We start from the raw sequence: 60,948 nt of genomic DNA on the forward strand, positions 1-60,948 counted from the left end.
TCATTGTGATCATAGATAGCAACATACATAACCAGTCTACTGCTGAATCACTTCTCTAAGGGAACAGTATATTTTGCTGTCATTCAAAATCCTTATCCTGATAACGGATAGCTCAGTAATTATTTTGCCAGTAGGGCTGGCAGAATATTTTGTTGTGATGGAAGCATTTGCCATTATTCATCACACTACTTCATCCTCCCTCTATTTCTTTTTATTTTGGCACAATATTCAAAACCCATGAATCTTGTAGACTCCTAGCAGCCAAATTTAGACTACACAAAATCAGAGCTATGACATGGAAAGGGGGCATTCTGATTAAAAGCAAAAAAGGATGCTTCAGAGACCTTTTGTTAAGTGAAATGAACATTGGAAAAAACCCAAGAGCCAGTAATCACCCTTGTCAAGTGAGAAAGCCCCTATGTATTGATTATAATGTTACAATTGAATTTATTAGTTACACTTATCTCTGTTTATAGATTAACTGGTTTATTGAAATGTGCATTCATTTCTCTTGCCAAGAGCTGGTTAGTTTTTGGTTTAAACAAACATTGTAAAATGTTCACTTCATCTTCGTCTTTAAGCGAATTTAGGATGTGTGAAAGGATCCTGGACTCAAAGCCCTAGAAAATGAGCATCTCTGGGTACCCACTGAACCAAATACAGCAACACTGAAAATTTCCAATACTACTTTGCCAGCTGCATCTAACTTCAGAGGGATCATATTTGGAGGAGATAAAGTTGTTCAGTCTTTGGCTATGTCTACACTACAGGGTTTTTGCGCAAAAACCCACGGCGCATCCATACCTCAAGCGCGTTTTTGCACAAGAAAATCTACAGTCAATCAACAGAAGAGAGGACTTTTTGTGGTGTCGGTATGCTTCCTTCTATGAGGCATAACACCTTTTGCACAAGAGTTCTTGCACAAAAAGGTGTGTCTGTACGCTCAACAGGGGTTTCTTGCGCAAAAACAGCCTATCACCAAAAGCACAGGTGCTCTGATGGCCATTCTGTGAATGGCCATCAGAACTTTCTTGCGCACGAGAGTCATGCAGTGTGGACACTCTCTTGTGCAAAAGCACATCGCTTTTTTGATGCGCTTTTGAAGTGTGGATGTGTTTTGCGCAATAAGTTTTTGCAGAAGAGCTCTTCCGCAAAAAGCTTCTTGCTCAAAAACCCTGTGGTGTAGACAATGCATTTGTGTCCATTTCCTCTTGTGCCTTTTGGCTGAGTCTCTCACCACAAAGGGCGATACAGTCCAATAAAGAATAGGGTTTAATGACCTTTGTAAGTGGTTACCTCTAAATAAAAAATGGGACTGAGGCAGCCAACTTCTGCTATGTGATCTAGCTTGTACTTGATATCAGCTCTGCGGAGAGATAGAAACAAATGACCTAGAAATGAAAGACCCTGCTGAAAAGCCTCAAATGATCCAACCCCTCTCCCCTTAAATGTATATATTCATTTCAACTTCTATCTGTTTATCTATGTTAAGGTTTTACATGCCCACCTACCATCATTGTGTCTGAGCATCTTCTATGCAAAAATGAGAGCAAGAGAGATGTCCCAAGTGAACTTCATGGAGTCTCTGGAACTTTCCGTTTTTCAGGGTAAAATGTTTGTTTGGTGCAAATATTTTGACTTTTTAAATTTAATAAATGAATTTGATTTTTGTTGTTAATGATACTTATCTCTTGCATAGTGTTTTTATCCATATATCCCAAAATACTTTACAAAGGAAATAAAGTATCTTTCTCCTTATTTTACATATGGGGAAATTGAGGCATGGGAATCTGAAGTGACTTGTCTGAAGTCCACCACCAAATGAATGGCAGAGAAAGCAACAGAATGCAGGTTTTTTGAGTTCCAGGCCAATGCTCCATTGCTTTGCAATATTGTAACAACATATGTCAAGAAGTAGCCTCCTTATTCTTAGTTAACTCCAGAAGAGTCAATCTTTTTTATTGTCTAACATCTTTGTGATTTAATCTGAAGTAAATGTAATGATAGATTGTGCATGGACCATTGTAATATCCCCTGGGAAGTTAAAAGCCACATGGAGAACAAAACAAAAAAGAGCAGTATTTTAATGTGACGACGTATAGCTCTTTCATAGTGTGATTATGTCTATTTTTATGCAAGGGACACATGCTTTTTTCAGGTGATGCTCTTATTAAAAATACATTGCTTTCAAGATTTTACATCCGGTTATGCAGCATTAAATCATCAAGAGGGTGTACTCATTTTTAATTTCTGGTTTAATGTATCAGAGCAGATTTTGAAGTGTGATTTGCTTCCTGCAAACTGTTTTGATCAGCTGTGTATATCATGCTACCTTGTGGTTCCTTTTCAGCAAAGACAGACATGTTAGGAAACTGACTTTGATCACTCCAAATTTCAATTCCTTTATCTGGGATTCATTTTCAGTCCCCTGTACCTTGATCTAAGCTTATACAATCAGGATAGGGTGTGACATTGGCAACTTTTCCTCTGCAGACATTATATTCATTCTCATCTTTTTGCAGCAAGGTAGAACAGGATGGATAAGGTACAAACTGAAGCACAACTCTCATTTCCCATTGTAAATTTAGGCCAATGCTGCTCACTGACATAGGAAGAAAATTATTATTCTTTGAAAGATGCTTAAGAAGCCAGTTTAATAGCCAGGAATACCAATGGGTGGAAACAGTAATGCGTAACTCACTGTTTCTAGTTCCAAAATCTCACTGGGGCACATATTTGTACTTCCACATGCTGATTGCTATCTCTTTAAAAGAGCACATACAAAATGTCTCCATATTAAAGCAAAAAAACATAATATTCCATGGTCCTGAGTCCAAGCACCGTGTAGCTAGAGCTAAACAAAGAGACCCATTGGCAGGCACACTTAGCTGACTGCTAGAGAAGTGTGATCCAATCAAAAAGCACGGGACCAAAAACCATGCCCTTCTGAAGTCTAGTCTTGATGCTGACCATCTTGGTGGCTTTGGGCAAATAACTGAATAGCCTCAATTTTTCCAGCGTACATATTAAAACCATGTTATGGAATGTTGGGAGGCCTATTCAGAGATTACGGGAAATGTTAAGCATGTGCAGATCCCATTTATTTTAACTGGAATTTTCAGGTCTCAGCACTATTAACAATCAAGACCATAAGGAGGAATAAGGGATATGACTCATTAGAAATGCAGGAATCACAAAGCAGGAATGAACCATTCCCTCATTAATCACAGATTTGTAAATGATACCCATGGCAGCAGAACCTCTGAGTTCTTTTAGCCTGTCCCCTGACTCTAGTCCTCTTCCCAAACCCCATAAAAAGTATTATCTAATCTACTTTTGAATGCCTTTATTGAACAGGGATAGCTGACAATGCACATACAAGAGAAAACGGATGAACCTTTGCCTGTTTTCACGCCTAACTCAAACCAGACCTTCAGCGAGACTTTGAAATGTTCTTTTATTTCTGGTTTTAAGCTGGGACAGGCACTGAAAATGCTAAAGTAACACAAAGGTGGCTGAATCTTTTGTCTTTCCCCAACTGAAGTTGGCCCAATAAAAAATATTGCGGTTCATCGTTTCCAGGGACCAACATGGCAACAACAACATTGCAAAAAAGTGTCACGAGGCGGGCAGCTCCCCTGGCAGGAAGAGAAGCAGATGTGCTGGAAATCTCAGGAAAGAGGCTCTTCTCATTGGAATTTCAGCCCATATGTGGCTAAAATTAGGTTCTTGAAGCCTAATGTTTACAAAACGGGGTCATGTTTTTTGCATCCCTCTGGTTTTTGGGAGTTCCACTTGAGACCCCGTAAATGGGCCTGATTTTCACAAGTCAGGAGCCCAACACTTTTTTCAGAACAGATCCCTTGAAGGAAGGCTGGGCACCCAGTGGAGCCGACAGCTTCCGTGGGCCCCCAGCCACCTGAATGGGTGGGGTTTTGCATAGAGGGAACAGTAACAGGAGCAGCCATCCCTCAGAGTCACCTCAACTGTGAGGCTGGGCTACTTCCAGTCCTCACAGCTGCATGGAACACGCAGAACAAAGGGCTCTGGCAGTGATTTAAAGGCCCCAGGGATCTGTCCGCTGCCACAGTAGCAGTGGTAGCAACCAGGAGCCCCATCCCCCTTTCAATGACTGTCCCCCGGGACTATCGCTCCATGGGAAGGCCTAGGGGCACCAGTAACTGGAGCCACCCAGAATTACCAGTCAGGGTCAAAAATGTAGCCCGCAATCCATATTTAGGCCCCTAAGCTAGATTTTTCAAAGAGACCTAGAAGAGGGAGCTCTCTCGGAAAGTCTATGAGCCTACAGGCCCATTTGAAACCCCACCCCCTAAATTAGTGGCCTGATTTTCAAAAGCGCTGAGCACCCAGCTGCTCCCATTGAGATCAATGTGGATTTAGTGGTGCTCAGTAGCTTTTCAAATCAAGCCATCATTCCAGGGAGCCGGTCCAGTGATTGGAGTAGTGGGACACGTTTCCTTTCATTTTAAAAATGGGTAAACGGAGTCAAGGCAAGGAAGGGTCTTTCTCCTGGCCACAGAAAGAGTTAGTCGAAAAGGTGGCAGCTCAGAATCCTCTGCTTCACGCACTTACAGCAACCTGCCATAGTCAATGAAACACGTGTAGGAACTGTTCCTAGCAGTCCCAGCTGCAGTCATGAATGGAACCATCTTTCTTCATTCCCCTAAGAGACAATACTTGGAGTAATAGATGAGACTGCAGGAGGACACCACGCAGCATAAGCTCTCCCTAGAACTGAACTCCAACACTGGGGTCTCCTACAGCTCTGCGGAGTTTATGATATTGAAATGATCATCTGCTACACAATGCAGGCACATGGATGCAGAGATCTCTGTAATGGCCTGATGCTGAGAAGTACTTGGTCCTAACAAACTCCATTAAAGTTAACAGGAGATTTAAGTCCTGGACCAGCAAGGCACTTTTAAGGCTGCTCATCATAACTTTAAACATATGGGTAATCCCACCGGTGTCAAATGGTGCTTCTTATGTGCATAAAGTTACTCATGTGATAAGTACTCTGCTGAATCAACACTTTACAGACATATTTAATGGCTTCTGAAGTTATTTGGGGGATCTTGTTCCAGTAGAATTGGCTAATGTTTAGAAACTGGTTAAGAACTTGGGGTCAATCTCATATTCTGCCACGGACTTTCCCTGTTACCAAGGGTGAGTTCTTTAGTTCTTTGTGGAAATAGAAATTACTTCCGTATGTCACAGGAGGTTTGTGCAACTACATTCAAGACCATGAGATACTTAGATTCCAGCGATGGTGACCATGAAAGCACATTAGATAGATTGGATCAGTCCCTTTATTATTAGTTCTACCATGTCATATGCTTTTCCAACACAAATAATCATTTCGATTAACAACAGAAAAATACTAATGTGAGAATTACCAACATAAACTCTCCATTTTGGACTCCAATCAATCCCAGCTTTTTAATGCCATTTGGATTAAATCAAACACTAAGCTAACCTGTGAGCTGGCATGGGGAAATTTCCACTGCAAAGAGCACTTTAGTAACATGTGCCAACAATTTAAACTCTGTCCCCAGTTGGCAAGATTTTGGGAGTGATACACAAATGTATGTTACTGATGCTTTATATATATATATATATATATGTGTGTGTGTGTGTGTGTGTGTGTATACATACACACACAGCAAACCTTATGTGTATCAACACACTTGTTTAAACAGCTTTTCAAATCTTAGTCACAAACTTCATGAATGAATAAAAAGTCCCAGATGTTTAAAATGTCAGTGTAAAACCAGCTTTGTTCTGCATTTGTAGCCTGACATGCAAAGGGGGCATATTGATTAGAATTATTGGCATGCTGATTATTTTAATTTTACCGCTTCCGACTGAGTGCAATTTGCTCTGAAAAGACTAATTTTTCTGTTATTTATTCCAAGCATGGTGCTTTCAGGACATGGTTGCTTTGCAAATTCTCTTTATAAAAGTTCCTAGACATTTTAGAATGGACTGCTGATTTGCAGGTGCAAGTTCAGAGAATGAGGGAGGGGATGGTGAGTGAATGGGAGAAAGAAAGAAAGAAAGAAAGAAAGAAAGAAAGAAAGAAAGAAAGAAAGAAAGAAAGAAAGAAAGAAAGAAAGAAAGAAAGAAAGAAAGAAAGAAAGAAAGAAAGAAAGAAAGAAACTAAAATTATGTCAGAAAAGAGATTCTGAGGCCTCCTCTACACGACATGGGAAGGGCGAAGTAAGATACGTAAATTGTGTAACTGGACTTGTTGTATCTTACATCGTGTTTCTGCGCTGTCCCCACAGTGGGAGGCCACAGGGAGCAAACACTCCCCTCAGCTTCCCTTACTCCTTGTGAGGAACAGAACTACGGACACCGACGGGGGAGCCCTTCGAGTTCAATCTAGTAAGTCTATACTAGACCCGCTAAATCAACCCCCAGATGATTAACTGCAGCTGCGTCGATCTTCTGCGTAGTGTCGACGTGCCCCTGGGTGTAACAGTGGGCCCTTCATGGGTGAGGAATTATCAAGCAGAGTCCTAATATATGAACACATTGATGGGATGAACTTGAAAAATGCCAGATTAATAGACTTGAAAATTAGCACTTTATGAATGTACAGAACCGATCGGAATGGAGACTACAAACCTCTCTAAATAGCCCTGCCAATGTATCTGAATGCTGACACGGAGGGAACACCTCTAAGTGTGTGGTTCTCCATGTCCAGTCAGGTCTCTCTTCTGAGACTACAAGCATAGATGATAAGGAGATCCCAGTCCTCTGCTACGCAGATATAACTTGTATGACTGAGGGGTGAATGTGAGAAAGATTTGGTTTTGTAATATGGAAACCTCTTCACTAAGCCACAACCAAACTGAGTTCACATACTCTGCTGTAGTGGTGAGCAATCTACCGCCTGAGGGCTGAAAGTGGCTCAGTGGAGTTTTATGTGTGGCCCACGAGACATTTTATTTACTGTTGCTGTGCACAGGTTTGCCAGATTCTGCTAATTTTCATCCACATGGTTGAGGGTTTTTTTTTTCATATTAAAGTGACACACACTTAAATCAAGGGTACGTGAAGTGAGGGGTGTGCTGACTACACACAACATTGGCTGTGAGAGCCATGGGCTCTCTCTGCATCCAATCAAAGTGGAGCTACCTTTCACTCAGCATTCTTACCCTCCATTCCCCCCACCCCTGGAAAATTCAAGGTATATAAGCGCAGTAAGCAAAACTACCCTAAACCAGGAGACCCTCCTAGGTCTGACAAACTTGCAGCCCACGCAGATGAAGGGTCACTCATGCTGCCCACTCACTAGCTTAGGTTGCCCCTTACTACTCTACAGTACAGCCTTCAGGTGGTCCTGTCATTGGGCTGTATTTAAAGCAATAGCCAAGGGGGAAAAGTTTCTATAACCTCTTAGCAAGCCCATGAGCCCGGTTATTGTGTAGAATAGTGCTGTCTCATAGCCTTTCCTTCCCCAGAAGCAAATTTTGATTTGCTGTTGTGTCTGTTTGGGTTTTCAGCAGCAATTGATAATTACTTCACCCTCCCCTTCTATAAATAAAAATTAGAATCTCTGTGTGTATAACGCACCATGCATGTATTTTATGGGATTTGTCTCTGCATATAGAGAACATTTGGAAGTGTTGCAAAATCTTCAAGTTTCTATGGCTGAAATTTAAGCAGTATCCTTTTTGCGCATGATCTATTTGCCCCAGCCATACACTGTTGCTTTAAAGTCTACCAAATTATTATTTGATTTATGTTCCTTCAGGTTATTTTAAAGCCAGGACCTCATAGACTCTGTATTTGGGTTGTCCTGGAATTCTTGAGTCATATCGTCCCTTTAACCTATCTTTTTTTTGGTCCCAACATAGTCAGTGGAGGCTTTTAAAGTCAGAATTTAAATTAACCTTTTTGCTATTGCATCTTATAAATGTACTGATCTGTACTCAAGTGTTCATTACCGATAGCCAGTGATTTGTCAGATGCAGGGCCAGAACAGCGAGCTTTGTTCAGCGTTTAATACCAATAGCAAAATTCCAAACAAACAAAAATGTATTGCCATAATAATATAGGATGGAATTATTGGCAGTGAAATATATTGCCAGATAAATACACAGCTTGGATTCCAAATGGATTAGCCTTTCACGCCATTTAAAGGAAGAAAACTATTTTGTAATATGAAAATTATTTGTATATCTCTGATCTCACCTGGTGCATTTTCCCTTCTATTCTGCTGATAATTTCAATACATACGAAGAGCAATTCCAGACTCCATTATTGTTCCAAGTTGTGATAGTCTCACAGGAAATGAAAAACTGCCAAACCTTCCTTCCTGCTCATGAAGTCCTGAAAGACGTGGATAAGCCCAGAGAATCTTCTGACTTAGGAAACATTCTTTATTTGTTTGTTTACATAAATCCCCAAGGCAGGAAGGAGAAGACAAAAGTTTCAAGCTCAGTTTCAAATATCTCATTTGCAATGGTTGCCTCAGTGTTACAGAGTTGCTGCCAAAGAGCATAACGAGAGACATGTAGAATAACTTGGTATTAAAAGACAAGGAAGGGAGGGCTGATGACAACTTCAGATTTTTAAAAATACAAAAGTATTATAGAAAGCCTCCACAGGGGGATCAATGATTTCTTTGGATTCCAGAGACACACAGATCTAATCCCCTTTCCATCATGGCAGTGCTGCAATCTCTGGGGTGGAACACCAGAGTTCTTCAATGGGACACAACAACATACAACAGTTTAGTTTGCTCTGGCAAAGCCTCAGAAGCGCGGGAACCCGCCCAGTGCCCCTGGTCTGCTGGAGCAGCTTACGAACGGGGCTTTCTCACCCCGGAGCTCGCAGGTAGCAATCCGCCACCTCGACCTCCGGGGTGAGAAAGCCCCATTCGTAAGTGCGGATCCGACATAAGTCGGATCCGCGTAAGTCGGGGACTGCCTGTAATATGGAACATCCCCGGGTAGAATTTGGCAGGGAAACAGAGGTTAATATCTATATTTGTAATCAAAGGGTCATGGAATTCTGATGGCTGGCTAGAAAGAGCAATAGTCTCCCTTTTATACCTCATCTGACAATGAGCCCCTCCAGTAACACTGATCCCATCACTGTGTCAGTATATTGGTCCAGTACTAAAGGGAAGAGAGTATCATCTACCAAGTCACCAGCAACACTTCCTAGTAAACCAAGGTCAGACACCTCCCCTCTTCTGGGAAGCCCAATGCCAAATCAAAACTTTGTGGTTCAAGCTCATCTTTACTGCCTGGGTTTCCTTGGAAAGTCCCATTCAGTGACTGATCTGGTTCAGCATTCCTCAGGTGTATAGGGCTGATAAAATCACAGCCCCAGATAACATGAGACTTCCGGGGAGAAAATAGAGATGAGGGCTCAGGGAACATCGAGAGCGCTCATCCATTCTAGATTTAAATTGGCTTGAACTCTCAGCTGCATTGTGAATCAGCAGTTCTGTGACCCGCAAGGTGAAGAATCTTTAGAAGGTGAAATTGTTGATGGGCCTTGCTCATTTTAAGCTCACTTCCCTCCTTGGCAGTGGTTCTCATTGAATAGTGGGTTCTCGGTCTCTCCTGTAGACTGAAGCTGAACCACATATTTCACCTTACGTATGAATTACTCTCACCATCACTTCTTTGGTATCCAGCATAAGAAGTACAGATTTCAAAGATACGAACCCTCTAAGGATAGTCAGGACCCCAATTGCAGCAAAAATACATGATAGTTTCTTGGAAGCGTGACCATCCTAGTTCCCAGTCCCAGGCACTTTGAAATTAATTGGTCAGGCACAGGCACAGTCTTAGGGCAAAGCGAGCAAGGCGGTTGCTTTGGGTCCTGCCCCTCCAGGGCTCCGCGCTGCCCGGCGCCCGTCTGCCTAGCTGCTGGCTCACTGTCCTGGCTGGGAGCTGCCTGGCCATCCAGCACAGCCGCTGTCAGCATGCCGCCTTGGACCCCACAAACTCTTTGGCTGGGCCTGGTCAGGCCTCAAAAGGGACGGATATTCCATAGATCTAGAAACTCCATAGTTCTCTGGGTACTACAGTGCAAAGCTCCAGAGCCAGGCTCTGTGAGGGACACTGAAAAGAGTCTTTGTGGATGGACAGCAGAGTGGAAGTACATGGTGCAGTACATCGCCAATGGTCTCACACTCTGCATAGCAGGAAGTGCTAAAGACTGTGTTTACTAATCCTTTCATATCCAATAGCAGTAACGTTAGCTTAGCTGGGATCTATTCTTGTAATTCCCTCTCCACAGTGATGTCATTTGCACTTGCAAAGCCCTTGTTATACACAGGGCATGTGAGAGGGGAAAGGAGTATTTGGTCCAGTTATTTCCAAACAACTCCTATTCATTTGTGCCCATATCCCAAAGAAAATGACACTCCTGCCATGACATTAAAGCCACATTCCTATGACAAGCTAAGAAAGAAAGAAAGAAATGTTACTAAGGGTATATCTAGACAGCGGGGCTATTTTGGGGTATCAGCGGTATCCCGAAATAGCTACCCCACATCTTTTAAACATGCCTGTTATTTCAAAATATTTTTTGAAATAATGGGTACATTATTTCGAAATCCTGGTAACCCTCGTTCCACGAGGGTTAAAGAGAATTTTGGAATAGTGTGTTATTTTGAAATTTGGCACTTTGTAGACAGCGCCAAATTACAAAATAAGTTATTTTGAAATACACTCAAAATAAACTACGCAATTTGTGTAATGCAAATTACGTAGCTTATTTCAAACTAAGAGGGCTGTGTAGACACACTCTTACAGACCTTGTTATCTCTACTTTTCCCCAGTTTGAGCCCACATCCAAATATTTATTTTAGACAATATCTGTGTGATACATAGAATACCATATTGCTCTTCAACAATACAATGCAATAGCCATTAACTAGTTAATGTTTGGGAAGTTCTTTGAGCATTCCAAGTTGCATAACAATGCTAAGAACTATTATTATTTCCATGTGAGAGCTGTTGCTCCATGAATCTTCTCAGTTAAAGGTGGAGTATGTAGTTGCTCAGATTACGTATGCTGAATATTGTGTGCATATGTGTCCTTTGCACTGGGACTGATAATTGCAAAGTACAGGTAGGAAATGGGTGTTGTGCCCTATCCTGCAAAACACATGCTCACCTTTTGGGCTTCGGGAAAGCAGAGAACTTTTTTCTGCATTCTGCTGCTGCTTTCCTAGTGATGGCCACTCTCGTTCAGATGCTGAGAGACTTGTCTGATATTGTTGCTGTTGGTACAAAGACTAAGTAAAGTCAATGGACCAGGTTGTCAACAGGTAGGATTGAACCTGTGACCTTGGGGGCTAAAGCCATGTGCCTCTACAGATTAATTGAAGGCAAGGGCCCCTTAGCAAAAGCTGTAGAGCAGACTTCACTTTCCCTTGTCAGTGGTCTCAGGGACAAATGCATGGCCTGAGAAGGACATTGCCAGTCCTTCCTTTCATCCTACATTAGAAAAACTCAGAAGAAAGCTTAGGTTTGCCCTACTGAGCACTGTAATCTGACTCAAGTTTCACCATAGCTTCCAGAAATTTTAATTAACTAACTGGCTAGCTCTAGGAATAGCCCTCCTCCCATTCACTTTATGGAAAAGATCCTGCTGTCAGGAACTATGAAACTCTCAACACCTTGAGCACAACTAGGATGATTGTCACCTCCCAGGATGGCACTTTTCCAACTCTATTTCTATTTCTACACAGCAGCATTATTTCGGAATAACAAAGAGCGTGTCTATATGACAAGCCTTTATTTCAAAATAATGGTGAGCAGGAGGACTTCTTGCTCCGACTCCGGTAACCCTCATTTTATGAGGAGTAAGGGAAGTCGAAGGGTAGAGTGTTCTTCCTTCAACTTCCTGCTGTGTAGACAGCACCAAAAGCTGAATTAAGCTATTTCGACTTAAGCAACGCAATTGATGTAGATCAAGTTGCGTAGCTTAATTCGACTTTAGCCCTGCTGTGTAGATGTGCCCTTAGGGGTGGTGCAAACCTCTCAGTCAACCACAGCAACAAGTCTGCAGCAGATGTAATATCAATCTCTCCAAGGAGAACATCAGTGATTCTATTCATGAGGGAGGTCTGGAACTGAAACCACTTCCCTGGAGTATGTTATTTTTAATCAGGTCATTTCCCTTTGAAACCTCTATAGACATGTGCAGTGATTCATTCTTCAAGACTGATATATGAAGGACCCAACCGTGCACCACTGGTGTCAACAGGAGTGGAGCCACTGGTTTGAACTGGTACAGGATCAGAGTCCAGGGACCTGATTTTCAGTGGTTTTCTATCCACCACTCTAGTTAAAATCAGTGGACCTTGTAGGCACTGAAACCCAGACACTAAAAACTGGGTCTACTGAAGCAGAGATACTGAGTGTCCCTCACTTATAAAATACTCTCAATTTTTTTCTGCCGGGTTTGGAGGTGCAATAATCAGTGGAGGATTTTCACTGCTGTTGCTGCTACTCTTCAGAGCACTATGTTTCCAAACAGCTAGCAAACATCCCTATTTTAGGAAATGGCCTATCTTTAAACTATAGCCCCTGTCACATTGTCTTTTTCTGGTTATTTTCACATTTCTTTGTGCCTGTGCTCAGCTCTGCAGATGATTCAAAGCCAAAAAGGCATGTAGTGAAGTATAAATAGCACAGCAGAGTGTACATACAATAGGAGAGCACACACACACATCATTAACTATTAGGAAAACTCCTATCCTACATCATATTTGGGACAGAGAAAATAGCTCCTTTTGGTATTGGGCCCAACATATGTACCCTGATACTTCTGTACAAAAACTCTTCTCAGCTCAGGGGTATACAGATAAATGCTGTGACATTTGGACACTCCTAGATTTGTGCAGCATGAGGTGGGGGTGATGCTGAATTCTGGATCCAGATGGGTATTTTTCAGCTTGGGCTTCTACTCCGGATTGAATTAGGTCTCATAAATGAAATCCTCATAGGCTTCTTACAGCAAAGAGGAACACGATGTTACAGAGATGGTATGAAAGTCTTGAATACTTATACATCTGTTTGTAAAATTATAATAATACCGATGTTTTGCACAGTATAGGCCTCAAAGTGATTCACAAAGGAAAGTTGGGAGTTTTAGGATTTTCTGGTCTCGTTTATGGAAGAACTGAGTGATGAAGGGCTACCACAAGCTAGGAACTCATAGAATCATAAAACACTAGAACTGGAAGGGACCTCCAGAGATCCTCAAGTCCAGTCCCCTGCCCTCGCAGCAGGACTGAGCACCATCTAGATCTAGATGTCTGTCTAATCAGTTCTTAAATATCTCCAGCGATGGAGATTCTACAACCTCCATAGGCAATTTATTCCAGTGTTTAACCATCCTGACAGTTAGGAAGTTTTTCCTAATGTCCAACCTAAGCCTCCCTTGCTGAAGTTTAAGTCCATTGCTTCTTGTCCGATCCTCAGAGGCAAAGGAGAACAATTTTCTCCCTCCTTGTGAAACCCTTTTAGATACCTGAAAACTGCTATAATGTCACCTCTCAGTCTTCTCTTTTCTAAACTAAATAAGCCCAATTCCTTCAGCCTTGCTTTATAGCTCATGTTTTCTTGACCTTTAATCATTTTATTGTCTTCTCTGGACCTTCTCCAATTTCTCCACAGCTTTCTTGAAATGTGATGCACAGAAATGGGCACAATACTCCAATTGAGGCCTAATCAGCACAGAGTAGAGTGGAAGAATGACTTCTCGTGCCTTGCTCACAACATTCCTGTTAATCCATCCCAGAATCATGTTTGCTTTTTTTGCAACTGCGTCACACTGTTGACTCATATTTAGCCTGTGGTCCAGTATGACCCCTAGATCCCTTTCTGCCGTACTCCTTCCTAGACAGTCACTTCCCATTCTGTGTATGTGAAATGGCTTGTTCCTTCCTAAGTGGAGCACTTTGCATTTGTCCTTATTAAACTTAATTCTATTTACCTCAGACCATTTGACTTATATATGTTCACATTGGGCCTGTTTTTACAACTTTTTCTCCTGGTGCTAAGCACGTACTGATCCATCTACCTCACCTTACAATCAATGAGACTGATTTCGCTGTAGCTGATGTGTGTATAAACACAACCAAAGTTCAACTGCAGTTTTCTGTGATGAAGTGGTAGATTGTACAACCCTGAAGTTGGTAAACACAGGAAGAAACAATCTACCCATTTTCATAACAATCAGTCTATCACATGTCTGTTCAGTCATATATACATTCAGCCTCACTCTCACCTTCAATTACAATCATCCACTCTTATCACCATTAATTAACATAGACTCAGTCAGATACTTTCACATTCAGTTACATGCCCATTCCCCAACACTCAGATTGGCTTATACTCACAGAGCTACACCCACACCTAATTAAAATCACACCCTCACACTCCCATTCCATTATACTACCAATACTACCCCCACACTTAATTACAATCACATTCAATTAAACCCACAATTCTGCATCTAGAGTGTAATCCTTCCCTTACATTCACATCCACTTACAGTCAATAACTCTCATTGGGATGCACATGCCTGCTCATCATATTCAGAAACACACTGGAAAGGCCCAGCTGTCATTTTGGCCCCACAGAAAACAAAGTAATTGCAGTTGTCTACCTATACACAAGAGCAGGTCCACTGATGGGGGAGACAAAGAGGGCAACTGCTCTGGGACCCAGCAATTCTAACGGGCCCAGGGCTCGCAGCCAGTGCCCTGGGCTGGAGTGCTGCATGGTGCATTCCGAGCCGCGTTGAGTGCTGGCTGCCAGGCCCCGCCTCACCCTTCTCTGCCCCGCCCCTTCCACCCAAGGCCTCACCCCTTCTGGGAGCAGGAAGCCTCCCACCCAAACACACACTTTGACCAGGAATCCAGCAAGGCTGTCGGCCCCCTTCTCAAGGAGGACCACTGTCCCCAGGGCATTACCTCCTTCCCATTAAAATACTCTTTGGGGTGTCCTGAACTGCTAGATACTACTATCAGCAATGAGATACTGTTTGTAACATTAATTTTAATAAGAATTTGAGCATGACAGCAACTATTCAAGGTTCCACTGTGCCAGATGCTGTACAAACACAGTGAGACAGTCCCCTCCTCAGCTCACCAACTCAATAAATAAGATAGACAAAGGTTAGAGGGAAGGGCCCCATCTCACCACAGTGCACACGCCTCTCACTACCATTAATGTGTTCATCTGCACCATATGTCTTTGGGAAAATTATTATTTCCATTTTGTAGAGGAGGAACCTGGACACAGAGTGAGTGGGTAATTTGAGGGTCACACATGAGGTGCGTGGTAGTGTAGGGAATGGAATTCTGACCTCCAGTTCAGCACCATGATCATAAACATGAAACTATCTCTTTCCTTTTTTGGCCCCACAATTTTGTTAATGAAAGACCTCAGGCCCAGACAGTCTTTTAATTTCAATGGTAATTTGGTCCCAGAAAACTTATTCTGGCAAGATTCAACACCAGCAGGCTGACTAGTGAGGTGTTAGATCTAATTACCATCTAGGCCAAATGCCAGAGGAAGGGTTATCTTTGTTCATGACGTTTAAATCAATGGCTTTGCACAATGATTTTGAATATTATGAGGGAGTGGACCAAATCACAAAAAATAGCGATGGTACACAAACACACCGCTGAACTTTCACCTGTGCTTAGAAAAAAAATCTGATCTGAACTTTTTTTTGGGGGGGTAGTTCTTTAAGCTCCTTTCACCCCAGTTTTCCTATTCCATTGCTCTTCCTGCTTCCAGATTGCAAGTAGAAGCCCCTGGAGTCTGGTATGACTTCCTGCTCTTGAAAAATTTCTACAGAAATTTTGACTCACAGAGATTGGCAAAGCTCTGGATAAACTGCCAGGTGCTTATCCAAACGGACCCTCTGATCTTTGTCAAGTTGCACTGGGAAAAGAAAATGAAATGCTACTATTATTCAGGCAATTTTTGTGGCAGTCAGATTTAGGATTATTTTATATTTCTAAATTTAGAATACAGTCAAGTAGAAATCCCACTGACACTCATAGTGGTTCTGCTTCAGAACTGGGCCCAATCTATGTCTATATGAATGTTCCCACAACAGAAGACTCGTAATCTGTTCTGAGATCTTTTTGCTGAAGGCCAGGCCACAAATAAAGAGAGACGTTGGGTAGAGTAAAATCCCCAACTGAGACAAACCATCCAAACCTAAATACATTGTGAGGTCTTTGTTGATCCTGACCAGGACTAATAGGTGACGATTACCTGGTTCCTGTGATTACCACTTCACACCCAACCATTCTGCCTTCTGATTCCCAGTTTTATGCATGGAAAAGGGGGAAGAGGAGTAGAGGCAGGACCCTCAAGCAGTGCTTGAGACAAAAGTGGTATCATAAAGGTACAGAGCCAAGAGAGGGGTGCCTGGCAAAGTCAAGGGCTGGGGACAACTGAAAAAAAGCCAGATGCTGTTGCTTTTTTTATTTTAGTGGAATTATAGTAGGGATTAATTTGGCCGGATGAGTTTAATGATATTTCTTTGTATGGGAAAAAATAATAATCATAGTACATTCAACAGTTATTAGAAACAACAAGTAATAAAGTTACAGTATGGAAGGACCAGAGCGAGTCTTTATTGTTGAAGGATCAAAAGGAATATTTTGATTTCCTCAACACAAAACTTAATATCAATATCTTTCTATTTTAAAGGGCTTTGGGGTGGTGTGTGTGGTTGGTTTGGTTTCTGCTGTGGTTATTCCAGGTTTGCTTTTGTGCGTATTTCAGTTGCAAGTATTAATTCAGCTGCTCGACCATTTTGGTTTGCCCTTGTCACCCTTTCATATGCCAAAAACTCTTTCTATGTACATTTTCAAACGTGACTAATGATTTTAGTGCCTTCTTTGCAGGGGGAGGGGCAGGGATCCCACCTGCAAAGTACCCAACCATACAAAGTCAGGCCCTGCTAAACTATCAGGAATTAGCCACCCTCACCATGGAAGCACCCCAACTCTCCAGCCACTTTTGAAAACATAACTTTAGCCTAATCTTGGTCAGTGAGCATTAGGGATGCTTGTCTATATGTGGTTGCTGGATCACGACCAAAAATTGGAGGTCTAGGTGCGCTATGGATGTATCATTGGAATGAGAAGAAAGCAAACTAGTTTATGGGAAAACTTTAAAAACAACCAGTAGTCTTGCACCACCTTAGAAACTAACAAAACATGTAGATGGTTTCATGAGCATTCGTGGGCACAACTCACTTCTTCAGACGAATGGCATTTGAGGGGTCCAGTTTTCAGATAACTAGCACAGAGAGGGGATGGGAGGGGGGAAGAGGAGGAAAAAATTAGAAAAAAGGGTGAAAGAAATTGTCAATTAGAGTGCCCATGCTAAATGAAGCTGGTAAGAGCACTGAGTACCCACTCGAAGTACCCTTTGTCTGTTTTGTATGTCATTAGGATGTGGAACATAGTGGGAAAAGACATTGGCTGGGTGGCCACAGCCTAATGACATAAAAACCAACAAAGGGTACTTAGAGTGGGTATTAAGTGTTCTTACCAGCTTCATTTAGCATGGACATCTGACAATTTCTTCCCCTTTTTATCCTTCTTTTTTTCCTTTTTTTCCTCTTCTTCTCCCTCCTCCCACCCCCCATGCTCTCTGTGCTATTTATTTGAAAATTGGACCCCTTAAACTCCACTCATCTGAAGAAGTGGGCTGTGCCCACGAAAGCTCATGGTACCATCTACATGTTTTGTTAGTCTCTCAAGTGCTACAAGACTATTGGTTGTTTTTTAAGTTTTTCCACTTACAGACTAATACAGCTGCCCCTTTGAACTTAGTGAGTTTGTGATAACTTATGTGTTTGTTATTCCTCATTTACTGTTTTAATTATGAGCATTGTTGTTGGGCACGGTCACATTTTACTATAGAACAACGTAGGATCGCAAGGTCTGTGGCCATAGCCGGACTCACAAATGCAAAGCCTGGGCCACCTCGCCTTTAATTCTCTCGCTGCTGTTTTGTAAGGCTGTGTCATGCCTCTCAGTTCAAACACGCTTGGGCTCTTTATTATTCATGGCCCTTTTTCTCAGTCAGTGGTGTTGAATAATAAAACAGCCCAGGATCAAATGGGCCAATTCTCCACGCCTGACACCAACTGCTACTGTTCGCTGGGCTCTGCCAAGCGTTGCCTCGGATAATGAGTGGGATTTGGTTAAACAGTAAATTAATGAATAATGAAATATCCAGGTTGATCAGTTAGAGAGCACGCTTGCTTCGCCCCTGGCTCCACGCTTGGGGCAGAAATTACTCTCAAGCGGCACTTGCCTGTCTGCTGGTCTGGATAACTATTTTACAGCCTATTGCTTGACAGAATGCTGGGGAAAGGGGGGAGGGTAGAAGATAGGGGGGATAAAAAAGGAAGGGGGAGGGACGCCGGCAGGACAACCTAGTTATCACCTGGCTACTTAATGCATCTAGGGACCGATTTCCAAACAAGGTTCTGAAAGTCAAAACAGTGGGAAAAGCGTGGACGCTGGAGAGCCAACTAATCTCACTAGAGGGAGGGCGGAAATCAGAGCCCTTCTTGCAGCAAGCAAAGCCTCTTTTATAATTATTTTTAGACAGCAACTTTGCCAGAAGCAGAGCCCAGTTCTACCTGGCCTGGGAGCCAATAGGAGGTTTGGCATTCACTTCAATGGGCTTGGGATCAGGCCCACTGAATGGCTCTACATTTTCTAAAGCTTGGGTATTAATATCCCACTCCCTGGACAAATCACAGACTCCTAGAATCATACTGGGACTTGGAGGGGTCCTCGAGAGCTCATCGAGCACTCACGGCAGGACCAAGCACCATCTAGACCATCCTTGATAGATGTCTAGCTCACCTGCTCTTAAATTTCTCCACTGCTGGAGATTCCACAATCTTTGCCCTTCTTCTCCTGAGTGAAGCTGCTGCGCATAACAAATAAAAGCTCTGCGTGCAATACTGAGGGGATGTGGAAGGAGGTTGGTGTGAGCTTACATTAGACAGTACAAATAGCCTCGCCTCCCTCCCCCCCCCCCCCCCATCCAGCTTGCAGTTGAGTGAAAGAGTCCCTTGCTCTAAAATGGATTGAAAGTTACACTCCATCCCACCGCATCCCATAGATGTCCAAGGACCACGATCACAGGAAAGAAACTCAGAATGACTCTCTGTGCGCATGGAATGTGGCGACCTGTTTGGTCTAAAGTAAATTGAAAGAAAAAGACTAACGCAGACGGGAGAAAATAACACTATAGTCTTCATTTTCTACTCCGGAAAAGACAAATAGCAGTAACATACTCCCTGCGGGTCAATAACCCACCTACATACACAGCCGCACAGAACCATCATGTACCTATAGCTACAGAAAAAAATCTAATTGGCATATATGCCCGCCTTAGAATTACGCAGAGGTAGGGGCTGTTCCTTTCTCAAAGTCATTAGAATATACATTTTAAGTTAGAATATCCTGTCAACAGGAGAAAGATCCATCAACCCAATCCCACTCTTGCTTATTCTTCTTATTTCCAAACTTTGGAATCAAATTCCGCTTCCACGAGATAGGGAGAAAGTAAACGAGCAATGCTTATAAAATACAGCCTAGAGTTCAGTGCTTGTTTAGGGTCTCTGGAAAGGTATCACGGAAAGTTACGGGTTAAACAATCCTTAGAAACGTAAACCATTTCCCCACCAACATAAATGAAGGGATAGGAACACGCTTCCTTTATTTGAACAACTGAGTTCTATGTCAGCAAAAGTGTGTGAATTAAATTGACTGGACCCATCTGGGTTTCTCTCCATTTTTTAAGTTATATTTATTCGTACTTTTGAGTGTATATGATCATACATACACACTAGATAACTAATGTCCCAGTCAAGTTAAAAGCGGTTTATTTTAACTATGCACATCACACACCAAAAATGATCCGTAATATTATATCCCCAAAAGTCAATGTTTATAATACATAATAAACAATCGGTTTAGAACAGCTCTCTTTTCCTCTTGCTTGTATTGTTCCAATTATAAATATTAAACTAATGTTAAACCAGACTATGTATATGAACGATATGTGCCAGGCACCCATTCCCAAAAGTTGTATCATCAAGCAATCTGTTTTTTCCATTATTATTAGCCGCTGAATCATGCTGTCATGTTTTAATACGCATCTGGACATGCTCCTTTTCCATCACCTAAATCGAGCGAACTCTGGAATCAAACAACAGAAACATCAGACTAAAGGCGAGATCGATCATTATTCTCATCCTGATTGTTGCTCTCTGCTTTTAACCTATTTTGAACCGGAACTAGAGTCCATGCTCCTGTGAAACTCACACTGATGTCAACAGGAGAATGCATTTAAGTCAATGAAACGTCTCTTAGCACAAGGACTCCAGCGAAAACCTCTTTATGACGAACTAAAAAGTACCGAGAGCTAGACTCGGGGGTGATTCCATGAAGCAAATATACAGTAACTGATTTTAATATACTTTGTAAACAATCACATTTCTTCCCCTTTTCCTCCCGGTCCGGACGGATGGACACACCCACCCACCCACCCACCCACACACACACACCTCATGCTACAATTTGAATCAAGTCACCATTTCTAAATAAAAATGCGAAAGTTACTGACATGACATAGGATTTTCTTTGTCAGTCTGATTATCTGGCGTACACTCAGATGGAAATATCAAACCCCTCATCTATTCAATTAAATGTTCCCTTGTATTGGGCATTTGTTTGCTCCTGTATTCGAAAATATATCAGAAATAAATAATCATAGCAATCAATAATACTATAATTCAGAACTGAGTCCCAATCAAGCATGCGACCTGTTCCTGCATCAGAAAGGCAACAAACGGTATACATCATTCTGCACCAGAGATAACGCGTTGTTTAATCTAATTTTGACATTGCTTTTTCAACTCTTGTAAAGAATTTAATTCCCTTCTTCAAATTAATGGAGATATCTGAACGTGGATATTTGATCTCTCCTGGTGGGGATATAAACCTATCAGTGCAAGTGTGAAATAATTCGGAGATTTTTTTGGGGGGGGGGGGAGCAAAATTAATTAGACCCAACGCCATTGTGTGGAGAGATTGAATGGAAACTACAAAATCCATCCTGTAGGGAGCACCTTATAGACAGTATCCTATGATGAAATGGTCATGTGAACACTTAATTTGTAAACAGGGATTTTATAGGTGATAGTTAAGAGACGACAATTACAAGTAGAGGGACCATCCTGGCTCGCGTCAAAATCAAAGGAAACTTTGCCCTTTGCCATTGGTTTAAATGGGAGCTGGAACAGGACCATAGTCGTGTGTGTGTGTGTGTGTGTGTGTGTGTGTGTGTGTGTGTGTGTGTGTGTGTGTGTGTGTGTGTGTGTGTGTTGCCTAGTCTCGTGTGTGTGTGTGTGTGTGTTGCCTATGAAATTTGGAGACATGAAAGGGCGTCAGAACTGTTATCATTTACTTAGCGCCGCATTACGTTTAGCAGCTTCTGCCTCGGGTCCATATGTAAATAAAGAAAACTCGGCTGCACATAGCAGCTCACTATTTGCAGTCGTTTTCCCTTTTAGCAACGGAGTCTAAACCTAAAGAGGTTCAAAAGGAAAGGCAAAATAAACTACTTTTCTAACCGCTTCTTCACAAAGTCTGTTAGTTTCTGGTGATAGCATGTTGCATGTAAATAATGCAGAATTTGGAGGAACAGCAACAAAGAAATTGTGTTTTATTTCTTTGAAACGAGGTGGTCTGAAATGTCCTGATTTCCATACATATGTATCCAACTCTAGAAACCTCTATATGCCTACTAATGGGACGGGGAAGGAGGGTCCAATGAAGAGATTTGCAGTGTGGAAAGACATTTGACTATTTTCAGCATAGGGACAGAAGAGGTGTTATGTATGGGACCCTGTATAAATGTGGATCACTCACTGTAGTTGGGCAAGAAAGGAGTTCGCCCCAAATGGGTACGAAAGACAAAAAGGATGTTTACGACTATATACATCACTGTGAAGTTCTGTAATAGGAAATAGAACTAGCAAAAGTTTTGCAACGATACTGGTGTGTATTTTTAAGACAGACAGACAGATATCCGGGGCCTGATCCGGATGGATTCAAGCCCATGGAAAAAGGGAGGTGAGAACAGGACTAGACCGTAGGATTGTTTTGCTTCCTGCTAGTGCATTTCCAGAGCACGTGCCAATGTACTTAGCCAAGCCATACATTGGTCTCGATAACTGCGATTCTAAAAGATGATGGCCAGAAGTTACGATCTCATGAACGAGCCTCTGATTATTGCCACAATATACAGCCCGAGCCTGCCATGTTAGTGGAAAGACCCCCTCTGGGCTTGCGAAACTTCTCCGGGCCCTTTCAGGGTGTTTTCACAGGAATTTCGCATCAGGCCACTGGCTTTCTAAAGAGCTGGTGAGTTGCCCTGGTTGGCGGGACAAAAGAATTGTTACGCAATGGTTGCAGGATAACAGAGGAACTTCCTAGTCCCCTCCCCATTCCCATCCCTCCACCTATTAGTCGTGGGACTTTTCTGTTTCTTGCAGAACAACAGAACGCGCTTTGGAAACAAACGCAAGGGTCTAAAGTTAACTGAGCGATTCCAGGGTGAAGCATGAATCCCTTTCCTGCCCAGGGCTGGGTGAAATAGACTTCTTGATTGTTTTTCGTACCCAGTGCCAGCAGTAGGTGCGCTACTGTGGCGTTAATTGCCACGATCTGAGAGTCGCTATTCCCTCTGCACTGGTCTGTCCTGCTTTCGTTAAGGCTACACTACTTCACCCCACTGTCTATGGATCCCTGAAATACTTTCTATGTGCGCATTTTTGTCACACGGGTGAACCTTTCCCAGAGACACGAAAGTAGGTCACAGTTGACTCCAGCCCTTGCTTGGCTGATGCAAACGGCGCCTAGAATTCTTCATAAAACAGACTTGGGTTTTTTTTTTCTTATCTTGTTTTGTAAATTATTTCTATTCGAGGAGTCAAATCGGTGGGACTGGATAGTGTCGCTGTGTCGAAATTTAAAGCAAAATACTTCCAACCAATCCCCTGGCATCTCCCGGCCGCCCACTACCAGGAAAATAAATCCAGCTGGAATGTTCATTCAGTCTGAACAGAGTCCAATAGGGCATGAATTATCCCAGATTCCTTGGCTACTCAATGTTTTATATTTGTCTAAATACACCTCTAGTTCTAAGAGGCAAGAGACTGAGGGTCCACAAAAGCTCTAGCAGGGACTAATCTCGTACTTCTCCCACTTCTAATCTGCTTCACAACATTGTAAAACACTTGTCATTTACCCTCAGTGTGAATCCGGAGTCAATCCAATGCCACTCCAGATTCAGATTTGTGCAAATGAGACCAGGATCTGTCCCTAGCTGATATGTTCCTTATAAGTGTCAATTCCAACAAAAAAAAATCTGCTCGGGAAGTCTTTTTTACTGTGATATCATTCCTGGTGCTGCAATTATACAACAGGAGAGCGTAGCTAACCATTCCTCGTAAATATCAGCACCAAGCTTGATCAATTGAACATATCAATAGAGAAGAAATATCCAACCACACACACACACACACACACAAATATAACTGGAACGGGTTACAGTGATACAGCAGTAGAGATCATCATCTAGGACATTTCCCCCTTGTTATTGCAGTGTTATAAATAATACAGAGAACTTTGTTTTACTTGGGATTGAGAAGATTTACCAGTAATCTAGCGAGGACCGGCAAAATTAAACAAAAAGATCATGTTAACATGGCATGAGGTTTATTGTGTCTGTTTAGAAAGAGGAGGAAAGGGTGGCAAAATGATAGACAGCTCTGAGTCAGACAGAAAAAATGCCAACATTTCTGAGAAGCAATATTTATTGTCATTTTTTTTAAATGTAGAGACATGTCCTGAATTTCCCCAAACCCAGATTGGGAAAATAAAGACTTCTTGGCTTTATAAGTAAATCCGTCTGCAGAATTGAAGCAGCACCAACATTCAAAAAAACTGAAGAGGAAAATACAACAAAACACAACATTTTTCTTATTATTATTATTTATGTAAATCAGATCATCACTGGACAAGAAACCAATTTCTACCCATTACCATAACAGCTTGTCTATAAAGAACAGAAAAAAATTCAGATCGGATACTATCTAGAGTCAAGCGAGTTTTTTTTTCTTTTTTCTTTTTTTCTTTTTTTTCTTTTTTCTTTTTAAATTCCCCCACCCGTTCACAGAGGTATAGATTCACAGATAAATAACCCAAAACTACTTGCTCGCCATATTTACACATTCCCGTTAAATTAAGCATAAATAAATATATACAAACTTAACATTGAATGCCTCTCCGCATTTCTTCTTAGGAAGAGTCGCTAAACTGATATTTCTCACTATTCAAGGTGATCCAAAAAGGAATCAATTTTGGCATAGAAAGGAGGATTGTATCAGTTCCACTTTTTGAGTTTTCATGTTTGTTTTTATATCTATTTTTGTGTGTTTATTTTTTTTAACGCATAGACATACTTTGGCACACAAGGGCTATGGGAGCTGGGCTCTGTAGTATCGTCAGATATTTCTAAAATGTGGTGTTGGCTATTTTCTTTAACATTGCTACAGTGTATGAGAACATAGAAAAATGTTAGGGTCTCTTTAAGCCTGAAGGAGTGAAGGGGTATTTTGTTGGACAACCTTGTAAGAGAAAACTACTTTTTTCAGTAAGCTTAGGTGATCTTTATGGTCTGAAATTAGCATTATTGTATCCAAGTAAATTAGTTGTTGGGACCTCCCCTCCAGTGTACAGAAAATTAAAGATGTTATAAAATAAGAATCTAAGAAAGCCCGCTAAAACATCAGCAGGGTAACAGTCTTAACAGCTTTGTTGTTTTCACGTTCGTGAGCATTTTTCATGGCTTCAGAACAAAAAAAAAAAGTTCCAGGTATTTTGTTTCAGAATTTGTTCAAGATACAAGACGGTCATTTTTTTTAAATATATAACACACAGGTACATGTAATTGCCTGACTAATCGCTGGCCATGGACCTTATTGCGCTATCAGATTTGGATTCAATAAAGACTTGCAATAACATGATATGGCCCAATATTATTAAATACCCAGTTTCCCCCCCATCCTTGGGGGCGGGTCCCCAGACATGACGTATGTGACAAACTGACCTCTGGGTTCTTTTCCATCTCGTGTTAAGCTTATCAGTAGAGCTACAGTTTGCACAGAAACTGAGTTGTTCAACATGGGATATACAAGTATGCATTCAACAAATTATTTAAGGGTGAAATTAAATTTACAAGTGACCCACTCGTTTGGTTTGAAAACAAACTTTTCAAGGTCTCTGTTTAAACGTTTCCTCTGAGTTAAAAGCAAAGCTGTCATGTTAATCCCCCCTGTTTATTGATTTATGATCCCGAGGAAACCAAATCTTTTAATAACTCAATTATCAAATAAACGTCAAAGATGCCTAGTCTGGGGAAGTGCAAAAAGATTGGGTAAGGCCTTGCAATTAAGTTACACTTTAGTGACACTCTGAGAGCAGAAGGCTGAATTATGTGTTCAGAGGGGTAGCTTGTTCAGCCATGTTATAATAATCAGCAACGGACGCCTGCTACCAGTTGCCAAATATTAGATTATGGGGAAATCGATTAGGTTTTAAACCCATGCCATGTTTCTGCAATTGAGAAATCTCCACGAGCTTTCTCTCATTACTGGGATAAGGAACTGGGGGAATATTCCACTGACCAAAGAGGTGGGTGGAGGTTTTCTCTTCCCACCCCCTACAGTAGATATGTTTAATTAGACCCCAATCCAAAGTCTGGTGAATTAAACTCCTGTGGACTTCACTAGGTTTTTCGGATCAAATTGTACGGGACTGATCCCGCTCCCACCTCACTCAAAGTGAGTTTTATCCCCGGGTAGTGTGTTTATATTGCATCTGCTCCGAAATACCTTGCAAAGGGCATACACTTTGCAGAGAAGCTAATCAGCTGACCTGCAAATTCTTTGGGGGCAGGAACTTGTGTCTTGCGATCTGTTGGTACAGATTGGGAGCTTGTCGTGACTGGGGCTTCCCGGAGCTACTTAATAAACATTGTTGAAGAACAACAGCCATTTCTGTCCAAGGTAACAGCACCTTTTGCATTCAAGAAGGCCACTTCGGCTGTTGCGCGTGAGCTATCCTGTGTGGTACATTGGGCATGCTCTTTACAGGGACCAGCTGCTACGACCGTTGGGGACAGGTTTCCAGAACAGAATTGTCTCCCACTAACAGAAGAGAGAGAGACAGGCCTTGAAAGAAATGCTAGTGGGATCAATTTCCACTCAAGTGTCCTCCCCCACCTCACACAGGTGGGTAGGCTGTTTCGTAAGGAGACTGCCTTATGATGCTCCTAGTCTAAAACCCGCTGACTTCTCTTACAGGAGCGAAATCAAGGGGATTATTGGGAAGGATTTGGTTCCTGCAGTTCAGATGCCGTGTTAACGCTCAGAACTCAAGATATCCGTGAGCTGGCTCTGGCTCCCAACCATGGAAACTCCTAGACTCTCACCCTGGTTCTTGACTTGCTGTGAGCCTTTGGGAAGACATCTAACCTTTCTGAGCCTCGATTTACCTCTTCTGCAAAATGGGAATAACCATGTTTGTCTCCCGATCTTTAAATTCGGATTGAATTAGGACTAAACCGTGAAGGGTTAATATCCCCTTGGGGTAGAATGGGGATTTTCCTGTAAATTAAGGTCAGTGAGATTTGGTTTCTGCATGCTCAAGTCCCTGGTTTGAAAGGCAAGGTAAATTTCTCCTCTTGCTTGAAGATAATCCTCTATATTAACAGTAGCAAGAGACCTCAATGGTGAGTATCTAGAAAGTGTAGTATTCGTAGCTAAACACGCGTGGCTCTGTCAGGGGCCCGAAAGACAGGTGCTTTTAAGAAATAATTTATGGGGAAAGGGAGACAGGGGACATCAGCTCCTCCTCCTCCCCCCCCCCCCCCCCCCCCAGGTATTTAGAAAATAAAGACCACGTCCAGAGGATTGACTTTCTTCTCTTTGGGATTTGAGGCCAGCCTTGAGCCACAATTAATTCAATATCTTATCTTAAGTTGAAACAGAGGGTGAAATCCAGGCCCTGCTGAAGTCAATGGGAGCTTTGCCATAAACTTGAATGGAGCCAGGATTTCACCCGGAGACAGTCGCTTTTCTGACATAAGTGAAAGGATTCTTTAATGCATGAAACTCTACCCCCACTGAATAGATACAATTATCCAAGCTGAAATTCATCTCCTTAAGCATAAGTGTTATTTTCCATATATGCCATAACACATCATGTAATACACCCCATTACTGAAAAGCAACTTAAACAAACACCCCCGCAATACCGGTGGATTTTTTTCCTCTCCCGTTGAATTTGTTCTAAAGCAACTCACAGAAACATTGTAATAACTTTCTAGCGAGACACAATAGGGCTTTATCCTGCAATCCCACCCAACCCTTAGCTCGCACACACACAATTGCATATCGCAGCTGCCTTGGCTCTGAGTATCAACTACTCATACCCCAGCAAGTCTTTGCAAGCACCCTCGGACAAAACTGTATTCTTCTCAATAGGACATCTCGATTTCGGTTATTTTTAGCTGGTTTCAATTATTCCCTTTGAGCTTCTTTAAAGAAGTACACCCGCAGAATTCTGAAACGACTGGCTTTGATTTAAGGGGGGGAAAAAGTATCAGAATTGTGGATTATTTTTCTCTGTACCTGATATATTGTGTAGGGAGCTCTAGTCCTCTTTGAAGAAGCTCATAAGCCAAGCGGGCAAAGCTTTGGGAAACAGAAGAAAATAAAAATAGTGCATACTCCTGAGAAGGAATTACATACTCAGTTTTAGTTACTAGCACTTTTTTTTTTAAAAAAAGGGTAGATCTCTCTCAATACACCCCCATAACTAAATTAAATATATAAACACTAGGATTGTTGAGAATATAAACCCTTTAGAGGAAATTAGGATACTTTACACATAAGAATAGGAGTTTCAAACAGCATTAACATCTGACTGCACCTTATTTTCAAATTTTGCACCCTGAGAGCCAATGAAGTTTTACCATAAAAGCTAAATACCAAATTAAGCCTAGATAGCTGTAAACACTGGTAATCACAGGGTCTGTCTAGACCAGGAAAAAGGGGTGTCTTTTAAAAAGCGAGTTAGCTAACTGGATTGAGCTAACATGAATTGAAACACCTAATATACTGTAATTAATGTAGACATTGTAATTAATGTAGAAACAGTTTAATACATTTACAATTCTATTAGCAAGTTATAGCCTTTGCTACCCAAAACACCCCTTTCCTAGTCTAGATAGATACAGAGTGGCAAGATAAGATGAGGCAGGGAGGGGGGAATGAGGATGCTGGAATGGAAATGTCCCAGATAATATCACTGGAAGATTTGTTTTTTTTTCCTAGTGTAGACACAGGATATAGTTTAATTTTAAAAAAAAAGATATACTGTACATTTGAGCCCAAACAAGAAATCAAAGCACTGACACCAAAATGTTTCTCTGATTTCTTCCAATAAGTTATTTGTTTCTTCCTTTTTTATTATTATTTTATCCCCCCCTCCAAAAATCATTTTTAAAAAAGTGAGAACAGAAGTGGAAAAATCCTGGTGGTTGTCTTCAAATGTTCCTTGTAAGAGACATTGAGCCACAGTTCTTGCTCCTTTGTGCGCCTCTGACCTTAAGTTAGTCTTTCTTTTTATCGTTATTATTATCCTGCCTAATATAATTCTTCCAAAACCCAATCCAATATTTTAAAGCTAAAATTAAAACGGTTTTGTTTTAAAAGATTCTCTCTCTCTTTTATTTATTAATTTTTTCTGCTTTTATTTTTTTCATTTTCTGTGTTTCTCTTCCTTGTCTCCAGTTTTACTACCTGGTCCTTCCCCAGATGTGTGCCTGTTAGCGGTGTTGTTGTTCAAGAACATCTTGTCCATGCCTTTGAGAGCTTCAGTCAGGTAGTTCTGGAGGGCTGTGAGGGCAGCACAGATGGCTGGGGCCCCAAAGCCATGGGTGATGAGGCTGAAGTGAGTCAAGCAGCTCTGAATGCCTGGTTCCAAAATGGGGCTGGGCCTGCTGTTGCCAATGGGCGTCCTGTCCTGGGCCAAGAGATCTGTGAATTCTTTACAAAGTTGCCTGCAAGGGGAGAGAAGAGAAGAGGAGAGAAATTCCCAGCATGGTCAGAGTCACTTCACAATGGCTAGTACTTTGTTCACAGCCTGAGTGCGTCTACACAGCACCCTACATTCAAACTAGCTTATTTTGAAATTTGGCATGTCTACATAGCACCAAATTTTGAAATAACGTGTTATTTCAAGTCATCCCTTAACCCTCGTGCAATGAGATTTACCAGGATGGTGAAATAGCACACTCGTTATTTCAAAAAATATTTCAAAATAATGGGCAGCTTGTGTAGATGAAGGGCAGCTATTTTGGGATACCAGAGATGTGCAGTGTAGACATAACCCCAGAGACTTCCAAGGGGTTTGGCATGTATTAAGTAACAAAGACAGGGAGCCACCTCTCATCCCTTCTTCCTCCAAGCTTCAACCCCACCTAAGCGTGCGGGCGCGCGCGCACACACACACACACACACACACACACGGAAAATCTATTATCCTCATTTTACACATCAGTAAACTAAGGTGCAAGGAGGCTGAGGGCCTGGTCCAAAGCATATTGAAACTAATGACTCAAACAAGGGCAACACAGACACTCGGCAATGAAGCTGGATACACAACAAAAGCCTCTTTATTCCCACACACATTCCCTCCAACAACAACGGGAAGGATGCTGATTTTGTGACCTGATGCTGTACTCCTTCCCCAGACACAACTCCCCGTTGTCCAAAGGAGCAGGAGGGCTGCAAGAGTAGGCCCTGGCCTGACTACTTCCTTAGAGGGTTTGATTAGCGGAGGGAAGAAGCATTCCTAGTAGAGTTCATCCTAATCTCTGAAGCACACCCCTTCTCCCCTGACCTAGAGAATTTGTATTCTAGGACCAGAAAGATGCTTCTGAAATGCCATTTATCCTTTTTTTGGGGGGGGGGAAATGTATTATTTAGTCTGGGTATCATCTTTAGAAGTAGCCAGATTCTTTCTGAAAGAAAGAAAGAAAGAAAGAAAGAAAGAAAGAAAGAAAGAAAGAAAGAAAGAAAGAAAGAAAGAAAGAAAGAAAGAAAGAAAGAAAGAAAGAAAGAAAGAAAGAAAGAAAGAAAGAAAGAAAGAAAGAAAGATTTATCCTGGCATTATTTGTTAGTTTTTTTATTTAGGAGTGAGAACTTTTGGGGGGCTCGGAGGCTGCTGTCCCACAGAAAAAAAAATCAGTCGGGGGCGACACACAAGTGAGAAACAAAACAACCACCCCCTCTCCCTGACGTGGCCCCCAGCTGAGACACTCCCTTCACACACGGGGTGGGGGTGGGGGAAAGGGGCTAGTAGATTGTTTGTGCTCCAGCCTCACAGAGGTTATGGGGGGGGGCGCTGGAGTGTCTGCACGGCTCCCCAGTGCTGGGCGGGGGAGCCCGGAGCCTCAGAGGCCGAATCCAGGCAAGCCGGCCTTAGTTCCCCAGCCCTGATGTGGTTCCTCAGAGATGAATAGAACCCGGCCTTCCTGTGCAGACTCTGCCACCCACAGCCTGTAAATGACCCATTGGGGTGACTGCTGCGTAGCCTTGCTGAATGGCAGATGTAGGCAGGTCCTGAATGAACTCTTCCAGGAAGCTGGGGGGAGGAGGGGGGGGGAAATGTGTCAATGATATAAACCAAGAGTTGCCAAGGTGACCGGAGAGTCTGGGTACCCCTGTTTGCAGAGTGTCCGGAGAAGCCACCTTCTGGAGTGGACACCCAGCCCCTCTGATGGCGTCTCAAGGCGAGCAAAGTTCAAACCTCAGACTCCCCCAAATCACTTTGGAAACTGGGCCTGGCCTCACATTCCGTCAGAGGCTACAGAGGCGTGTGTCAAACGGGCAGCTTGGAGCAGATGCGGTGCCGAGAGGGGCTAGTTGGTAGAATACCATGGAGGGGGGAGGGGAGACCCCCTGATCATCTGACTCAGTTCCCTTTGACCCCGCGTCTCGCCGCACCTTGCTGCCCCTCCTGGCATCTGGGGCGCTGCTCTTCCCATCCCACCCGCGGAGCATCGGCCTTTCACAGCTCCCAAGCCCTACAGGGGAGAGCAAGTCGCAGTACAAGACAGCAAGCTCCACAAGCGAAAAGGGGGAGTACCCAGCAGACGCAGTCCACCTGGTACAGCGAAGCGGGGGGTGTCAGACCTAAGCCACAAAGGTCTCCCCACCGAGAGGAAGCCTTTGCCCATGACTTTGACCGGCTGCTGCTCTACTCTTGCCTGAATTTTTAAAAAACCCACCCTTTGGGGGAACGCCTGATTCAAAGCAGCGGGTCTGACATTTGGTTCTTGTTTATAACAGCTCGTTTGCTACCTTGGGGGAGGAAAATTGAATCCTTCCCTCTTCATTTGGTCACTTCCTATTGTTAAACCTCCTTTCACCCCATCCCCAAGATCTTCAGTTCAACAGGTGCATCGTCACAAGGCAAAATAGAAACCCAGAGGGGAAATTATATTTCCTTCCAAATAACAGGGACACTGACTAGGCGTCTGCACAATCCCCCTAGAAGAGAAACGTTCATCTAGGATCTTCTGACAGTCCCATGGGTGAAAGATTTCAGAGGGAGGCGAACAATTAAGGTTTAACTCTCTCTGTCTTATCCATTAAGAAAGTGCAAAAGAGGAAACTGCGTTTGGAGAGCAAACAGTAATGAGCCAGCCCTTTTATATCTTCAAAGAGCAAGGCAGGGTCTGTGAGCAATTAAAGTTCTGGGACATTAATATCTTTTGACCCTGCGGAAAAGGGCAATCAAATTCCAATCACGTCTAAAAAAAACATCTGGACAAATTTGAGCAAACGATTTTTTCCAAGCCTCAATATATTTCTTTAAATTACGCTGTCAACAGAGCAAACCGGAGCCGAAATAAATGAGCCCTGTTTGGGTCTTGCCTGCGAGCCAGAACAGGGGGATACACCGAGAGTTCCTCACCAAAATCCCGGGCTAGCCTAAAAACACCCAACAATGCAGCACGGGACTGGCAGATTTACAAGCCTGCCCCCTCCCCCGGAACGGCCGCTGCAAATTTCTCGAGTCTACAGGTGATTAATGGTAAACATTTTGGAGAGGGGAGAGTGTAAATCAATTTGCTCAGGGTGTTTGACAGAGAAGGCTGCTGAGTTTCTCTTAGTTTGGCGTGGAGTCAAAGCCTACCCACACTCCCCGTGCACACCCCCAAACCAAACAAGAGCCATGCCCGGAGGAAAGACGCACAGAAAGAGAGAGAGAGAGATGCAAACTCATTCACTAGCAAAGAAACACAGAGGCTGGAAAGGGGGAGGGGGAGAGAGAGACAAACACAGGGACACGTGCACGCTCACACAGCGGGAAAAAGTCACCCCCCCCCCCCCTCCGCGTTTCATATGCACATTGCTACGAACCCGGGTTGTTACCGCTGCAGCGCCGAGCACACCCCCGCAGCGTTCCGCTGTCCAATTAGCCACGCTGCCAGGGTCACCCACTCAGAGCCCAACCACTCCCTCCGCACTGGGGAAGGGGACAGCAGAGCACAAGGGGGAGGGAGAAAAGAAGAAAACTAGCCTCTTCCCCCCCCCCCCCCCGAGAAAGCTCTGCTGGCCCCCTTTGCAAAAAAACAGGAGGAGGCGAAATGAATTTCAAGCCGGCTGAGGGCGGGTCCTACTCACTTTGTAGCAAGCAGCATGTTCTTTCTGGAGTGGAGATCGCTGGGGTCCGTGTGCTGTCGGTTCAGGTACTCGGAAACAGCTTTGGCTGGAAACTCCGTTTCACAGATGTATCCAAAATCCCGAGCTAAGTGAACCGCTTCCCCTGGCGAGAGAGCGCCTTGGATTAGCAAGGTTGTGTAGCAAGGAGGCTACGTAAAGAATCTGTGCAAGCACCGTATTGCTGGTGGTGCTGGCTTGGAAAAGATCTTGGCCAGACTGGGTCAGACCAAAGGTCCATCTAGCTCAATATCCTTCCTTTCTACAGTGACCAATGCCAGGTGCCCCAGAGAGAAGGGCAGAACAGGTAGCCCACATGGGCTGTCACCTATTCCCCAGCTTCTGGCAAACAGGGACTAGGAACACCTTCATTACCAAGAAATAGGTCATGCAGACTTTCAAGTGTGTGAAAAACAAAAGAGCTGCCCTGAGAAGTAAAAAGACCCAGACTTTAAGTGTGCAGAGTAGGTTTGTATTTTAATATGCAAGAAAAATGGCCCAAGAGCCATACCACAAAGCATCATACCCCGTTTGTCTGTGTGTATATTGTACACGCACCATTATAGCCACATCTGGAAATCAAAGCAGCCCAGTATATTGTATCCAATGGGAAGTGCAGTTTTGCGGCATAGAGCTGATCACATTGCGATAGAATCTACCCATTCTATCCTCACCCTATTACAAAAAAATTCCCAAGGAATGAGCACCTTTCACGTGAAGAATAATTATTATTCTAGCAATAATTCTAATTGTCATTTCCTCTGCCTGGTTTCAGGTTTCTACCCTCCAGAGGTTCATGTCATCAAACTCCTACTGATGTGCTTTCTATCACAAGAAGAAGACACCGTAGCTGAAGAAAAAGGGGAAAACAGACTCTAGGGGGATTCCATCCGATTATGGCTCACCCCCTCTAGAATAAAGCATTGAACTCTTTAAAGCACAGCCCGGAGGACCAGGAGGAAGATTTCCAACACCTAACCTAGCTATGCTTAATCATTCTAGTGCCAAATTCGTTTTAACGATCGGAGCTTACTTTAAAATGCCATTTTTTAAAAAGAAAAGTTTCTCATTGTTCACCAAAAAGATTAATCATATTGCCGGCCAAATACTAGAATTTCACCGGATGGTTATTCCCCTCCCCCTTCCCTTCCCTACTCTCCCCTCCCCCCTGCCACCGCCCCTCAAATTATGTGCAGAGTCAACACCCTCATTGCTTTTTGTTAATCCTGGTCAGAGATGAGTGAAACATTTATGCTATAGGCAATATAAATTAACAAGAAAAAAAAATCTTTAGCGGCAGACAAGAAGATCAGTCGAGAGCCGGTGCAACTTCCTATATAAGAAGGGAAATCTTTGTAAGGTATAGTATTGGTTTGTAAGTAAATCATAGAACAGTACCACCATCACATGGTATGATATACACTTTGTATAGTTTATGTATCATACTGTGCGTGTATGTATGTATTTAGGGATGTGCACATACATTTACGCTATAGGGCCAACTTCTTCTGATTTTGCTATTAATGTGAATGCATAGTGTTACACACACTGTATGTACACAAGTGTAGTTTGTACTTGGGATATGTATGTAAAACTAGGTATTAATCTATATGAATATCAGACAGTGTATTTTCACACAATGTAAATGTGTCTTTAACTGTTCATTAATAGTTAGATACGCATTTCCATGTAATTTACCACGAATTATAACTATATAAACTTAAAAAACAACAAAGGCTCTAGTAGCACTTTATATATGTGCTACCAGAGCATGTTGTTGTTTTTTAACTTTATCCTGTACAGACTAACTCGGCTACCCCCTGAAGCTTATGACTATATAGATATACTGTATTACCAAAAGAGAAACATAACTAGAATGAAAGAGTTATTATCTGTCTCAAAATAGAGTCTAGATTTTCGTTTCACACCTAGAACTATAGATTAGATTTATAATTAAATCAGGAGTAAAAGTTAACAATACAAATCTATATGCACATGGATCTGATATACGGCAGTGTGTTATTGTGCATATTTAATGTTACTCCATCTTTGTGTATGTATAAATAATAAAATTCGTAATTATAGCCACAACACATTAGTTATCATTTGCCCCAGAATATCTAATATATATGTTTTTAAAAAAACAAATTAGAGTCAGTGAATTCCACGTTTCCATACTGTACCAACAAGTCAAAGCATCACATCAAGTATAAAATAGCACTTGTTCATTTCAGATGAGATATAACTCAGTGTTCCATTTTAAAAATCTTTTCTTTCTTTCTTTTTCTTTCTTTCTTTTTCTTTCTTTCTTTCTTTCTTTCTTTCTTTCCCCGCCCCTCCACTTCTTAAAAAAGAGCTTGCTTGTTTCTTTGTTAAATTTAAACTCTAACCATCACTCTCAGGAAAACTCTACTTATAACTGTGAATTTTCAACAACTTCTTTCCTTTGCTGAAATAAAAATAATTGAGTTCTTTATTGTTTTCGTTCAATGGCCGGATTGCAATGTGCATCTGTCATAATTAAGTTGGAAGTAATGAATTAGCCAAAGACCTAGACTCAGCACAGACTTGACTATTATTCAAAGGGAACCGCCTGGAAATCCACAACTCAAGGGGACTAGAATATTTGGATAACTGCAGCGACAGTTCGATTCTACAGAGGTCATTACTGGAGTCAATGGGAGTTTGATCAGTGAATTCAGCGTGCTTTAAATGGGGCCCTTAATTACTCCCCGTATTATGCATGTTAAACAGGTCTTAATGCCACCGCTGCAACAGTTGCTCCCTAATCCATGAAATTTTGCAAAATGCCAAACTCCCCACACCGAAAAGAGGTCGGAGCAGTCAATGGTGTGAAGCAAGTTTGCAATTCAGCGCTTACCTTCCACCAGGGAGGTGAGTAAAGTGACATTTGCAGCCTTACGCCTGCCGGCTGGTAAATTCAAACCGATTTTTTCTAGCCTCTCTCTCAACGATCTCCCCCCATTTTTCGATTTGGCTCTGGAATTGCAAAGAAATTAACATTCTGATTAACCTCGGAATGTCCCTGAAACAAACTTTTAGGCTGCGCAATCTAAGGATCACTGGAGCTTGACGGGGTTTTAACTTGAGGTTAGCACATTGTGTGCTTGCTGTTACAGTTTGCTGAGGTTTGCTTAATTTTTGCCACACACAACCAACCAGGTTCCCCCCTCCCTCTTTAACTTGCGGAAAACAAATTCATAGAACGAAATAATTACTCGGCAAGCTGCTGTGACCGAAGAAACCAAACTGGTTCCTAGAGTGTAAGGCTCCGGGGTATTAGGATAAGATTATATATCTAGGTGGAAAGGTAGAAGTATGGGATGAACTGACAGGGTGGGAGGGCACCTAAAGAAAGCATGGAAGAGACATAGGAAATTATAAGAACACCTAAAGGAAGAAATATACACAATTTAGAAATGCTGACCTCTCTACTGGACCTCTCCCCTACATTATATATGGGTCATGGCTATATAGTGATAAGAAAACCTAATGGAATCTATATATGTATGATTATTAACAGGAACATTAAAAAGACTGAAACATACCTGGGAAATGCAGAGCTATATTAGGACCAGGTATAGTTTTGCAGTTCACATAGAATCCGGGGATAACATCCTAGCTCCATGGAAATCAAAGGCAGTTTTCCCATTGACCCAGCAGGATTTCTCCCCAAATCTTGTATGGCGAACAGGTTGGGTTTTTTTTAAATGGAATATACGGAATATGAAAGGAAATCAAAATCCTGCAGAGAAAGTCTCCTCTCCTACACTCTGATCTCTCAGAATTTTATGTCAAAGTAGATAGGAACCAATGGTACAGTGGTAAGGCAGAAGCCACCTGTTTTTCACATCCTCAGAAATATGGTTATGTAATAAAAAACTTCTCTAAAATTCAAACTCAAGATGCAAAAGAAAATCAGCAGGGGTCCACTGTTTGGGGCTTCTCCAGAAATCACTGAGGCTCAGTGATGGGGGGTGGGAGAGTGTTCTTCATAACTTATGTTGTCTGTTTAAAATCTCTCTTGCAGATACTCCTTGCTCCACTTTCTAATACAATACATAGTAGGCGGATTAAAGTCTGTCAGTAAAAAAATCGGGCTTCTTCTTTCCTAACTACAATATGTCCATATCTGGCACCCTGGGAGAAGAACATGGGCAAACAAGCCATCGCAGAGAAAGGGCAAAGAGGACCTGCAACCTCTGTCTATATCACGATAAAATAAATAAAACTACCCGGGTAGATAGATGTGTATGTGTGTGTGTTGGGATTAAATGTTGGAAATTACGGTTAAAATGGAGATTTTATGTATCTATTATGGACATGTTTGTCATTACAAAGTGTTGGGATAAAACCTGTAACTAAATATCACACATTTCTGGATAAGTATCACCAAATAACGCTTTGGTAATCCTTCAAGGGCTTCCCAGTGGAATCGGTCACACACAAGAGGAAATAAAGGATTAATCTGTCATCTGCTAATTGTTACACACACGCTAGAAAGGACATATTCGAGACTTTGTAATGCTGCTGACTCTGGGATGGAGTGACACCCATTTTTAACAGAAATATCTAATTGCTATATTCTTGTATGATGTCTTTTTAAACCAAAGCTTGCTGTTGTCAAGAGTGCTCTGTTTCTGATATTTACTCGTCAAGCACTTATAAAACTTCTTAAAACTTCCTAAATAAGTATGTGAATAGCAATTTGTGTTTGTTGCTTCAGTTGAGCTTCCTTACCTATATTCCAGCATTCATAGGGAGGACCTTTTATTTATAGAAACCTTCCTCTAAAATATGTGTTGAGTAGGTGAATGTGTGTAGGGGAGAGGTAGAGAGGGCTGGGTAGAAAGTGTGTGTGCCCATGCGTTATAGATTTTAAGATGAGCTGCCTTAGCATAGTCTTGTACACTGAGAAAACCATGAATTAACGTTGTACATTAATTTCCATGTTTTCACGCTGCTGCTTATTTGTGCCTTGCGTGCTACACACACCACGAAAAATAACAACAGATCATATATGCAAATGCCTGTACCATAGGATAGACTTTAGACAAAATGCTTAGTCTGTGTGTGTGTGTGTCTATATAAATACACAGACTTGCTGCAAGTCCTTACCTTCTAAGTACTCCTCCTAGGAGAGATGCATTCAGACACTCTGGAGGAGAAAGGCGTCTTTGAACTTCTCCCACCGTTACTTTATACTTTGAAGTGGAACTGAGCAAGGACAAGCGGCCAGGTACTGAGCAAAACACCTCTCCGGTATTGACTGACATTCCACCCAGGAAGCCATCTTTATTCATCATCAGAGAAGTAACTGATTTTGGAGGAACCGGAACTGGAGAGAGACAAAAGGGGTGAGGGGAGGTGTATAGCAAGATGACACATAAGAGTACCAACTGGCTAGTCTGACAGCCATCGCCTGGCAGAAGAAAAGTGAATGCATAGGTCTTGAGTTTCTTAGTAGCTATACCAACAAGAAAAGCCACCTTTGAGTCCACAGGAAATTGGCCTGGGGTGATAATGGATAAGTAGAGGTGCATCGGAGTACAGCTAGTGTGCATTGGTTTGACGATTAGAGAGAAAAAATGGTTTTCGTATATTATAAGTGTACTTTAAGTGTGTTTCTCCCTACGTTATTTATTTGATGCAGGAGCTGTATCTTCAGCGCTTGCCACACTATTACTGTGTTACAAGAATATTAATTCTCTTCTACTACTACAGCAATGATAACTTCTAGGAATACATCTACTAAAGTTAAAGAGATTGCCAGTTTAGATGAAAATCGGGACTTACAGAATTTAACAAGGAGAGGATTACTGTATTATTGTTTGGGACTTTTCTTAAGACACTAGGACTTTTTTTTCTTCTCAAAAGGTATATTAGAAAATAATCCGGTATCGCATCAATTAGCATATGACTAACAGAAAAATTGGCAATATTCAGTTTCTAAACAAAGCTGGTCTGATTACCGCAACAAAAATACTAAGATGTTCTTTAAAAAATCCCCTTGCCCCCTCTCCAAACTAATACCAGACAAATTACTTAATTTCTATCAGATACAAATAAGATTGCTTTTAGGAATACCAAAAGGAAGATAACATTCTAATATGTACACCACCAAACAGACATAATTAAGCTCTAACACTTTTTTACTAAATTAAAAATGAAAGCAATTTCCTTCTGATATGAATTTTGTTTACAAATCAACATGACTAGCTTGTTCATAATTGTGGGTAACTATTATGATTTACAGCAGGTGCGCTAATCAATCAACCAATCACTTTAATTTATAGACAGCGCCGCTGCCTTCTCCCAGTTGTTTCATTTCTGCAAGTAATTGATAACAAACCATACTTAAGGTATGTTTTATGCAGGAGTTAATAAGAGCTGGCAGCTGCTACTGCTGCTTCCTTTTGGAGTCACTGCAGCCTCATTTCCTTATAGAGCGTGTATTCCTAAATTCTAGATTTGCTGGTGGGAGTCTAGGGGGCATATTTTACAGAGAAGACTAATTGATTACACACCCCCTGCACAGCAGATTCTCCTTTGCAATATCGCTTTGCCAGTCAATCAATTGCAAAACCAATTTTGCAAGTAATAGGTTCTCCTACACAAATATGCCAGTTATTTAGGCGCCTCTAATGCATGTCAGTTAGATCATAAAACCCTATTTATTTGCAACATGTCTGGAGATTCAAAGCAGTGGAGTTGGGGGAACATTCAAGTCGTTTGGGGCTGCTAAAGAAAAGGATCGAGGAGCCTAATACGTTAACAAGTGCTAACAACTGGGCAGCTGCCAATTTTATCACCTCGATGTATGGAATAGACACAACAGTGTTTCGCTGTTTTTATTATAATTTCCTACCGCCAGACCAGACTCCCACAATAAAAGCTCGATTACAGCGAAAACCCAAAACGCATGTAGACATCGTGTATACATATTGCTTCCTACAGACTGTAAATAGCCTCCCATGCAAACAAATTATATTGAGTGGCTTTACTGAGAGGGACACGGACACGGACTGTCATTTCTCTATTATTTTTAGTAGGACAATGTATACCACTTATAAAGGACGTTTCCAGCTTCTTCATTCTGGCCCAACTTGAAATTGGCCCCAATACAGTTACAAAAGAGGGGAAGAGACTATTAATAGGAATGCTGTCGTTGATTTCATAGATCAGTCCGATCCTTGGGTTTTAGGGCGCTTTAAGGGGATATGTTACACACACCCGCTATATTTTTCAATAATATGTTTGCAGAGTGACTCAGCCGGCCCCATTAAGACCAAAAAATCGAGTTGTTTTGAAAAGACATGAATTTACGCACGCTGCGAAATGGCTAATCTGTTAAAGAACCCACTAACAACTGAGGTCATTTCACGTGGCAATTTTCTCCAAGCCAACAAACACACACAAAGGTTTTGAAACACCTTTACGACACCTATATTTAGTGACTCGTTTATCAGGTCACTGTCCAGTGAACTGAGAAATTAAACAAGACACAACAGCACTAAGAAAATTTGATCTTAGTCTAAACTCACAATAGGGAGAGCTATACACATGCCTATGTTTAAATATATCTCACCGCATTTGCTTTGCCCCTTTTGGAGCATGTATTACATTAGTTAACCTTTGAAATAAGGATTTTGCAGGTTTGATATATATTTTCATGCAAATTTAAGCGAGTTAGTCCTCCCGCTATGCTTTTCAAACGTCAGCAGTTGTTCTGTACAGTATCTATACAAAAAGAGGACTGGTTATAGATCAAGATCACTTGAGTCTAATAATTCTCAACACATTCAGGAGTCTGGCAAGCCTACACAAGCACATCTATTGCAATTTCATAGCTTCAGACACAGGCATTCTAATCTGTACGGTATCTTTTGTAAATTACCTACCACTTCCAAAATAAGTGAGTTTGCTATAGAGTGAATTATTGACCTATATTATTACAGATAATAGAATTAATACCGGAGATAACACTATTTTGAGATTTTAGAGGCTGAACGTGTGTGGGTAAAATATATGCTAAAAAGGTTAATTTAGACAATTAAACACTGTATTTCGTAGCCTATTTTACCTACCCCATCTACTTTGCAAATCTGCTTTTATGCGTCATAATTGGCCATAGAAGAACACACACATACACACGGTTTCTGCTTACTTCATCCATGTGTTATTTTGTCTAATATATGCGGATCTTGTCACTTTCACAAAATAGTTTAATCCAAGATTCTTTTGTGTACCTCTCCTTTCCTATCCCCACCTAATACCTCCCGACTACCTTTCGGGGGGAGGGGAACTCATTCCTCTGGTCCTTTCGACCTTTTTGTCATTTCCCCTCCCATTCCTCTTCAGCTTATCAATAAACCGAGAGAGCAACAGTAGCCGCTTGATTTGTTAGTAATTATGAGCATACTGTTCCTGCAAACGGAATCACTAGATGAGTGAGAACTCTTTAAAACGACAGCAGGAAATGGTAAGGAAATGGAGCATGGCAAAACTCAGCGTGAAGCTTTCAGTTCTTTACATGTTTACTATTTTCTGTGCATACATTAAGGCTTAGTCTTTCTTCGTTTCTCTGTTGGGTTGCTCTACACAACTGCGAGGCGATGCCGAAGAAGTAGTCTCCCTCACACTCTCTCTTACTTACACACACACACACACACAAATAATAAATAAATAGTATTTACGTATTCATCATCACTCCACCATTCACACAATCCTACAAGACAAACCCACCTTTTAAAGAAATAGTGTTAACCATCTGGGCTGGACAGAAACTAATGGTATCATATCAAACTTTCCTCTACCAATCTTCGTAAGTATTAACTGAATTTAGAAGTAGCCTTCATTAGACAGATAATTTTATGTCCATCATAGCAGTCAGTGACTGGGCTTGGCTTGGTAGGGAAACCTAGAAACCCGAGAAAATAGACTACCCCTGCCACTAAAACTCGATCCTTATTTCAAAAATCAATCTATCGTGGGTTCATGAGCTGTTCGCAAGAGTTCTTATTCCTCGACCTCTCCTCGCATTTGAAGCTGGGAGTTAATTTAAGAGGGAAATCTATTTACCCTGCCATTGTGTTCCATTAAAGTAAACGTAACAATAAAATACACGGAGTGTGCCAGGAAAAGAACCAACCAACAAACAAACGAATCTAGGCAAATTTTGTAAGTTACATTTCAACCGGTTCACCACTCCCATCGCATGAAAAGCTGTAACCAGATATCGTGTTGTTTAGTCAATCATTTATTGATGGCCGGTTCAGGAAGCAGAAGAAAAAAAACCCCACAACCTTATTCTGCTCTATTGAGAGAGTGACTTTTTTCAAAGTGTGTGTGTGTGTGTGTGTGTAGCCAATTTACAGAAATAGTCTAAACGTAAACACATCAGGGTACTTTTAAGGTCACTGGCTATGCCCCAAAGTCACAAAAATTGAACTTTGGACTCAGGCCACGCAAGATTTTGAAAGGGGACAACTTATTTTGTCATTGATCACGCCAAACAAACAACAGATGAGCTGCTGATAAGGGGAACCGATGCTGCCTTCTGTACACACCAAAAACTCCCCTTGATTTTAGCAGGAACCTGGGTGTCAGGGAAAGTGAGACTAAAAACAAAGAATCTGTCACTGATCTGTAAAGCGGAGATAAACCCAGAATTAATATTCTTGATGATCATTTTTTCTAGACTTCCTCTCTTTCCTCTCCACCACGCCAATCTTAATGGAACTGAGTTAAGAATGATTTTTTAATGTCTCGTTGGATTTTTAGACTGTTAATGTACCGCATCCTTCTCATTATTACTTTATTGATTGCTCATTGACCAGACCCCTTCAAATCGTATTAGCCACCCTCTGCCAGTTTAGATTAGGGGAGTTTAAAAAGCACCTTTCATTATTTCGCCACCACTCCTAGTACCTCCTCCCCTCCCCTCCCCACACGAGCTTGGCAACTTAATGCGCTCTCTAATGGGGCAGCTAAGAGACGAGAGGCCGCGGTCCCTGCCTATTGCATTAATAGCTCAAAGGGGGCTAATACAGAAAATTAGCCTTAAACGAGCTCTGGAGATCTCCAAATGAAAGAGCCATTTATCACGCTGGCTACCTTCACTCCACTCGTTTGCTCTCTCTACTGGGAACAACTCATTTCCTCTTAACTAAATTACTTCAGAAATGTCAAGACAGACCAGATAGCAAACATAACGAGAGGGTGAGCGCATAATCCATTGTATGGGATCAACGCGGCTGATAAACTAAACAGTGCAAGAGGAGGAGGAAATTCATTTTACAAGGGCTTCTTCAGATTTTAGGCGAGCTTTTTGGAACAGACCGATCGATGATCCTCATGACTGCCCAAAGATCAGAACAATGTACGCGCTCACATCCGAGAGGATGGATGAAATGTTTGGGTTAAGAATTTAGTTCTAGATCTTCTCCTTGACACTGTATTTTTACGGGAACGTTTTAAACAGTAAACTAAGCTCTTCTGAAACAGGCAAATCCCTCTGCCTCCTCTTGTCTAGATTTCATTTATCGTTAAGTGTACTTTATAGGAAATACCCAAGACTCTCTATCTATCCCCCCTCCCTCTCCACACACTCACCCACCCACCCACCATCTATCTATCTATCCAACTAACATCTGCCAGCAAGAATGATGTGCGGATCTTTAATAACTTATTCTTATTTCAAAGGACTCTGCTATGGCTGGATAGTGTTGAGACCACCACCACATTCAATCCCACACCCTTTCTAGTTTGCACCTTCTGTCGGTCTGATCTCATATTGTCAGCCCCAGATGTGACCCCAGGTGTCTCTATAATATGCCTCTGCCTTTTAAGCCATGTACGAGAGAATGTCGGTATCTTTTTACGGATATGATTTTAAAAGCGCGTATAGGTGCTTTAAATATGGAGGTTATAATTCTACGGAGCTTCTGCTAAAGATAGTAGGTTAAGAATACTCTTGTGGGGGTGGGTATATTCAGATGTGTCCACGCATTCACATACACACTGGAATCACCAGCATCTCTCTCGCTTTCCCTCCATGTATTTAACATAACTGTACACATTATGAGACTTGCTTAACTGTCTGACACTACCTTTCGAGCCACAATCAGTGCGCATTGAAAACAAATATTCCCGCTACCCTTTTCATTAAGAAAACACACACCCTGTTTTAACGAAGTGGTCATATACAACACACGAGAGTGTTCTGCACATAACTACACGGAGGATGTGGGTACGAGACAACGGAAACACGAAGGCAGATAGATCAACGTTAAAAAGAGGGCCCTCCGTCACAAATCAACCACCAATTAATCAAGAAGACCCCAGAGGAAACACACAGAGAGAATACATTCGCAAACCCATATGTTAGACACCTAAACACATAGACACGCAAACTGAAGTGGTTACATAAAAGAGCAGCACAATTATTTTTCTTAAAGATAATTCACTCTTTCCCACAGACCTCTACATTATGTTGTCACAAGAGCTTCGGGTTTCCCTCCACCCTCCTCCAAAGTTATGATCGCTCCAATTTACATAATTACCATTTTAAAGGAAACAACCTCCCCCCCAAACCGTCACCCTGCCTTGAATTCTTATTCCTCTAACACCCTTGCGTTCTGTTCTTAATATTCTAGGAACTGATCTCTATTAAAGTATCGGTAATTTTCATGTGCATTACAAGAAGAAGCCACTGAAGATAAGTGCTGTTGATAGTAAACATAAGGGCCAGCATTGCTAGGCGTCAACTCTAGTATTTAAAACTGAATCTAGAAATAGAAATTCCTTGGCTAATTAAAGATAGCTCTCCCAAATTGTGCAGTGTGTGAGCTGTTTAATGTCGATCAGCATAACACATACTAATCGCCATACATCTTCAAGTGACTGTCAGAGAAGTGTAGAAAAATGAAGCAGCTGCAACACGCCCAAAATGAGTTATTGTAATTACATTTAATTAGTTTAATTAGTTAATTATTTTGCTTACAGCTGTACAAAAGACTGCAAACATTTGTTAATATCACATTCTCTTTACCAGTATGGGGTGATTCTGCAGTTACGCTAAATCATGTATGCATATGCAGGATGATTTTTAACATGGGCATGTTGGAGGAGGAGGTTCTATTTCCATAAGCATGTGTTTCTTTCTCCCAATACATTTGGCACGACTGGAAAAAGGCATAAAAGCCACACATGGAATCAAACGGTTCCTAAGAGTCACCCAGAGCAGTTCAAGAGCTACTAGAGGTGAAAAGTTAAAGTATATTTGTGGTGCCGTTTTCACACCAATAACAAAATAGGAATTACTGGGAAATTCAAAACGTGCTTTACTTATTTTAAATCAGTTGGCCAAAATTAAAAGAAATATTTAAGATAAGACGTAATTATTTAACTCCTAGACAAGAAAATACTCGTTGCTTTTAGCTTCTCTTTTCTGTTCTCCCTCTTTTCCTTCCTATCTATCTATCTATCTAGTAATCTAATTGCTTCAAAATAAAATCATATTAGAAAGACATTGCTACACAGTAAAAGTTTGTCGAGCTTGTTGGAATAATCCATACCTTTTTTAATGACAGACTGGTCCAATAGGTTCATGCCGCTGTTATTGGCATCTTCAACTGACTGTGAATATAAAAACATCACTATTCAAATTGACTGGATATTAAAGAATGGCTTACATAAATCATGTCATTCCAAACTGGAGTTTCTGTTATTTCCATTTATATTAATTCACCAGGGGAAGAAAGGTTTATTATTATTATTGTTATTATTCCACCAAATCGACATGGAAATGAAATTCTTCTAAATTATATGGTCTTCTAATAAAAAAAAAGAGGTGTGAAGCATATGGGGTGCAATAGTGTTTTTGTTATCTTATAAAACATAGATATTACATAGTCTATTTTGCATTCAATAAAGCTTTATATTTCTTTGAAATTCTGGCAATTTGGTAACATATCCAAGATACAATATATAAATGAACACAATTAAGGACAACTTAGAGGTTTTAAAAACATTTTTGACCCTGCTGCATCATAATAACTCAAGGACCATCTACTTTTTATATAGGAAGCTTTACATTATAGAGTTTTAATTGAAGTTTGAGTCATTCAGATTGGAATACAACACCCACATAACATTGGAAACAAATAGAAAGACATTAACAGCTTTCATTGTTGGGTTACAAAGTTATACGTGTGTGTGTAAGAAAGAGAGCGAGAGAGATGGGGGAAGGGAATTACACAGACACAAAATATAAAAGCTGTTAAATCGATTGCCTAGAAAAGTCATCTCTCCCCTCTACCTGTCTATTTTCAGCCTGGTTAGAAGCACACCTGTTATTATGGCATTAACTTCTTAAGCAGGAAAACCAAGATGGTTACTCTGTGCAGGGCAAATGTTAGGTTTTATTTCCTGTAATGTAACTAGCCTGGTACAGAATCCCTCTTAAGTGGACAACAACAACCATAACCGAGAACAGAAGTGTCTAAAGAACCGTTTCTAATAGCTGTCGATAAGTGGTTCCGTTCTGTGGTCAGTTCCAAACTGCGGGGGTAGATAAGTAGATAGATGGCTTTGTTTTGGTTTTGTTTTCTTTCCCAAAGACTCAATAAGAATCTTTAAGTCATTGAATTTCCCTCTTAGTCTAACTTCATCTTTCCACATTGTGTCTTACTGGATCCTAACCAAGTCCTTATCTACATGTCTGTCTATTCTCGAGGGACCTCCATCTATGAGGGACAATGAGTTAGGAGAAAATTATATTTCCAACAGCACATCCAAAGTGTGACGGAATAGGTCACACCCATCCCTCTTGACCCCAGACTTCCAACTGCCCCCTTCTCCACCTTCTCCCCCCCCCCCTTCCTTTTGTCTTTTTACTCCCTCTTAATCAATAGTCCACATACCTAAAGGGTATCAAAGAAAATAAGAGGGCAAATATGAAACACAATTATAAGGTCTATTCTTCTCCTCCCCCTCCTTTAGTAGCTTTTATACTGTCTTTAAAGAGACAGAGGAAGATGAACAAATTGTGCAGCCCGGTGGAGAGCATCATTTTTGCAACAAGAGGCCATAAAAATGGAGGCAAATATTAAGCGCCATCTTTCTTTCTTTTTTTTTTTTAACCTCACCTTATCCAGATAATGTCTGCATGTGTGTATGGAAACATATATGTATGTGTGTGCACGCCACTCGCTTCATCAGCAACGTGGGTTAGTTGTTGCAGTTAATGAGAAGACTCTTGTCTGATTTTCTATCTAATTACGCCCTCCTGCTGGGTTTTTGTACAGGATATTCGCGCAGCATGCTGGCAGTTAATAGTCACAGAGAGGATCGTAAAGATTTAATTAGGACTGCATGCGGAAACGTGGAAAAACAACTCAGACTTTTAATTACTAGACTTCTTTAGTTAAAAGTGATACCAGGGGTTACTTTATAAGAGACTCGGGTGTTGTGGTGCAACTTAACTTTCAGCCTCCCTAGCTTGCATACACAGAAGGTGATTGCGGGGGCGTATGCATGTGGCCGGGGGAGGTGTGCAGTGGAGGAAGGAAAGGAATAGAGGTTGTAATGGGGGAGGAGATGGGGAGTTTCTAACATAAGTTTAGCAAATCTGGACGTAGATTTTGGCAAATAAACTTGATAGCACTGGCCCGTTCTAAACATCTTCTCTTTACTCCACAGGTGTAACATAATCTAACTGAAATAAAACCCGCAGAGTTTGTCAGTTGTTTTGCAAAGTAAAATGTGTGTGTGTGATTGTGTGAGTATCAGAGAGAGAGAGAGTGAGAGAGAAGGTTGTTTCTTCCCTGAACCTTTGGCTCTCACAATCCACGAGTTCCCATCAAAGATAAAAGGTGCAGATCTCCTAATCAGTAACAAATAAGGATGAAGTTGTAATGGCTCTTTTATTATTTTTCTATTAGGGGATGCATATTTGTTTTCAAGGTGCAGGCACTTTTTCTATGCATGTTTTGTCGGTTGTAAATCTCAGCTTGAAAACCTCATTGTCGCAAAGGAGAGCATAGGGTTTATAGTAACAGAACCGATATTACAACCACTGAATGATGTTCCTTTGGACAATGGATTACACATGGCCTGGAATTGAGTTTATATAATATCACATTTCCCTCTCTCTCTCGCTCGCTCTTTCTCTCCTTCGGCCAGCCAAACGCACACTTAATGAAATCTATGTAATCAGATGGTGTTAAAAAACTTTACTCAAAAAGTAAAACTTTGTGAGAAAACCCCCTCTCAATAATATTCCTCAAGGAAAGTTTTTTTCTCAGAAGGCATAGAAAGTAAGTACATTTATCGGCTAGATAGGATTCTTAATTGTATCCGTCATAGAAAGAGTCCATATTACGAATCACAACCGCCAACTTAACCTGGCTCGCAAACACACATGGAAAATAATAGAAAATGCCTGACAATAAATACAACCCTACCACCACCTCTGTGACTACTTATACTAACTTGAGGATGAGAGCTTTCGTCTTCATAAATTATCCCTTGGACTACTTTTTTTTCCAGTTTAAGGTCCACCCTTTACAAATAAGTACGTGCCTTCTTCTCCCAGCGCAGTATCTCGTATAAACATAGTGTACAGAATTCCAGAGATTGCTTTACTAAAACACCCGGTTTACAACGCCTTCCACGTTAGCTATCAGGCTGATTAATTCAGTCACACTAGCCTCTCCACATTGTAGGCTATGGATATATTATGTGTTAAGAAAATGACCATGCGACTTACGCCTTATTTTTATTCACAACCTTGCGCCTTATTGACTGAGCAGGGAAGTTTAACAGAAGGATCCGTTTTGCTTTATATATCTGAATCCAACCGCTCCCATTCCCTACCTACCTTATCACCCGATTCGAGATCAGAAGCGCAACGAGCAAGCCAGGTAATCTGGGTAGTTTTCTTGTGGGGGTTGTAAATGTCAGTGCACTCATATTGTCTGTATTTTATGGTACTAGAGATAGAGAAAAACTTAAAAACAACAAATAGTCTAGGAGCACCTTAAAGACTAACAAAACATGTAGATGGCATCATGAGCTTTCGTGTGCACAACCCACTTCTTCCAGTCATCTGAAGAAGTGGGTTGTGCCCACGAAAGCTCATGATACGCTCTACATGTTTTGTTAGTCTTTAAGGTGCTGCTAGACGATTTGTTGTTTCATGGTTTTTCCTGTTATAGACTAACTCAGCTACCCCTCTGAAGCTTTAAATATAGAGAGGCGGGGACTCTTATTCGGTTGTCCTTCCTCATGCACAACTGCCATTGCCCAGTTTGTATGGATAAGGAATGTAAGATGAGCCCCATAAACAGGGAGTCGGGTAGGTCAGGGAGTCCGCCTGGGTCTGGCAAAGTTTTAAATTAACGCTCAATTTGCCAGTGACTTGAAGGAGACAGAGGACAAATACCAAGGAAAGCCTTTTCCATGGTCCTCTGTATATTAGTAATCGTCGCAAAAACTGACGCTCGGGGCTTGCGAGTCTTTAAAGCGACATCCAAGCAAATCAAAGCAACCTATTTACAGTTCTCTCCTTCCACTGATTTTATTTCCAACGGTCTTGCATCCTGAAAGCGGAGCGATAATACCTCTTAGCTTCTGTCTGGTAAAGAATTCCTCCTGGTTCTTCGGTGCTTTTGTGTCGAATGGGGCTGGGCCACGTGTATTTCAATGGCTCACTAGGGAGTTCTTTAGTCTAATTTGTGCAGATTTCTTTCTCGCGGGTTCTAAAAATCCTGTAAAGCACTTTTAAATCTCTGCCTCGGCCACACCAACATTTCAAACACCTTCAAAAGCATCCATCCGCTCTCGTGTAAAATGTGGGCCGAAGCGTCCCCCGACAGTGGGAGCTGGATTCTAGTAAGGTCCGAGCCGAGCTATTTGGAGTGAAAATGTTGTGGGGCTTTTGTTTTAAGGAAATAGCCTGCGGTGACTTCGGCTTGGGGGAATGAGAGAAGTGGGAATATATTGTACCTCAAAGACCATGAAACGCCATTGTTTCAAAAAGGATGGAACAGAACAATGATATCGGTTGTTGACACACTTACAAACACACCCCATTTAAAACCAATGCTTTCTACCATCCTTGTATATACCTTTGAGCCTAAACACAAGGTTTTTCTTTTGCCTAACTGTCATTTTTTTAAAAAAATTCTCATTCTAAAAGATCTCACTGAAATCCAAAACTGCAAAAACCTGGTTAGGAGACCTATACTTTCACATGACTTAATATCACAAATAAGAACAGCTTGCATAAACTTTATCCCTTTTCAAAATACCTAGATTACCCAGAAAAGTCTTTTTCTTTCTTTCTTTCTTTCTTTCTTTCTTTCTTTCTTTCTTTCTTTCTTTCTTTCTTTCTTTCTTTCTTTCTTTCTTTCTTTCTCATTATTTTAGCTTTTATTTTTAATGTATTATGGGGTATGTGTGGGGGGTGGAAAGAAAGAAAGAAAGAAATATTATTTTAGGTAAAATATTGGAAAATAGAAGTAGGGAACAATCCTGCAGAAGGGTAACCCAGTAGCACTTTCCGTTCTCTAACTGCTATGATTCATAATTGATCATTGTTGACTATGTGTCTCTCAGCTGCTAAGGTTTCTTCAGGCTCCCTGGCAGGAGTGGGGGAAGGAGCAGGCTCGCCTTACCTGCACGTCCTCCATTCCTGGGTGTCCGATGCCATGCAGAGAAAGGCTGTCTCCCATGCCGGAATCCAGGCCATGATGTGCCGAGTGAAGAAGAACATCTGGCCTCCTCACTGAGTGGTAGTCCCGCCTGGGGTCCAGTCCCGAGAGCTGAGGCAAAGCGGCCCGAGGCTGTGGCAGGAGTGAGCCGGCTTCTGATCCCACCTCTTGCCTCTGCCTTTGTCCCCAAGGGTGCTGCTGGGGCTGATGCAAGGGGTTCAGGGAGTAAGGGTCATTGACATGGGAGTACGGGTCCTGGCTTTGGTGGTAAGGAAGAGGCTGGTAGGGGGGTGGGAAGTAAGGCGGCTGGAAATCCGAGGACGGGGTGTGAGACAACGGTGGGGCGCTGGAGTAGGGTCCCTGGGAGACAGAGCCCAGCTGAGACAACCTGGAGCTGTGGCTGGGGACTCCGTCATGCCGGTCCTACAAAAAAAAAATGGGACAGGAATAAAAAAAAGAGGAAAGAAAAAATAAAGAGGAAATTAAAAACCAAATCACTCACCACAGGCGCAAACAAAATATGCATTGAAACCGACCCCCTTAAATCCCTCGAACTCGCAATAGTCCAGCCTTGCCCGTCCTGATCATGTGGAGTTTCCAAGAACAGGCGAGGAAGGGGGAGAGAAAGACCCTAAAATGTCCTGATTAAAAATGTAGCAGTGGTGTTCTCTGTGTATGTACAGTGTGTGGGGCTTTGATCCGTTCTTTGGCTGTCTAGTCCCGTCCAAACCACAGGGTATAAAGTTTTCAAACTCACTCCCCTTCACCACTCAACTCCTAAAAAAAAAAAAGTCACCAACTCATTCTGCCTTGCAAGGTCAGAAGAAGTGTTGTCATAGTAGGATGCCAAGGACAGGGTGAAAATAACTTGAAAATGGGTGTGCGTGTCAAGTCAGCCCTGTGGGTTTTTTAAAAAATAAATAACTACATATATTTTTTAAATTAAACATAAGTCCCGAAGAAGTCCAACCTCTGTGATTTCTGCAGCAACTTCCAACTATCTGCAAATATTATTTTCATCCAAAGAGGGAGGGGGAGTGGGACATTAAAATTATAATCAAAAGTCTTGCTGTGTTTTTTTGGGGGGGAGGGAGAGGGATTCGAAAGTCTTCAGAGAAAGTGTGGGAGAGGAGTTTTGTCTAACGCCATCCTCGTTGAGTAAACAAGCAAATATCTATTCCACAAAGTGGTGTCCAAATCCCCACCAGCGATGGCAAAAAAAAAAAGTTTTCCCTCCCCCCCCAGCTCAAACCCAGAACACACAATGCAAAAAGGAGAAGCAGCTGCAAGCCTCCTCCAATTATTGTGCTAAATTACCAAGCCAAAGGCGAGAGAGAGAGAGAGAGAGAGAGAGAGAGAGCATGCAATTCGGGTACAACATGGATCCAAACTCACCATGGCGGAATAGGTGTGGACTAACATCTGGAAATAAAAAAAAGTCTTGTAACAGCTACAAATAAAAGAGTGGCGATGATAATAATAGTAATCAGAGGAGGAAAAAATAATCAAGGAGCTCGGCAAAGGGACGTGTTGGACACAGGAGAACAGCTCGAGGTATTTCCAAGTCTAGCCATCCAAAATAATAATAAAAAATTAGCCAGTGCGCCCCCCCCTCCAAAAATTGATATTGGAACCCTAGGCAGACATCTATGATTCCAACTCCTCCCCCCCTCTTTCTGGGGTGATTTATTTATTTATTTGCCCCCCCTCCTCCCCCATGCGCTTCCAGATGCAATCCTCTTCCACCCAAGGCTAGGCTGAGACTGCTCCGATGCCCCTTCCTCCCTGTCCTCCTCTACACCGCCTCGTAATAATTGATATTCATGACTATTAATATTACACGACTACTTTAAAGGGAGAATGCAGGGCCAAATGGAGCGTGAAGCCAGCAGCCAGCGCGAGAGCTCCCCTACCATTGTAAATGACGTTCATTCAGTGGAGAATTACTAGATGTAATCAGACGAGGGGGGCTGGCAGAAGCCGAGCTGGGGGAGAGAGGGAGAAGGTGCGGAGAAGGGGAGGGGGTAAGAGAAGTTTAGAGAGGAAAAGACATAAGTTCAATTAACTCCGGCAGAGGAAGAAGTGTAAACTAGACACTGGCTGGGTTGGAGCAAGGAAATGCTATGGAGCAATGCTAGAGGCTAAGAGGGAAAAAAAATCATATTTCCTTCTTTTGCATTTAATTATGCATTCAAATAGGCGAAATGGATTGCCCTGGGTGCTTTTGTTCATCCAGCTACATGTTCCGTAAACAAATAACGGGGGAGGGGGAGCGTTCCTGGTCCCCGTTTAAAAATAAATACATAAAGGAGGCAGCCGCTGTAATTTGTCTGTTTGCAGCGGCAATTAAAGCCCTTTGACTGAATATTACACATCGCATTGGTATTAAAAGCAAAATATCGCAAACGTACAAACAAATCAGCGTTAAGTTGGGCGCCATTCAATTCTCCATGCTAATTTGCCCCCTAACTATGCCAGAAATGCGCCCAGTTTTCACCCAGATGTAAAATTTATGCAATGCATTTTAAAGGATACTAAATTTATAGTTTCTAGGCAAAGCCAGGGGCGATCTAAAACCCTTTTGATGTTTCAGGAACTCGTTCAACTGGCCTGCCTGCCATTTCTGTTAAAGTTCAACTCGCCTTCCTTCCTAAAGAGACCCACGCTTCTCACAACAAGTTCGTTTGCTACTTTTGTTTTAAGAACACGTCAAAGTAAGGAGTTAGAGTTTCTGTAGACCAGAGCATTATAAATGAGAGAGAGAGAGCGAGAGTGTGAGAGAGAGATTTTAAAAGCCATGGGAAGATTAAAATTATCTATCTATCTATCTATCTATCTATCTATCTATCTATCACAGCATTCCTAGGGAAAACAGTGGGTTGGGGTTTGGGGTTTTTTTTATTTTGGTTAACTCCAGACATTACAGAATCACTTTCCAAGCACCACTAAGTTAGACTATATCATTTTTTTCAAGACAAAACACAAGCACAATCTACCCCCTGCTGAATTCCCTGCTTGCAAGATCACACAAACCTACGTGGAGACATTATAACATTTTAAGCAGGCAAAACAGCCTTAAAAGTGCCCTCTTTAAAAAGAGAGTCCAGTGACATCTCTGCTTAGGGATGGCTGCATTGTGATCCTGGCATTCCAATTAATAATGAGTCGGAAAGGAAGGCACTTGAGAAAATACAGGAGTGGGCTGAGGTATTATCCGAAGGGGAGAGAATTGTATCTGTGCGCCGCTGCTAATTCTGCATATGCTGGATTTTGCAAGCGTTCAGTTGATAATTAGCCTGACGGGAGCTTTTGAGAGTTGAGGCATTCCTGCTATCGGAGAAGACGGCTCCCCGCCGGGATCATAGGACTGGTTAGGGAGCATACACTGAATCGTATTCACTACGGTTTTACTCTCGGGCATGAAGCACTTTCCTAACCTTTGTACGTTTCATCTGGATCACTTAATATTATGAAATACTTCCTAAAATTCACGCCCTTTCAAAAGTTTGTTTTCTTTCTTTCTTTCTTTCTTTCTTTCTTTCTTTCTTTCTTTCTTTCTTTCTTTCTTTCTTTCTTTCTTTCTTTCTTTCTTTCTTTCTTTCCCCTTCAGCTCTCTGGATTAAATATTAACTCCCTTCTACATTAAGTCCTTAAAGGCTCTGACTTTGGACCAGGATATGGTATCCACTCCACCGACTGCAGGGAAGAGGGCTCCTTTCCTCCGACAAACCCTCCATAGAGACTTTACAGACAGGGCTAAAACCATTAAGCCGGTCCCGTATCCTCCGGTTTGGAACCAGTTCTGTTAACGCCACAGACCCCACTGTAATGAAACTGAAGGGTTCTTAAAATCTCCTTCGCAAAAGCGCTGCTCACATTTTCAAAGTAACCCCCAAAAAGAGAGCGATCGAGACAAAACAAACGTCTTTTCTTTACGCATCTTTTTTCCATTCTGCGAAAATGTAGCTGCTGATTAACTTAAAAGAAACACATTTACGAAGCAGTTTTAAAATCCAGGTAATGAAGCAGTGCAAAATTAGCAAACGTTTTACATGTTTTGCTTTTGAGTTTCAAAAATCAAAGCAGCCTGAATAATCCATAAAACTTTTACTGTTCTCTGACTATATTTATGTAGCTACCTCTGACTATAGTTGTATATGTACTGATGTATGTATACATTTGAGTGTATTTGTGAAATTATCATGCAGATGCATCTTAGGAAGGCACAAGAAGAAAAAGAACAACCTTAGGTTGCCTTGAGACTGAGGCTGAAACTCGAAAAATCAAACCCCCAGAAATGTATCCAAGCATAAGGTTACTGGACGGTGTTTCCTTTCTTAAGTTTTTTTCCTTGACATTTGTCCGCGTTTAATCGAATTATGTTTCATCTGAGAGCTAAAAATCAAACTCTTGCGTTTAAGTTGCCTTATTCCAATCCCCCAGATCATTTCTTTAATGTTTTAAATCTCATCAAACAGCTTTAAAAAAGTTAAGGGCTTGCCTAGCTGAATGAAAAAAAATGCAAATAAATAAGCATATGAACATTTACTCTGGATTTCCTGAATGTATATGTGTGTATCTATATAGCTGTCTATCTGTACGTATCTAACTGTCTATGGATTGTATATACGTACATATAAACATGTAGATGTATAGTTAAATATACATATACTCTCTCATATACATGCATATTATATACTCACCTCATAGATATCTTCATACTTGACATTTTCAACCAGTTTCCAGAGCATGATGGCAGTCTGTTCTCTAGGAGGTGAGTGCATTCATGTGAAGAGCAGATGTCTGGATTCTCAGTACTTCTCTGTCTGTAATGATCCATCTATAATTGGAAATGGGGGACAGACACCAAATCCGACGTTCCTCTTCCATCGCAACTTATATCTGTTGTCTGAAACAATAGGCTGGGGAAGTAAACCTCAATCGGATAGTAAAATCATTATTGGTTATATATATACACACACTCGCATATGCATGTGTATGAGTGTATATATATTATCTCACAACTGTACACATATAAACATATATACATATAGAAATAGTCGAATATTTACACACAAATACACGTACACACATCTATAGATGCATTGATGTGTATAGATCATATTGTGTGTACACATACTATATATACCTATATACATATATACATACAGATATAGTCGCATATGTGCACACAAATACATGCCTACAAATAACATAGATATATAGATATAGATGATATAGATATAGATATAGACACAAATACATAAATACATACATTCGTGTGTATAGATCACAGTTGTGTATATATATTTATCTACACTTACACGAATACACATACTAACATGTGAGACTCACAACGACACACACATATGTGTATAGTTGTGTGTATCACAATATATGAATATGAGTGTGTATATATGTACACACACTTATTAATATCCATTATTCTCTCGGCTGTATGTGTTTATACAGAGCAGATAGAGTAGTGGGCACTTGTATATCCTTATTTATCTTAAAACAGAGACTATTTTGCCTGCGTACGAAGCGATTCTTTATTATGTTTTCCTCCACATACTTTGCTTTTATGTACGTGTCCAGAAATTCTCTCTCTTATGCAGTAAGACATGAAAGCGGAGATTTAGAGACGTGAACATGAAAATGGAAGCTGGGAATCTGAAGTAAAAGCTTTTCATCTGGAATCCTTCTACTTATGGCTCGAGCGAGCTATTTTATCACTCGGAACATTTTCTCGGCACAGCATAGATCTGAGCAGGATCCCGAACCCCTTTGAAAGACCTAGTAGCTACTTTCCATAGACATGAACCCCGTGAAGTTATATTTGCACTTTTACATGTCTCCGATGATTTGGTGCGTGGGGACAGAGCTAATAGTCATCCGTTTACATTGTCCATTTTTAGTCTGTTCTAGTGCCAAGACACGAGCAGTGACTAAGGGCAAGTCGAGACCAGCTCTTGCCTTGAAAGCAAACAGAGAACTAATACGTAAGAAAAGGAGGTGTTTCTCTGTGCAGGGTCCTATCTGTGGAACTGCAGGACGACTGTGATGTCCCTGCACATCCTTATCAATCAATAAGTGACCTCTAGGAGGAATATAGAGACTCTCTGGACTTTTTAATCTTCTAAAACGCGGGTTCGGTTGAATAAGCTTTCATCCCCGCAAACTGCTGGAAAGTGTAAATTCGCCCTTCCCCTCCCTCCCTTCCCAACTTTCTCCCCTATTACACCCCATTTCCAAGCAGGCGTCTCTAAGCAGAAGCTCAGCCCACCAAGGGGAAGAAACAAATAGGAGATAGAGGATCAGGGCATTTTTTTTGTGTGGTGGGAAGTTATTAAAGCAGATAAAAGGGATTCTCAGCAAAGATTATGTGGTTTTCCATTGCTGAGTGGGGTTAGAAGCTCGGAGAGGGCTGATCTTTAATGGATTTGAGAGCGACCTCCGTCCCGGGCAGTAGTACTAATAGGATACTGAAAAGGGAGATATATGTGTGCTGTTTCCATTGGGTAGGCGTCCACATTAAGTTACACACGCGCACACACAGGGTTCTGCGCGCAGTGAGCAATCATTTAAAAAAAATCAGATTAAGGGACTCTTTGGCACCATTTTTGCTGAAATCTATGGCTCGTGCTCTAAAATGCGGGTCCTGCAGAGAGACTCTGTTTTATGACATATTTGTGCTTTACAGTGAGTTGCAATTGAGTAGTACCGGAGATTCTGTGTCACGTATCAGAAAACAAAGTAATAATAAATTTAAAAAAAGACAAAATCGATGTATCGACCAATGCTACTCCACTAGTAAAATGCTTTAGAATGTACATTCTAATTCGCAAATCTCATGTTTATTAGATTGCAGAGGTACCGGTGTTAGTCTGTTTCAGCAAAAACAACGAGGAATGCGGTGGCACCTTAAATATTATTTTCTTGTTACGTAAGAGTCGCAACTTATTTCATCTGTGGCAACTCACGGGAAGTTTCTGCCATAATAAAATGGCTAGTTTTTAAGTGCCGGACTCCTTGATATATTTATTAGCACTCGGATTAACAAAATGCAATAGATCCATAGTTCTGATAATCTTTTTGAAAACGATTTGATTCATCCAGGATTTTCCTCCCCCACCCCCGGAGATTATTTCAGATTAATTTAATAATTTAAAATAGAAACAGTTATATTATTTTATCTAAAAGCTACAAAACATTTCATATTAAATATGTTACATGTATAATAATTAATATAAATATGCTGCTTACGTTTTACAATGTTTGCCGTTAGTGTCTGAAACTTATTTTAATATATATTTTAAAATTAATACAAGCGTTTTAATGTCAAACTGCTCAGAATTGTTGGAACGGATCAAATGATATTATTTTCAGTATAATGTTTGTTTTGTTTTATTCTTCAGGATCATATTTGAAAGAGTGAATGGGTATTTTAAAAGCAGGTTATCAACATGGGATAAAAATATCCCATCACTAAGCCTCACCGTATTTACGACTAAAATCTAAGCAAATTGTTCCAAACTGACCACATCTGAAAAATCCTACATATTTTAATATGAAGCTTTAAATTCCCTTTGAAATCCATCATTGAACGGGGTAATAGCGCCCTCTGTTGGGTCTTTGCTTAACACCTTAACTTGACTACCGTACAGAGATTAAAATTTAGCTTTTTAGTTTTTGTGGTTCTTGCAGACTGCCGGCTGCAACTTAGAGTAACAAATAGCATTTCGCCCCCTCGATTTTAGAAATTACATTGATAGCCATTTTAGTACAGATTTCTTTCGAAGAACACATTTACAAAATGCTAAATGAAAATCAAGTCAAAATGCACTGTCAAAATCTCAATAGTTTTATCTTTTCACGGCCAAAGAACAATGGATCTTTTATGCTCTCTTTTAAATGTGTATCAAAAGAAAATAAGTAACATTGTCTATGTATACATGTTAATAACGTCTTCTAATCCACCCAGTAAGGCAATACTATATCAGTTCAAGTATTCTATTTTAACTGCCATTTTATTTAATATTTTGGTGTTTGATCTATCTATCGCGGTCTAATAAGCTTGCAGCTATTCCCTACATTTTGAAACAAGAATAGACCTTAAATAATTTCTCTCTCTCTCTCTCCAATGTGTTATCTCTACAGTTTAAAATAAAATCAATTTAGTGCAGCGCCCTCTGCTGGAGGCTCGTATCGAAAGTGAAAAAAACCCGAAAATGCCTTTTATTCGGTAGTTATGGACATTATCAAGTTTCTCTCTCTGTGTCTGTCTGTCTCTTTCTCACCCATGCACAGTTTCGAATCCAGTCCTTCTTTTATACTCTTTAAGCTTTATTCCTTTGGAAAAATGTGGAATTACGACCCATAGTTAAGTTTATAGTTAAGTTACAGTTAAGATTCCAATGACACAATTTATCTGCTTATATTTGTTTTCCACCAGAAACCTATGTTATTCTTCTACTAGGCCTGGTACCATTCAGCTCTCCTGCCCATGAATGAGGTAATATACACATATTTCTATTGCTGATTTTATTCCCTGGTAAATGCATACTCTTCATTTATATTTTTCAATGGGCAGTCTACAAAAGTCATCAGTGCTCCTTTATGAAAAGTAATCTAGAAGCTGCACCTGCTATTATATGGCAGGAATGTTTTGGGTCAAGCCCATAAACCTAAGTGATTATTCAAATTCTTACAAGTAGTTAAAGTTATTTGCCTATCTTAGGGTATGTCTACACTACCCCGCTAGTTCGAACTAGCAGGGTAATGTATGCATACTGAACGTGCAAATGAAGCCCGGATTTGAATTTCCTGGGCTTCATTTGCATAAGCCGGCCGGCGCCATTTTTAAATGCCGGCTTGTTCGAACCCCGTGCCGCGCGGCTACACGCGGCACGGGCTAGATAGTTCGAACTAGCAAGCCATTCCGAACTATCTGTACGCCTCGTGGAGCAGAGGGCGCCTCGTGGAACGAGGTGTACAGATAGTTCGGAATGGCTTGCTAGTTCGAACTATCTAGCCCGTGCCGCGTGTAGCCGCGCGGCACGGGGTTCGAACAAGCCGGCATTTAAAAATGGTGCCGGCCGGCTTATGCAAATGAAGCCCGGGAAATTCAAATCCCGGGCTTCATTTGCACGTTCGGTATGCATACATTACCACGCTAGTTCGAACTAGCGGGGTAGTGTAGACATACCCTTAAAGAGTGGATCTTTCTTGAAGAACATAAGAACAGCCACACTGGGTCAGAGCAAAGGTCCATCTAGCCCAATATCCTGTCTGCCAACAATGGCCAATACCAGATGTCCCAGAGGGAGGGAACACAGTGGGTAATCCTCCCATGATCCCTCTCCTGTCACTCATTTCCAGACAAACAGAGGCTAGGGACACCAATTCTACCCATCATGGCTAATAGCCATTGATGGACCTAACCTCTATGAATCTATCTAGCTCTTTTTTGATCCCTGTTAAAGTCCTAGTCTTCACCACATCTTCTGGCAAGCAGTTCCACAGGTCGATTGTGCACTGAGTGAAGAAAAACTTCCTTTTGGTTGTTTTAAACCTGCTGCCTATTAAAGAGACTGATCCAAATGTGGATATAGAAATCTTCCACTGTTATTGACTGCATACTTTCAATTTCCAGTGATTTTCCATCATAGCCGCTCTCACAATATCTTTTTAAAAATAGGGCATAATCCTTATAGTTTATTACCATATATTAAGACAATAGTAAATTAAAGTTCTCTTTAGTTTGGAGGCTGCATTACAGATTCACTGCCTTGCATGCTAGGCTGGCTACAATCTGAAAGAGCAGAATATAATGATTAAGTCAGTTCTCAATATGATCATAATCAGGTCATGGAGGAACATACTACAAAAGATCTACCAAAGAAGACAGCTTGATAAGAGATAGATGTGATCAGAGTGGTAACCAATGTTACCTGTTTTTACCCCATCAAGGCAGAATGTTAGAATACCAGAAGTCCATTGAGGACTTCACTACTGTCAATGGTTTTACATGGAAGGTGCTCAGATTTTACTTTGATTGTAGTATAAAACCCTATGACAAATAGAAAAAAAGGGAAACTGTCACTTAAACAGTCACAAAACATAAATACATCTCTCTCTCTCTCTTTTTTTTCTCTCTCTCTGTCAGTGTGCATGATTTATAATTGTCTGGCAAAATCAGCTAATACTTTGCTGCCTTGTTCACAATTTAGAAAAGAAGCCTATTAATAAATCATACCCACTGTGTTCTAAGGCCCTTAAA

General features: G+C 41.4%; 1 protein-coding gene across 6 annotated transcripts; it reads right to left on the reverse strand.

Annotated features, from left to right (window-relative positions):
* Nucleotides 1–23,914: 23,914 nt before the first annotated feature.
* Nucleotides 23,915–55,574, reverse strand: TFAP2B (transcription factor AP-2 beta). Of its 6 annotated transcripts, XM_014580585.3 has the most exons (9): nt 55,370–55,574; nt 52,062–52,088; nt 50,631–51,089; nt 45,528–45,588; nt 38,068–38,287; nt 35,810–35,928; nt 32,893–33,034; nt 28,999–29,258; nt 23,915–27,888 (listed from the first exon to the last, which is right to left on the reverse strand). In XM_014580585.3, the coding sequence occupies exons 1-9, from the start codon at nt 55,448–55,450 to the stop codon at nt 27,848–27,850; spliced, it is 1,410 nt and encodes a 469-aa protein (XP_014436071.1). In that variant the 5' UTR covers nt 55,451–55,574; the 3' UTR covers nt 23,915–27,847. The 6 variants fall into 6 exon arrangements, with proteins under 6 accessions (XP_014436071.1, XP_006137079.1, XP_006137082.1 ...); XM_006137017.4 differs by having other exon boundaries at nt 23,915–29,258; nt 55,370–55,573; XM_006137020.4 differs by lacking the exon at nt 55,370–55,574 and adding an exon at nt 52,580–52,597 and having other exon boundaries at nt 23,915–29,258.
* Nucleotides 55,575–60,948: the final 5,374 nt, after the last annotated feature.

The sequence above is a fragment of the Pelodiscus sinensis genome, chromosome 3 (assembly GCF_049634645.1).
Source record: "Pelodiscus sinensis isolate JC-2024 chromosome 3, ASM4963464v1, whole genome shotgun sequence".
Taxonomy (NCBI): Eukaryota; Metazoa; Chordata; order Testudines; family Trionychidae; genus Pelodiscus; species Pelodiscus sinensis.

Coding starts and splice junctions, on each gene's coding strand:
- TFAP2B (XM_014580585.3), bottom strand. CDS start 55,450: ATGCACTCACCTCCTAGAGAACAGACTGCCATCATGCTCTGGAAACTG. Junction 45,589..50,630: donor CAGGAATGGAGGACGTGCAG/GTAAGGCGAGCC, acceptor TTATATTCACAG/TCAGTTGAAGATGCCAATAA. Junction 35,929..38,067: donor CTAGGAGGAGTACTTAGAAG/GTAAGGACTTGC, acceptor TTGCAATTCCAG/AGCCAAATCGAAAAATGGGG.